The sequence below is a fragment of the Panicum virgatum genome, chromosome 2K (genome assembly GCF_016808335.1).
Source record: "Panicum virgatum strain AP13 chromosome 2K, P.virgatum_v5, whole genome shotgun sequence".
In the NCBI taxonomy this organism is placed as follows: Eukaryota; Viridiplantae; Streptophyta; class Magnoliopsida; order Poales; family Poaceae; genus Panicum; species Panicum virgatum.
Genome location: NC_053137.1, coordinates 28,742,096 through 28,814,184, shown reverse-complemented (window position 1 = coordinate 28,814,184; position 72,089 = coordinate 28,742,096). Strand labels below are relative to the sequence as shown.

At 47.4% G+C, this 72,089-nt stretch overlaps 2 protein-coding genes and 1 non-coding gene across 3 annotated transcripts; 2 read left to right on the top strand and 1 right to left on the bottom strand.

Moving 5' to 3' along the window:
* Positions 1 to 44,123: 44,123 nt before the first annotated feature.
* LOC120695219 (vegetative cell wall protein gp1-like) lies at positions 44,124 to 44,801 on the top strand. Its single transcript, XM_039978515.1, has one exon. The coding sequence runs from the start codon at positions 44,124 to 44,126 to the stop codon at positions 44,799 to 44,801; it is 678 nt and encodes a 225-aa protein (XP_039834449.1).
* Positions 44,802 to 52,419: 7,618 nt separating this feature from the next.
* On the bottom strand, positions 52,420 to 52,528 carry LOC120696416. The gene has a single exon (XR_005684187.1). It is a non-coding gene; the product is annotated as a small nucleolar RNA R71 (small nucleolar RNA).
* Positions 52,527 to 70,215, top strand: LOC120695218. Its single transcript, XM_039978514.1, has 2 exons — positions 52,527 to 52,661; positions 69,880 to 70,215. Exons 1-2 carry the CDS (start codon positions 52,527 to 52,529, stop codon positions 70,213 to 70,215), a joined length of 471 nt encoding a protein of 156 aa, XP_039834448.1.
* Positions 70,216 to 72,089: the final 1,874 nt, after the last annotated feature.

Below are 72,089 nucleotides of genomic sequence, written 5' to 3'. Positions count from 1 at the left end.
AGCACTAAGCACCGTGCTGGCCCCCTAAACCATGTTTCTACAAAAACCATGTGTTTAACGAGACGTGAGCCACTCAAGCACGAAGCACAGAGGGCCACTCTCAGAATTAAGTTCAAGTAAACCATTAATCCAATTAATTAAAAAGGACCATTATGTGTTATAGCGCGGCACCTAGCACAACTAACCAAAATGCAACCCAAAGGTATATATAAAGGATATAAAGTGGCTAGGCATGTCCTTATAGGCATACAGTATTAAAATGCAGTATGAAATTATAATTAAAGGTGATAGGTGGTGTTCATGTTATACTTGCCTTCCTCGTACTGCTCTGGCTGCTGCTCAAACTGCTCCGAAGACGGCTGCTCCGGGTACTGGTACTGGGGCTCCTCCGGTAACTCGACGTCTACTCACGAACACATGGCCAAAACAATGCACAGCAATAAGCATACAAGCAAACACTAATAAAAACTAAGAAACAATACATCAATACATAAAAACAGCACAATGATCTAGAACTATTCTACGCATCACAACGATCGCGTGGACATAAAGAACACCTAAAACGGAGCTAAAACGCATAAACTAGAGCTAAAACAAGATCTAGGGTCTTATCTGCGAGAAAAACTAAGTTCCAGGGGGTTTTCTGCAAAAACCGAGGGCTAAAACATAATTAACCATTAAATCTAAGGGCTAATGTGTAAAAACAGCAGCTATGGACGGCGGGTCCTATTTCTAGAAAAACCAGGGGGCTTCGTGTAAAGTTTTGGGCTGAAAAGGAATTACTTTTGCATACAGTTGGATGGCGGGTTTATCCCGAGAAAACCCAGGGACTCTTATGCAAAAGAGCCGGGCTGAAGCGGTAAGTTTGGATCTGATCCGTTGGATCGAGATCTGAAGGCTCAAGGTGGTCTGGATCGGGATCTAATCTCGAGCGTTTATTATAGATCCGACGGACTAGGGCCATCGGGCGCGGGGGCGGCGGCGCTGACCGCCGGAGACCATTCTCCGCGGCGGCGGGGCACTGGGAACTCGCCGGAGATGGCGATAGGGGTGTTGCGGGGCTCTATTTGGGTCGCGGTTTGGCCGGGGAGGTAGCTAGCGGCATGCGCAAACCGGTTTTGGTATGGTTCTCAGTAGTCTCTTTTTTTATTCTGATTATTTACTATGTAACTGGGTTAATGGTAATTCATCAACTCGTAGTAATTAGTCTTAATAAAACTTTGTCAACACTTAAAAGCTTATGCAGTTGAGTCAGCCAACCTTAGAGCCTCATAGTTTGTGTTATACTTGTTGAGTACAAGTTGTGTACTCACTCTTGCCTCTTCTCTACTTTTTCCTCTTGGATATGCTACTGCTGCTCAGTTCCTGCCGACACGAGGGAGTTCGCTCAGCGCTACTAGGACTACGAGGACTTCTAGGTGTTCGTCTCCCAGTCGACGTCCCTGTGGCGCCCTGCTTCAGCTTCAGAGAGCTTTTATCGTATTTGTACTTCGCTTCCGCTGTATCAGACATTTTTGTCCTTAATGTAATAAATAACATTCGTATTTCAATTTATTATGTCTTATTCATGATATGTGCTGTGATATACTGTTCATTCTGTTGTATATACGTGTGACTTGATCCTGGCACGTATATGATTGCTCGGTTTATGTTCTTTTATAAACCGGGTGTTACAGAGTGGTATCAGAGCCGTATCGACTGTAGGACGAAGCCTAGATAGAACTGGTCGAGTTTTAGGACTTCTTCTCTCCAATCCTTGTCTGCTGAAACTATTTTACTATTATACCCCTTGAATTCTATGACTTTTACCCGTCTTGCCTTGATTTCTCTCTCTGAAGAATAGTTTTCGTAGATTTTGGCCTGAATCAGTCATCTGACCACCATGAGTATTAGCTAGGTGACCTTTTATAATAATACGATAGCACGATCCGCGACGCGTTGTGTTAGTCGAGTCGTATGCTAAACTCGGCTAAGTCGTGAAAATTGTCTGCTTGTTATTATGCTATATGTATGATTCGGATTTTTGAATGATTGCATAGCTTAGTAGTTTAAATTTTTTTAAAGAAAACCACTTTTATGTTAAAGTTAACTAATTAATAAAATGAGTTAGATCGTTGGGAGTAAAACAGTCTACTCTATCCTGTCTACTTTATCATGTCTGAGTCTTTTTCCGCAAAGAGTTATCATATCCATCTGAATTTATTCCTGCAATATGCTTACTCGTGAAATCTTTTGTCCAAAATCAGATGGTGAACACCAGGCGTGGTTCTGACCAGCAGGGGCAGAACAACCAGGGTCAGAACACTCAGGGGACCGGGATTCCGATGCCGCCACCTTTGACTCCGGAGCAGTACTTCCAGCTCCAGATGCAGATAATGGCCACCCTGAACAACACTGTTCAGGCTCTTCAGCAGGCTCACACTCAGCCTCTGCCTCCTCCATCGCCGCAGCCTCGCGACAGGCGTGCTGAGTTCCTAAGGGGTCACCCGCTGACGTTTTCTCACATGTCCGACCCTCTTCAGGCTGACGACTGGCTCCGTGCAGTGGAGCATCAGCTGGACATCGCCCAGTGCGATGATCGTGAGCGCGTCTTGTATGCAGCAGGACAGCTGCGAGGGGCAGCTTTGGACTGGTGGGAGTCCCACCCAGTTCATGACCACGAGTCTCTCACTTGGCTCCAGTTCAGGGAGCGTTTCCGCAGCCACAACGTCCCCGCAGGCGTTATGAAGATGAAGCAGAAGGAGTTCCTTGCACTGAAGCAGGGGACTATGTCGGTCACGGAGTATCGTGATCGCTTTCTGCAGCTTGCTCGCTACGCCCCTGCCTGTAACACCCTAATTTAAATTTCAGCATTTATTAATAAATTAAATTGGCTTTATTTAATTTTCTAAGGTTTATTGTGTTTAGTTGGCATTTAATCTAATTTTTGTTCCTTAAGTAATTAAAATTTATCATAGGTTTAAATTTTGTTGTTGCATTCATGCTGGTGCATACTTTTAATTGATTGTGGTTTGAATTCAAATTCATATTTGAATTCAACCTTTGTTTGACTTAGATTTGAAATGAGAGAGTAAATAGAAATAGAAAGGAAAATAGAAAACAAACCCAAACCCACAACCAAACCCAACCGGACCCAAACTCAACTCAGGCCCAGCCCAAACTTCCCTGGAAACCCAACTCAAATCCCGCGCTAGGCCCGACCTGCCTGGCCCAGCTAAACCCGACGCGGGCCCAGCTCCCTCCTCTCTCTCGGGCCCGATCCACCCGCGCGGCCCAACAGCCCACCGCTTCCTCCTTCCCTCCCCGCGCGCGTTCCCCGCTCCAGCCCAGCTCGGCCGCGTCCTTCAGCCCGCCCGCTCGAGCATGCGCCCCGCCCCTGCCAGCCCGGGCCCAGCCGTCAGCATCGCCCTCTTCCTCCCGCGCCCTCCGTTCACGCAACAGACGCGCAACCGTCTCGCCGAAAATCCCGGCGAGCCTTCCTATCCGAGCGCGCGCCGAGATCCTCGGCCGTCTTCTTTAAACCACCCCCTGCGACCTTTTTTCCCCATCCTGACCCCCCCACAGCCGCCACCGTGCCCTAGCTACCCCTGCACCCCAGCTCCGCCGGAGCAGAGCATCTGCTCCGCCGTGGCCGCACCACCCGCCATGCCTCAGCCACCGAGAACCCCCGCAAAAGCTTTTTCCTGTGCCCAAGCATCTTCCTGAACCGCTGTCTTGACCCCGGCCGCAGGCAGTCACCGGGAATTCGTCGAGATCCATCTCAGGTGAGCTCGCTACGCCGCCGTATTTCCCCACCGCCGGTGGACCTCGAGCCACTCTGACCTTCTTTCCTGCTTCGCAGCATCACCAGGTTTCGAGCCGTGGGAACCAGGCGCCGGATTACCTCAGCAACGAACCACTCCCGTGCTCATCGCCGTACACCGCCGCCGGACTCCGACGCCGGCGACCCTTCGTGCCAAATCCTCCAACCCGAACCCTTGGTGAGCGCCGCTGGAACCCCCTGTCACGTTTGAGTTGGTTATCTTCTTCCATGACGCACCCTAGACGCTAGGACATCGGCCACCAGCGTCCTCGCCGTCGCGCCGCCATGCTCCGCCGTGGCGAGCCCCTGCGGAGCCTTCCCGAACCCAGATAAACCCTCAGGTGGATTACGCGTGTTGCTTTGTCCATCCCCAACCCAAACCCCAGCCGAGTTAACCCCTGGAACGCCGGATTTGCTTACTCCGGTGAGCCTCCGCGCATCACCGCCGTGGGATTTGGCTCCGGCGGCTGAGCGCCGCCGCCCAGCGCCCCCTTTGCCCTGGACCGACAGATCCGTATGCAACGGCCTGGATTAGATCTTGGATCAAGCCAACTAGAACCGTTAGATCTAGATCCAAGCGCCCTGAATCAAAGATACCAGTTCGGCCGGTGCCTTTTGCTAAAGAGCCCCCCGGGTTCTGAGTATTTAACCCGCAGTCCACCTCCATTGAAAACTAATTGCAGTTTGGCCCTGTTTTATTCACGGACCCCCCTGAGTTTTACCAGATTTGAACCCGCCGTCCACCCTTGGCGTTTTTGCACGCTAGACCCTGGAACTAATGTTTAATTACGTCTAGGCCCTCGGTTTTAGCAGAAAACCCCCTGGAACTTCAGTTTTCTTACAAATAAGCCCCTGAACCTTGTTTTAGGCCTAGTTTATGCGTTTTAGCTCCGATTTTAGCGTTCTTTATATCCACGCGATCGTTGTAACACGTAGAATAGCTTTAGACTAGTTTAGTGTGCTGTTTTTATGTATTGATGTACTGTTTCTTAATTTTTTTTGTTAGTGTTTGCTTGTATATTTATTATTGTGCTTTGTTTTGGCCATGTGTTCGTGAGTAGACGTTGATCCATCTGAGGAGCCCCAGTACCAGTACCAGGAGCAGCCGTCTTCCGAGCAGTTTGAGCAGCAGCCAGAGCAGTACGAGGAAGGCAAGTATAACATGAACAACCTATTACTTTTAAATACATTTACATACTGCATTTTAATACTGTATGCCTATAAGGATTTCCTAGCAACTTTGTATCCTTTATATGTACCTTTGGGTTGCATTTTGGTTAGTTGTGCTAGGTTGCTGCGCTATAACACACTTTGGTCCTTTTTAATTAAATTGATTAATGGTTTACTTGAACTTAATTCTGAGAGTGGCACTCTGTGTGGCTTGAGTGGCTCACGTCTCGTTAAAAGATGGTTTTTGTAGAAACATGGTTTAGGGGGCCAGCACGGTGCTTACTGCTGGGTTGGCCACTCTCCATAAGGACCGGTTCATAGAGCGACAACTTGGGACAACAGCGCTACCACAAGGCTAGAATGGGATAGACTTGGCTTATTAATTAGGTCTTTTTGGTTTGGAGTAACTTACCTGCGGGGCAAGAGTAGTAAGCTTCAATGGTCCCTGCTCCTCCGGCTTGGTCTGTGCTTGGATTGCGCTCCTGTGCTTGTACCCCTGGAGTTGGGCCCCATCATCGCTGACCTATCTCTCGCGGTTACGCCTTACCAACGAGATTCTTTGTAACGGCCTCGTAGTGAGTCGCTAGTCATCTCACCTAAGGAAGTGTGATGAACCTCTGGCGTAGCTCACGACTTGTGGGTAAAGATGTGCAACCTCTGCAGAGTGTAAAACCGGTATACTAGCCGTGCTCACGGTTATGAGCGGCCCAGATCCTCCTTTTGATTAGTGGAGTTATCTCCTTCCGACGAGGGAGGTGCTTCTCGGGGTTACCTTGGTGGCTTGGTTTTGGTTTGGTTTCTCAGTAGTTGCATGATTAAACTTGATTAATAACTATGTAACTGGGTTAATGGTAAATCATCAACTCGTAGTAAATAGCTTAAATAAAATCTTGCCAACACTTAAAAGCTAAGGCAGTTGAGTCAGCCAGCCTAGAGCCTCATAGTTTGTGTTATACTTGTTGAGTACAAGTTGTGTACTCACCCTTGCCTCTTCTCTACTTTTTCCTCTTGGCTACGCTACTGCTGCTCAGTTCCTGCCGACTCGAGGGAGTTCGTCCAGCGCTACCAGGACTACGAGGACTTCTAGGTGTTCGTCTCCCAGTCGACGTCCCTGTGGCGCCCTGCTTCAGCTTCGGAGAGCTTTATTCGTATTTTGTACTTCGCTTCTGCTGTATCAGACATTTTGTCATTATTGTAATAAATAACATTCGTATTCGTTTTATTATGTCTTTTTACGTGATATGTGCTATGATATACTGTTCATTCTATTGTATATACGTGTGACTTGATCCTGGCACGTATATGATTGCTCGGTTTATGTTCTTTTATAAACCGGGTGTTACACTGCCGATGTTGCGGATGACCGCAAGAAGCAGGAGCACTTCATGGAGGGCCTTGAGGACTACCTCCAGTACGCGCTGCTCAACCTCCGCTTCGACGACTTCAACCATCTGGTTGACAGTGCGCTCAACACTGAGCGCAAGCACTTGGAGATGGAGGACAAGAAGAGGAAGATTGTCCCCGTTGCTTCCGGCAGCAACACTCGTCCTCGCCTCCAGCCGCCTCAGCCGTACCAGCAGCAGCAGTACCGGCCTCCCCAACAGTACCAGCAGAGGCCGCAGCAGTACCCGCCTCGACAGCAGCAGGCAGGTCAGGGCCCGAGGTTACCGGCACCTCCGGCTCGTGCTGCTCCACCAGCTCCGCCAGCACCGCAGGCTCCACGTCCGGCAGCTCCTACCGGACAGCAGGCTTCGACACTTGCACGCGTCTGCTATCACTGCGGCCAGCCGGGGCACTACGCCAACACTTGCCCCCGGAAGGCGCAGGCGGGACAGCAGGGGCGCCCAGCTCAGCCCAGGGTGCCAGCACAGGGCAGGGTGAACCACGTGACGGCCGAGTCAGCGGCCGAGGCTCCTAACGTGGTTATTGGTACGTTCATGGTCAACTCTCACCCCGCTACAGTGCTTTTCGATACCGGTGCTACTCATTCTTTCATTTCCAAGTCATTTGCCGAGCAGCATGGTATACTGGTTTCTTGTAGGAGGACAGCTATGGTAGTTACCTCACCTGGGGGTCAGATTCGTACATGTTCTATATGCTCCAGAGTTAGTATTGTCATAAAGGGGGTAGAGTTCCGCACTGGCTTGATAGTTATTGACTCCTCGGGGATAGATGTGATTCTGGGCATGGAGACCCTTACCAGATGGGGAGTCCGTATTGATTGTGCTCAGCGGACAGTTCACTTATCGGCATCTGATGGCCAAGAGGTGACAGTCAGTGCTTCAGAGCCTTCTGGATTTCTTCATCAGATGGAGGCTAGACCCACGTATGGTATTCGCGTGGTGTCTGAATTCCCGGATGTCTTTTCGGATGATCTGCCAGGTATGCCGCCTGAACGCGCCATTGAGTTTTGCATTGATCTCTTGCCTGGCACAGCTCCTATTGCAAAGCGGCCCTACCATATGGCACCTATAGAGCATGAAGAAGTCAAGAAAACTATTGATGAGTTGCTAGCCAAGGGCTATATCCGTCGCAGCTTCTCTCCTTGGGCTTTTCCATTATTGCTGGTAGATAAGAAGGATGGCTCGAAGAGGATGTGTGTGGATTATCGGGGAGCTGAATGCAGTCACTATCAAGAACAAGCCTCCACTGCCCCGTATTGAGGATCTCTTTGATTTGCTTCGAGGTGCTCGTATATTCTCGAAGATTGATCTTCGTTCGGGATATTTTCAGCTGAGGATCCGTCCTGGGGATATTCCGAAGACGGCATTCACCAGCAAGTACGGGCTATATGAGTATACGGTCATGTCCTTCGGCTTGACTAATGCCCCGGCTTTCTTCATGCATCTGATGAACATGGTTTTCATGGACTATCTGGATGTCTTCGTGGTGATCTTCATCGATGATATTCTGATCTTCTCCAAGATAGAAGAAGAGCATGAGGAGCATCTGAGACTCGTATTGCAGAGATTGAGAGAGCATCAGTTGTATGCCAAGTTCAGCAAGTGCGAGTTCTGGATTGACGAGGTTCCATTCCTCGGTCATGTTATCTCTCAGGGAGGCATTGCTGTTGATCCGAGCAAGGTGAAGGATGTGCTAGAGTGGGAGACACCGCAAACAGTAAAGGAAGTCAGGTCATTCTTGGGCTTAGCTGGATATTATCAGAGGTTCATTGAGAATTTCTCCAAGATCGCGAAGCCTTTGACTTCTTTGCTGGAGAAAAATGTGGCTTTCGTGTGGACCGATGAGCGTCAGAGGGCCTTTGATGAGCTGAAGAAGAGGTTGACTACGGCGCCAGTCCTGACTCTGCCAGACCAGACGAAGAGGTTCATGGTGTATTGTGATGCTTCGAAGGATGGTCTTGGGTGTGTTCTGATGCAGGAGGGCAGAGTGATTGCTTATGCTTCACGGCAGTTACGTCGGCATGAGCTGAATTATCCCACTCATGATCTTGAGTTAGCCGCAGTTGTGCATGCTCTGAAGATTTGGAGGCATTACTTGTATGGGCAGCGGTGTGATATCTACACTGATCACAAGAGCCTCAAGTATATTTTCACGCAGAATGAGCTGAACATGCGGCAGAGGATATGGCTAGAGTTGGTCAAGGATTATAACCTGGAGATTCACTATCATCCGGGCAAGGCCAATGTTGTAGCAGATGCTCTGAGCAGAAGAAGTTATGTCAACATGGCCGTGGCTTTCCAGATGCCTCCAGAGTTATGCGAGGAGTTCGAGCAGTTGAGTCTGGGCTTCTTGCATCATACCTCCAGTGCAGCGTTTGAGGCAGTACCGACTCTAGAGGCAGAGATCAGGCAGCATCAGAAAGATGATGAGAAGCTGCAGGAGATCCGTGAGTTGCTTAAGAAGGGCAAGGCTCCTCATTTCAGAGAGGATGATCAGGGTACTTTGTGGTATAAGAACCGGATCTGTGTGCCAGATGTGAAGGATCTCCGGAAGTTGATTCTGAGTGAGGCCCATGATACAGCATACTATATTCATCCGGGCAGCACGAAGATGTATTATGATCTGAAGGAACGTTTCTGGTGGTATGGGATGAAGCATTCAGTGGTAGAGTACGTGGCCATTTGTGACACCTGTCAGCGTGTCAAGGCTGAGCATCAGAGGCCAGCAGGTTTGTTACAACCTTTGAAGATTCCAGAGTGGAAATGGGAAGAGATCACTATGGACTTCATTGTTGGATTGCCTCGTACTCAGAAAGGGTACAACTCCATTTGGGTAGTAGTGGATCGATTGACGAAGGTTGCTCACTTCATTCCAGTGAACACTACTTACTCCGGTGCTAGACTTGCAGAGTTGTACATTTCTCGGATTGTCTGCTTGCATGGTGTGCCCAAGAAGATCATATCTGACAGAGGGTCTCAGTTTACTTCTCGGTTCTGGGAGCAGCTTCATGATTCTTTGGATACGAAGCTGCGTTTCAGTACGGCTTATCACCCTCAGACAGATGGGCAGACAGAGAGAACCAACCAAGTGTTGGAGGATATGCTGAGAGCTTGTGCCATTCAGTACGGCACTAGTTGGGATAAATGTCTTTCATATGCTGAGTTCTCATATAACAATAGCTATCAGGCCAGTCTGAAAAAGTCCCCCTTTGAGGCATTGTATGGCAGAAAGTGCAGGACTCCTCTCTATTGGGATTAGATTGGTGAGAAGCAGCTCTTTGGCCCTGAGATCATAGATGATGCAGAGCAGATGGTTCAGGCTGTGCGAGAAAATCTGAGGATTGCACAGAGCAGACAAAAGAGCTATGCAGATGGCAAACGGAGAGACCTGACTTTCAGTGTTGGTGATTATGTGTATCTGAAGGTGTCTTCAATGAGAGGAATCCGCAGGTTTAATGTCAAGGGGAAATTAGCACCTCGGTACGTTGGTCCATTCAAGGTGCTAGAGCGGAAAGGCGAAGTTGCTTATCGCCTGGAGTTACCTCTTAGCCTCTCAGGAGTTCATGATGTCTTCCATATATCTCAGCTGAAGAGGTGTCTGCGAGTACCCGAGGAGCAGGCACCACTGGATGGAGTGGATGTGCAGGAAGATCTGACTTATACTGAGCATCCGGTGAAGATTCTGGAGACATCAGAGAGGGTTACTCGGAATAAGCGCATCAAGATGTGCAGAGTTCAGTGGAGTCACCACAGTGAAGCTGAGGCTACATGGGAGCGAGAAGATGAGCTGAAGAAGACATATCCAGATCTCTTTGCTAGCCAGCCCAGCTAAATCTCGGGGACGAGATTTCTTTAAGGGGGTAGGGTCTGTAACACCCTGATTTAAATTTCAGCATTTATTAATAAATTTAATTGGTTTATTTAATTTTTCTAAGGATTTTTTGTGCTAGTCTTGCATTTAATCCAATTTTTTTGTTCCTTAAATAATTAAAATTTTATCTTAGGTTAAATTTTGTGTTGCATTCATGCTGGTGCATACTTTTATTTGATTGTGGTTTGAATTCAAATTCATATTTGAATTCAAACTTTGTTTGAATTAGATTTAGAAGGAGAGAAATAGAAAGCAAACCCACACCCAAAGTCAACCCAGCCCAAACCCAACTTCCCAGCCCAGCCCGCTCTCTCTCTTCTGCGGCCCACTCCTCCCTCTCCACCCCCGCGGCCCAGTAACCCAGCGCGGCCCGCTTCGCCCCCGCTCCCCCTCATCGCGCGCCACCGGCCCAGCCCGATCTCCCGCGGCCCAGCACGCTCGCCCCTCCCCGCGCCGACCTGCTACAGTGCGTCGCCCAGCGCCCAAACCAGCACCCCCTCTCCCACCGACGCTCTGGGCCCGCGCGTCAGCACAACCGCGCGGCGCTCAGCCCGCGAGCACGCGTCCCCGCCCCCACTGACCAGCCTGGCCCGCCTGCCAGCTTCCCAGCTCACCGCGCGCGCGTCGCTCTCGCTGAGCCCCCGGACCCGCCTGTCGGCGCCTGCCTCCGCAGCCTCCGCGAGCGCCCGCTGCCGCTGAACCGTGGACCCCGCCTGCCAGATCCGTCTTCCTCGCGCGCAATGGCCGCGCCGCGTCCCCGTGATCTCCGGCGGCCTCCCTAATCGGGCGCGCCCTCCCAAGATCACCGTCCGGCCTCTATTTAGCATCCCGCGACTCCCCCCTGCACCCCATCCCGCTAGCGCCGCCACCCCGCAACCCTAGCCGCCGCAACAACGCAGCTCCGCCGTGACGCCGCTCTGCGCCGCCGCGGCTACGCCGCTCCGCCACACCGGAGCTCCGGCCGAGCAGCACCCCCGCCCCGCCTCGGCGCCAGGAGCCTCCTCGGACTTTTCTTCTCCGACCCCGACCCCCACAGCGACTCCTCCCCGGACTCCGCGTCGTCTTCACCGCCCGGACCTCGCCGCCGGTCCCCTGCGCCCCGCAATCCGGCCTCCACAAGCCCCCGGTGAGCACCCTGGATCCCCGAGCTTTCTTTTGCGCTAAACCTTTTAGGCCGTAGGCCACCCATTGTCCGGGCGCCACTCGCCGACGCCCCGTCGCCGTAGCCCCGCCGTGGCGGGCCTTCTGCAGATCACCCCAGCCCCGCGTGACCCTGGCTTGGGCTCGCCCTGACCCCGCACGCGCACGAGCACCCTCTTTGCACCACCACCCTCGCCCAGAGTGGCCTTCACGCCTCTCGCCGGCAAGCCCTGCGCCGCCGAGCCGCCATCACCGACGGGCTTCACGCTCGGAGCCTCAAATCCTCGTCCTGACGCCACCAGAGGTTTGCGCATGCGGGGACGTTGTGGCAAGGAACTCCTTCTGCTTCATCTTCATAACGCCTGCGGGGACGTTGTGGCTGCGGAAACGCTCCCTGAACTGGAGCCAAGTGAGAGACTCGCGGTCATGAACTGGGTGGGACTCCCACCAGTCCAAAGCTGCCCCTCGCAGCTGTCCTGCTGCATACAAGACGCGCTCACGATCATCGCACTGGGCGATGTCCAGCTGATGCTCCACTGCACGGAGCCAGTCGTCAGCCTGAAGAGGGTCGGACATGTGAGAAAACGTCGGCGGGTGACCCCTTAGGAACTCAGCACGCCTGTCGGGAGGCTGCGGCGGTGGAGGAGGCGGAGGCTGAGTGTGAGCCTGCTGAAGAGCCTGAACAGTGTTGTTCAGGGTGGCCATTATCTGCATCTGGAGCTGGAAGTACTGCTCCGGAGTCAAAGGTGGCGGCATCGGGATCCCGGTCCCCTGAGTGTTCTGACCCTGGTTGTTCTGCCCCTGCTGGTCAGAACCACGCCTGGTGTTCACCATCTGATTTTGGACAAAAGATTTCACGAGTAAGCATATTGCAGGAATAAATTCAGATGGATATGATAACTCTTTGCGGAAAAAGACTCAGACATGATAAAGTAGACAGGATAGAGTAGACTGTTTTACTCCCAACGATCTAACTCATTTTATTAATTAGTTAACTTTAACATAAAAGTGGTTTTCTTTAAAAAAATTTAAACTACTAAGCTATGCAATCATTCAAAAATCCGAATCATACATATAGCATAATAACAAGCAGACAATTTTCACGACTTAGCCGAGTTTAGCATACGACTCGACTAACACAACGCGTCGCGGATCGTGCTATCGTATTATTATAAAAGGTCACCTAGCTAATACTCATGGTGGTCAAATGACTGATTCAGGCCAAAATCTACGAAAACTATTCTTCAGAGAGAGAAATCAAGGCAAGACGGGTAAAAGTCATAGAATTCAAGGGGTATAATAGTAAAATAGTTTCAGCAGACAAGGATTGGAGAGAAGAAGTCCTAAAACTCGACCAGTTCTATCTAGGCTTCGTCCTACAGTCGATACGGCTCTGATACCACTCTGTAACACCCGGTTTATAAAAGAACATAAACCGAGCAATCATATACGTGCCAGGATCAAGTCACACGTATATACAACAGAATGAACAGTATATCACAGCACATATCACGAATAAGACATAATAAATCGAAATACGAATGTTATTTATTACATTAAGGACAAAAATGTCTGATACAGCGGAAGCGAAGTACAAATACGATAAAAGCTCTCTGAAGCTGAAGCAGGGCGCCACAGGGACGTCGACTGGGAGACGAACACCTAGAAGTCCTCGTAGTCCTAGTAGCGCTGAGCGAACTCCCTCGTGTCGGCAGGAACTGAGCAGCAGTAGCATATCCAAGAGGAAAAAGTAGAGAAGAGGCAAGAGTGAGTACACAACTTGTACTCAACAAGTATAACACAAACTATGAGGCTCTAAGGTTGGCTGACTCAACTGCATAAGCTTTTAAGTGTTGACAAAGTTTTATTAAGACTAATTACTACGAGTTGATGAATTACCATTAACCCAGTTACATAGTAAATAATTAGAATAAAAAAAGAGACTACTGAGAACCATACCAAAACCGGTTTGCGCATGCCGCTAGCTACCTCCCCGGCCAAACCGCGACCCAAATAGAGCCCCGCAACACCCCTATCGCCATCTCCGGCGAGTTCCCAGTGCCCCGCCGCCGCGGAGAATGGTCTCCGGCGGTCAGCGCCGCCGCCCCCGCGCCCGATGGCCCTAGTCCGTCGGATCTATAATAAACGCTCGAGATTAGATCCCGATCCAGACCACCTTGAGCCTTCAGATCTCGATCCAACGGATCAGATCCAAACTTACCGCTTCAGCCCGGCTCTTTTGCATAAGAGTCCCTGGGTTTTCTCGGAATAAACCCGCCATCCAACTGTATGCAAAAGTAATTCCTTTTCAGCCCAAAACTTTACACGAAGCCCCCTGGTTTTTCTAGAAATAGGACCCGCCGTCCATAGCTGCTGTTTTTACACATTAGCCCTTAGATTTAATGGTTAATTACGTTTTAGCCCTCGGTTTTTGCAGAAAACCCCCTTGAACTTAGTTTTTCTCGCAGATAAGCCCCTAGATCTTGTTTTAGCTCTAGTTTATGCGTTTTAGCTCCGTTTTAGGTGTTCTTTATGTCCACGCGATCGTTGTGACGCGTAGAATAGTTCTAGATCATTGTGCTGTTTTTATGTATTGATGTATTGTTTCTTAGTTTTTATTAGTGTTTGCTTGTATGCTTATTGCTGTGCATTGTTTTGGCCATGTGTTCGTGAGTAGACGTCGAGTTACCGGAGGAGCCCCAGTACCAGTACCCGGAGCAGCCGTCTTCGGAGCAGTTTGAGCAGCAGCCAGAGCAGTACGAGGAAGGCAAGTATAACATGAACACCACCTATCACCTTTAATTATAATTTCATACTGCATTTTAATACTGTATGCCTATAAGGACATGCCTAGCCACTTTATATCCTTTATATATACCTTTGGGTTGCATTTTGGTTAGTTGTGCTAGGTGCCGCGCTATAACACATAATGGTCCTTTTTAATTAATTGGATTAATGGTTTACTTGAACTTAATTCTGAGAGTGGCCCTCTGTGCTTCGTGCTTGAGTGGCTCACGTCTCGTTAAAACATGGTTTTTGTAGAAACATGGTTTAGGGGGCCAGCATGGTGCTTAGTGCTTGGTTGGCCACTCTCCATAAGGACCGGTTCATAGAGCGGCAACTTGGGACAACAGCGCTACCACAAGGCTAGAATGGGATAGACTTGGCGTAATAATTAGATCTTTTTGGTTTGGAGTAACTTACTTGCGGGGCAGGGGCGGTAAGCTTCTATGGCCCTCGTGCTGAGTGGCCTCGTCTGTGCTTCGTGTCTTGACGCCCACTAGACCTGCTCCATAGTCGCCGATCCACCCTCGCGGTTACTCCCTACCAACGAGATTCTTTGTAAAGGCCTCGTAGTGAGTCGCTAGTCATCTCACCTAAGGAAGTGTGATGAACAACTGGCGTAGCTCACGACTTGTGGGTAAAGATGTGCAACCTCTGCAGAGTGTAAAACTGGTATACTAGCCGTGCTCATGGTCATGAGCGGCCCAGATCCTTCTTTTGATTAGTGGGGTTGTCTCCTTCCGACGAGGGGGGTGCCTCTCGGGGTTACCTTGGTATGGTTTTGGTATGGTTCTCAGTAGTCTCTTTTTTTATTCTGATTATTTACTATGTAACTGGGTTAATGGTAATTCATCAACTCGTAGTAATTAGTCTTAATAAAACTTTGTCAACACTTAAAAGCTTATGCAGTTGAGTCAGCCAACCTTAGAGCCTCATAATTTGTGTTATACTTGTTGAGTACAAGTTGTGTACTCACTCTTGCCTCTTCTCTACTTTTTCCTCTTGGATATGCTACTGCTGCTTAGTTCCTGTCGACACGAGGGAGTTCGCTCAGCGCTACCAGGACTACGAGGACTTCTAGGTGTTCGTCTCCCAGTCGACGTCCCTGTGGCGCCCTGCTTCAGCTTCAGAGTGCTTTTATCGTATTTGTACTTCGCTTCCGCTGTATCAGACATTTTTGTCCTTAATGTAATAAATAACATTCGTATTTCGATTTATTATGTCTTATTCGTGATATGTGCTGTGATATACTGTTCATTCTGTTGTATATACGTGTGACTTGATCCTGGCACGTATATGATTGCTCGGTTTATGTTCTTTTATAAACCGGGTGTTACATTTCGTAAGGGAACGAAACAGTCCCGAATGCACCCAAATAGTACGAAACGCAGCAACATGTCAGTTTAGGGTCCAATGGGATGGATCGGGTGCGTTCGTTGCGGAAAATTCGGACGCGACTTTGTGGCGCGAAATTTTGCGCTAGTTCGGCTTGTTTTGCACCGAGTTTTGTAAGGAAACCAAATGGTCCCGAATGCACACAATTAGTACGAAACGCACCAAAACATCAGTTTAGGGTCCAATGGGGTGGATCGGGTGCGTTCGTTGCGAAAAATTCCGACGCGACTTCGTGGCACGAACTGTTGCACTAGTCGGCCCTTTTTGCACCGAGTTTCGTACGACAACCAAACGTCCCAAATGCACCCAAATAGTACGAAACTCATCAAAATGTCAGTTTAGGGTCCAATGGGGTGGATCGGGTGTGTTCATTGCGAAAAATTCCAACGCGACTTCGTGGCACGAACTTTTGCAATAGTTCGTCCCATTTTGCATCGGGTTTCGTAAGGCAACTAAATGGTCCTGAATGCACCCAAATTGTACGAAACGCAGAAAAATGTCAGTTTAGGGTCCAATGGGGTGGACAGGGTGCGTTCGTTGCGAAAAATTCCGATGCGACTTCGTGGCACGAACTTTTGCACAGGTTGGCCTCTTTTGCACCGAGTTTCATAAGGGAACGAAACAGTCTCGAATGCACCCAAATAGTACGAAACACACCAACATGTCAGTTCAGGGTCCAATGGGCTGGATCGGGTGCGTTCGTTGCGGAAAATTCCGACGCGACTTCGTGGCATGAACTTTTGCACTAGTTCGGCTTATTTTGCACCGAGTTTCGTAAGGAAACCAAATGGTCTCGAATGCACACAAATAGTACGAAACGCACCAAAACATCAGTTTAGGGTCCAATGAGGTGGATCAGGTGCGTTCGTTGCGAAAAATTCTGACGCGACTTCGTGGCACAAACTTTTGCACTAGTCGGCCCATTTTGCACCGAGTTTCGTACGACAACCAAACGTCCGAATGCACCCAAATAGTACGGAACCCATCAAAACGTCAGTTTAGGGTCCAATGGGGTGGATCGGGTGCGTTCGTTGTGAAAAATTCCGACGCGACTTCATGGCACGAACTTTTGCACTAGTTCGGCATGTTTTGCACCGAGTTTCATAAGGCAACCAAATGGTCCCGAATGCACACAAATAGTACGAAATGCACCAAAACGTCAGTTTAGGGTCCAATGGGGTGGATAGGTTGCGTTCGTTGCGAAAAATTCCGACGCGACTTCGTGGCACGAACTTTTGCACTGGTTCGGCATGTTTTGCACTGAGTTTCGTACGACAACAAAACGTCCCGAATGCACAGAAATAGTACGAAACAGACCAAAATGACAATTTAGGGTCCCATGTGGTGGATCGGGTGCGTTCGTTGCCAACAATTCCGACGCGACTTCGTGGCACGAACTTTTGCAACAGTTCATCCAATTTTGCATCGGGTTTCATAAGGCAACCATATGGTCCTGAATGCACCCATATTTTACGAAACGCACCAAAACGTCAGTTTAGGGTCCTATGGGGTGGACAGTGTGCGTTCGTTGCGAAAAATTCTGATGCGACTTCGTGGCACGAACTTTTGCACTAGTTCGGCCTCTTTTGCACCGAGTTTCATAAGGGAACGAAACAGTCTCGAATGCACCCAAATAGTACGAAACACACCAACATGTCAGTTCAGGGTCCAATGGGCTGGATCGGGTGTGTTCATTGCGGAAAATTCCGACGCGACTTCGTGGCATGAACTTTTGCACTAGTTCGGCTTATTTTGCACCGAGTTTCGTAAGGAAACCAAATGGTCCCGAATGCACACAAATAGTACGAAACATACCAAAACGTCAGTTTAGGGTCCAATGGGGTGGATCGGGTGCGTTCGTTGCGAAAAATTCCGACGCGACTTCGTGGCACGAACTTTTGCACTAGTCGGCCCTTTTTGCACCGAGTTTCGTACGACAACGAAACGTCCGAATGCACCCAAATAGTACGGAACCCATCAAAATGTCTGTTTAGCTTCCAATGGGGTGGATCGGGTGCGTTCGTTGTGAAAAATTCCGACGCGACTTCGTGGCACGAACTTTTGCACTAGTTCGGCTGTTTTGCACCGAGTTTCGTAAGGCAACCGAATGGTCCCGAATGCACACAAATAGTACGAAAGGAACCAAAACATTAGTTTAGGGTTCAATGGGGTGGATCGGGTGCGTTCGTTGCAAAAAATTCTGACGCGACTTCGTGGCACGAACTTTTGCACTAGTTCGGCCCTTTTTGCTCCGAGTTTCGTACGACAACCAAACGTCCCGAATGCACCCAAATCGTACGAAATCCATCAAAATGTCAGTTTAGGGTCCAATGGGGTGGATTGGGTGCGTTCATTGCGAAAAATTCCGACGCAACTTCGTGGCACGAACTTTTGCACTAGTTCGGCCCGTTTTGCACCGAGTTTCGTAAGCCAACCAAATAGTTCCGAATGCACACAAATAGTACGAAACGCACCAAAACGTCAGTTTAGGGCCCAATGGGGTGGATTGGTTGCGTTCGTTGCGAAAAATTCCGACGCGACTTCATGGCACGAACTTTTGCACTAGTTCGGCCCTTTTTGCACCAAGTATCGTAAGCAACCAAACGTCCCGAATGCACCGAAATAGTACGAAACAGACCAAAATGTCAGTTTAGGGTCCAATGGGGTGGATCGGGTGCGTTCGTTGCTAAAAATTCCAACGCGACTTCGTGGCACGAACTTTTGCAATAGTTCGTCCCATTTTGCATCGGGTTTCGTAAGGAAACCAAATGGTCCTGAATGCACCCAAATTGTAAGAAACGCACCAAAATGTCAATTTAGGGTCCAATGGGGTGGACAGGGTGCGTTCGTTGCGAAAAATTCCGATGCGACTTCGTGGTACGAACTTTTGCACTAGTTCGGCCTCTTTTGCACCGAGTTTCATAAGGGAACGAAACAGTCTCGAATGCACCCAAATAGTACGAAACACACCAACATGTCAGTTCAGGGTCCAATGGGTTGGATCAGGTGCGTTCATTAAGGAAAATTCCGACGCGACTTCGTGGCATGAACTTTTGCACTAGTTCGGCTTATTTTGCACCGAGTTTCGTAAGGAAACCAAATGATCCCGAATGCACACAAATAGTACGAAACGCACCAAAACGTCAGTTTAGGGTCCAATGAGGTGGATCAGGTGCGTTCGTTGCGAAAAATTCCGATGCGACTTCGTGGCACGAACTTTTGCACTAGTCGGCCCTTTTTGCCCCGAGTTTCGTACGACAACCAAACGTCCGAATGCACCCAAATAGTACGGAACCCATCAAAACGTCAGTTTAGGGTCCAATGGGGTGGATCGGGTGCGTTCGTTGTGAAAAATTCCGACGCGACTTCGTGGCACGAACTTTTGCACTAGTTCGGCCTGTTTTGCACCGAGTTTCGTAAGGCAACCAAATGGTCCCGAATGCACACAAATAGTACGAAATGCACCAAAACGTCAGTTTAGGGTCCAATGGGGTGGATATGGTGCGTTCGTTGCGAAAAATTCCGACGCGACTTCGTGGCACGAACTTTTGCACTAGTTCGGCATGTTTTGCACTGAGTTTCGTACGACAACAAAACGTCCCGAATGCACCCAAATAGTACAGAACCCATCAAAACGTCAGTTTAGGGTCCAGTGGGGTGGATCGGGTGCGTTCGTTGTGAAAAATTCTGACGCGACTTCGTGGCACGAACTTTTGCAATAGTTCGTCCCATTTTGCATCGGGTTTCGTAAGGCAACCAAATGGTCCTGAATGCACCCAAATAGTACGAAACGCACCAAAACATCAGTTTAGGGTCCAATGGGGTGGACAGGGTGCGTTCGTTGCGAAAAAATCCGATGCGACATCGTGGCACGAACTTTTGCACTAGTTCGGCCTCTTTTGCACCGAGTTTCATAAGGGAACAAAACAGTCTCGAATGCACCCAAATAGTACGAAACACACCAACATGTCAGTTTAGTGTCCAATAGGCTAGATCGGGTGCGTTCGTTGCGGAAAATTCCGACGCAACTTCGTGGCATGAACTTTTGCCCTAGTTTGGCTTATTTTGCACCGAGTTTCGTAAGGAAACCAAATGGTCCCGAATGCACACAAATAGTATGAAACACACCAAAATGTCAGTTTAGGGTCCAATGGGGTGGATCGGGTGCGTTCGTTGCGAAAAATTCCGACGCGACTTCGTGGCACGAACTTTTGCACTAGTCGGCCCTTTTTGCACCGAGTTTCGTACGACAACCAAACGTCCGAATGCACCTAAATAGTACAGAACCCATCAAAACGTCAGTTTAGGGTCAAATGGGGTGGATCGGGTGCGTTCATTGTGAAAAATTCCGATGCGACTTCGCTCCTTAAGTACCCTTTTTATCCCTTGTTTATCCTTGATAATGGCATGAATTTAATATCAAAATCACTAACCGTCCTAATTATTGGTCATTTTCACGTTTGCACATATATTTTGGAGGAACTTCATTTTTGCAGGTTTTTGGCCTATTTTGGAGCATAAAATGACGAGGCCCGTGATCGAGCGCTAACACGGAGAAAGACAAAGGCCAAAGCCCAAAGGGAGGACCAAAGCCCATGTTGATTCGAAGCCCATTCACGCACATCCATCCTCCAAGAGAGCCCAAAGGACCGAGCCCACAAAGATGAGATCAAGATACTTCGGGATTAAGCAAAGTAAATGAAGTTTTAAGGAAGGATTCCCTATCCTATCCTTTCCTCGAAGATATCTCCAAGATAACAATGTCCAAAGGGGTGCAATCGTGAAGGACAGAAACTCTAGAAGATGCGAGGAGCCTACACGCAAAAGATGAGACCGAGGAGAGCCCGAAAAGGGGTAGGCCGGCCGGCCTAAGCCTATGGGGCCGGCCGGCCCAGCCCTTTTCTGAGGCGGTTCGGCCTCTCCTTCGACCGGTGGCTTCCTCGGCATATAAATAGCTCACACCTTATTCAACTCGAGGCATCCATCCACCCAGAACTCGACGAAAACCTAGGGTCAAGACTGGAGGGAGACGACGGCCGCCGCAAGTCTTTGAAGTTGTCTAGGAGATGGCTTAGGCCGACCCTAGCTGCCGTGGCCTCCCTGCGTGGTTGTGCCATGGTGGAGTTCAAGAGCTAGTTGGATTCATCGATGGTGTGCACATGGCGGTGATGATCCAAACGAATCTATTATGTGAGTAATGATAATCATGTCTTCCGAATCTATTAGCGATCATGTTCTCCTCTTTCGATTTTGTTCTTCTCTTTGGAATTGCTTCATCTTAGATCTATTATCGAGATAGATCGCTTAGCATGATCTTGTAGTCATGGTGGCTAGAGGTTCATGGCAGAACTACCAAAGGGGATTCGACTTGCTTCAGGGTATCCCGTTGAAAGGGGTGGCATCGTGACAGGCCGTTGCCACTTAGTAGGTTGGGTATCGAGGGATCGGATTGGAGATTTTGAGTTTAAAGATGCTTTTGATTGAGATGCATGATTTATCCGCTCGTTAGCTTGAACTACAACTAGATGACGATAGGCCTAGTCATATCTTTGGTTTTGCTATGATTAAGCCTATATTCATGGATGAGATCAACCTTTACATATCACTCATATTTATTAAAGGTTTACCCTTTATATGCAATCAATGCTTCATGTTAGGATAGATCCATTAGATTAGATGGAAAACCTTAGGTAGTTCTTTGTCGATCCACGGATTGATAAACCTTGGGGGGAATACTCTATGGGAAAAGCTACATGAACCGTGCGCTTGAGGTATACAAATCAGGGCGCTAAGGAGCGTCAACAAGCTTTTCTGGCGCCGTTGCCGGGGATCGGAAACACGAACCCTAGGGCGATCTATCTAGTTTTTGGACTAACCCTAATTTTATTATTGCATATATCATGTGTTTCTTGTTTGTGTCCATGAATGCAGGTAAAACCCTAGACACAAAGTGATTGAGAAGTTCTCAACGTCTGTACTTTGACAAGTCCAATCTCACTCAAGCAAGTTGATGGCTACGTGAAGACCCGCTCTTTAGTGGTAGGTGCTAACTTTTGTTAGTAGCCCAGCATCCGCTATCGAGTCCCCACTCCCCAAAGCAAAAAGATGATAAATAAGGTACGCTGCCATGTCAATTGATTTTAAAGACTAATGTTTTGGGAAAAATTGTTTGTTCAAGCAATAGGTATAAAGCATGCCCGCGAAGAAAATCGTGCGATCGGATCATTATCATCTCCAAAGTGTTACTGTTGTAATGAGTTTTTCGTCCAAGATTAGAGAAGTACCATGAGAAAATAATAGATTATTTTGAAGCTCCATCAATTCTACTTTCCAACGCATCAAGAATCATGAATTTTGGAGATCGGTGTGAAGAGTTATGGTAAAATCTATCAACGCTGCGCGTTCTGAAATGTCTCGGGACAGAGCGTAGTGCCGGAGTAAAACGACCATAACTTCTTCATCCGGAGTCCGTTTGGGATCAATGACCACTCGTTGAAAAGGTAATTTCATAAGTATTTCCATGGAGTAGAATTTTGGTACATGTTCTGTGCAGTATGATCAAGTAATTCAATGAAGAAGAGGAAGCAACAAACAATGGAGTAAGTGATGACGATGTCGCAAGATGTTTGGAGAACCTTGTGCACAAAAGTTGATGATTTGAAGTTGACCAACGCTAGAGGCAACAAGATTAGAGGAACCATGATGCCACCCATCTTCTCCATGGGATGCTCAAGAAGCTTCTAGTCGAGTGCAATCAAAGAAAGAGACCGCTCTGATCATCGACACAAAGTACGAGAGCCTCCTTCGATCCCGACACCTTAGGCAAAGCAAGAACCATGGAGACAGACCATTGGAGCCATGCTACTCGCTGGTGAATCAATGGTGATGACATTGAAGCCAAGGATGCATAACAAGACGCTCCGAAGACCACAAGATCAAGATCATCGACATCTTCGGATCGATTTGTAAGAAGTCATTGTTATCATCAATATTCTGCTCAACCTCAGAAGCAAATAGCAGCATATTTTTGGATATTCAAAAGCTCCACGAAGTTCCCGTCCCAACGAATCAAGAACCAAGTCAATCGGAGATTCCTACAAGCGGGTATGGCCAAAACATTGAAGGTTGTGCACTCTGAAAATTTCTGGACAGCACGCAGCGCCAAAAGTGAAACGGGCATAACTCTCTCGTTTGGACTCCGTTTAAAGCGAATGACCACTCGTTGGAAAGGTAATTTCATAAATATTTCAATAGATCTATATTTTGGTATATGTTCTGTTGAGTATACAGGAGAGATTCCATGAAGAAGAGGCAGGAGCAACGTGATGAGAACAAGATAGAAAAGATGACGATGACAACAATGAAGAGGAGCTTGGGCGATGTTTTCATCAAGCGTACATGATAAAATTCAGAAGCTTGGAGCAGAGGAAGAACCCCAATGACATTGGCAAATGAAGGCACAAGCGGTCGACCTTCGACAAATGAGGATGTTGCAAACAAACCACGATGGATTACAAGAGCGCAACATTCAACACATGGAGACGTGAGAAGCAAACCACGACGGACCACGAAGAGTGCATCAAGATGGCATCTCGCACAAAGCACCACGACTCCAATGAGTATGAAAAAAGCTCCGAGGCTAAGATATACAGTGAATTCTCAAGCTTCTATTGGTTTTGTTGATAATCTTTAAAAATCTCATGCTCGAACCGATAGTCGGAATGAAAGTTTAAATTCTATGCCTTGTTCTTTTCATGATGATAGGCTAGAGTTTCTTGAGAAGGTTGATTTCATGCTTAAAGAACCTATGCCTAATAATGAGCTCTGCGCTATGCAAGAAACACATGCTGCATTTAATTACACCATGCCTTGTTGATGAAATTTAATTGAGGATGTGATTATGTTGCATATGTTTACAAATAATTGCAAATCTCGATCTTGCTTTGCGCTTGGTCAAGCTCATGACCTTAAAAGAGCACATGTCGGGAGAAGCCCCGAATTTCACTAACCATGCAGGACATGAAACTCAAATGATGAGGAGGGAAACTGTGCCCAAAATTTTGAACACCATCATCAACATCTTCAAGTTTCAAGAACGGACGTCACTAAGCCTCATCAATTTTGTGCACAAGTCCAGAGATTTACAATGCAAGAAAGTTGAATATTCAGGATCTACATCAAGTCCTCGGTTCAACACATCCATGATCGATACAATTGAAGACCCACGGGAGGATCTATGTCTCAAACATCGGAGATGCACGTGCTGAAATCAGCACGGGGCAGATTGCAGTGACAGGGAAAAAGGGGCATAACTCCCTCAATTGGAATGCATTTTGGGCAAATGAAGACTTGTTGGAAACAAGATTTTGTGCACCTTGCATTGGAGGAGAAGTTTGGCACAATTCCCAAACTGGACAGAGAAGAAAATCCGTGAAAAGAAAGGTAGCGACGAAGGACAACAAAGAAGGAGGTGACCATGAGGTGAGAGATGATTGGGTAAGTTTTCCATTAAGCGTGATTGATCATGTTCAACATGGGAAGTGGAATAAGAGCTGCATGGAACACCTTCACCTCTTGCATGAAGGACCATGGCTTCGCATCAATGAGAAGGTATGTAAGAAAGTGGAGCTCTATGACTCTAAATGAAGCGCTTTGCGGGAGGCAACCCGATCTTTTATTTTATATATATTAATATGACCATCTACATTGCACTCTTTAATCGGAATATCAAGTAACATTGTACCATTTCTCTAACAAAAACCACAACTTCATGTTGTTCATTCTAAATGTTATTGAGGGAGCACTTTGTTATTTGATCTTGGGAAACTTGTAGACCTTTTTGTGTGCCTATTAGTGTTTAGAGTCTTTTTCTTTGTGTCCTTTTTAGAGGGAAATATGAAGTGTTGCACCACCCCTTTGATTCTTAGCTTGTGGCTAGTTAACTTAGGCTAACTTTTGGTTTTTGTTTTAGACCACCTCATCATGTCATATCATTTTGTTCACCCACCCCGTGTTGCATTGCATACCATGTTGTTCGTCTCACCCTTGCATTGCATTGCATGTTGCATTTAAAAAAAACCTTTTCTAAAAACATTGACTAGCCTCGCTTTTGAGATCCTAAAACCCTTAGGAAAACCACTCATAGAGCAATCCTAAAACCATAGGGTATGTTTTTCATTCTAAAAAAAATCTAACTTTTGTTTCTCTCTAGTTTTTTTTTTTTGAAACCACCTTAGATAGAATTTCTATACCCAACACTCTCTCTCTTCAAAATTTTTGTTTTAAGCCAAAAATATAGGAAACCCATAAACCTACTTCTAAAACCTTGTTAGCCCGGTTGCTTGATCCTTTTTCGATAAATAACCTTTTCATTGACAAAAGCCTCACTTCTTATGAAGTGCCGCGAAGGCTTTTTGTCACTCTTAGCAATTGTTTTTGAATAAGCTAGTTGCGGAACAACATCGAAAGGTCCTTTCAACCTTGCTAACACTTGTTTTTGCTAACTTTGCATTTGCACTTTGCATCCATTCCATTGTTCATGCACTCATTTTGCTAGCTTGGTCTCAACTTTATTGATGAAAGCTTTCATATCCATGTTAATGCTTCACGTGAGCATTTTCCTTTTTGCAATCTTGTGTAAACATAGTGTTTAGACATGATTGAAGACCATCATCATTTAGTTACCAAGCTATGAGGTTGCATTTGGTTGGTTTATAAGCTTTGCAATGCGCTTTATTTTTTCTTGTGCTATGAAGGCCTATTGATCTTGGGATAGACATGGTGTTTTGACCTTGGTTAAATAAGTCTTTGTGGCTATGGAGAAGTTCGGCAACCTAGTTGTAAACATGGTGTTTAGAACTAGGTGTAAACATTGCCTTTGTTTATATACATTCCTCTCATTTGCATTTACACTAGCGCACACGTACACTCACTAGTTTCGCTAAGCTAACTTTGCCACAAATTGAGATCTTAGGAATGGTAGGTTTGTTGGCATTTGTTTCTACTCCCGACCATCACCCCGGGGGTAGTGTGTGTTTAAAATGTTTTGCAAGCATGAAGAAGCGCTCCCATGAGTTCAAGACCAAAAGAATTTCAATCAAGATCGTCAACATCGTCGAAACCCGAGAAGGACGCAGTGGTTTTCATCAATTTGAGAACATGTTCAGATCTGTAAAAGAATAAAAAAGTTTATATTCAGAAGCTCTATCAAATTCCCATTCCAACGCATTCAAGATCAATGAATTTGAAGACCCGTACAAGGAGATATGGCAAGAACATTGGACGTTGCGCGTTCTAAAATTCGTCGGGACAGATTGCAGCGCTGGGATAAAATGGACACAACTCTCTTGTTCGGAATCAATTTTGGGCGAATAAGGACTCGTTGGAAAGGAAAATTCGTGCACTTCGCAATGGAGCAATGTTTCAGTAAAGGTTCTGTTCTGGAAATTGAAAGAAAAATTCGCGAAGATGAGGCAACAATGGGACAACGAGGAATTGAAGGAGGCGACGACGATGAGAAGCAAGGATTGGGACCATGACTTAGTACATGAAGAAGTTGAAGGAAATTGAGGCAACAAAGGTGAAGACACATTGAATATAATATTCATACACATGAGGGAAGGACTTCAAGAATTTCAAGATGGTCCATCTTCTCCTTCCACGCCTAGCATCATGCTAAGCATGGGGGAGGATTTCGTGGACAAGGAAGAAAGACCTCATGGGGTAACATAATCATGGTTGCCACACGATGCTCATGATTCTTCTTCCATGCTTAGCACAATGCTTAAGTATGGGGGAGGCCGCGCTACACTTCATTACGAGCATCGAGAAGGACGGTAATTCTTCCTCAACTCTCTCTTTTTCTAAATGCTTGTACATATATGCCTTCAACCATAGATGCAACCTTTGTATATATCTCTCAACCTATCACATGGCTTCTAGGAGTACAACCTAGTTTTGTTTTTGTTTTCAATAAGTGTAGGATCACCATCACTTTGTGCTCACCACATTGATACATTTTGGCAATGCCTTATGCTTATGGAAAAATGATGGAAGTTGCCGCTTTGTTTTACCTACGCTATGTTGTATATGACTTGACCATTTGCTCTCAATTAAATGGAATTAAAATAATTAAATACCGGCTCTTTTATTTGTGGAGGTTAAATGACTAAATTCTAAACCCACACATTCTATGTTGCTCTTTGATTTAAGTCTACCGATGACCTTACACGTTGTGATTGTTTAATTTGAAAACTTAATTCCTATCCTATCTACATTTATGAATCTCTTGCAAAGTTCTACCTACCAAAGCCTATACACACATATTCTTTCATGATGAAACCTTTAGATTGCAAACATATATTTTGATGAGTTGGATTAAGATTGATTTCTTTGGTATGAGACTAAGAAGCTGGTCATTCCGTTCTTTTTGTGTAACCTTCTTTTTGCTAGCCTATTTATCCATGCATTGTGAGTTTCTACTTCGGGAATTTTGCAAACCTCGCTGGATATCCACCCTAAACCAAAAATATCTTTTTGTGATTACCTCCTTGACCACAACCCAATTTGAGTATGGATTATCATTTCGATGGAATCAAAAGAATCAAGGGCATCATATAAAGAAAAGTTTTGGGAGACAAGGCTCCCCGAGATTCAACTGGTTCTACGAAGAAGAAGGTGAATTTGAGATACTTACCCTAGCTAGTTGGTTCTCCTACTATTCATACTCGAGGACGAGCATTCGTTCAAGCATGGGGGGATGGTTGGATAAGTATTCTATGTTATCAAAAGTTCTAAGGAGCAAAAAGAAAGAAAAAAAGAGAAAGAAAGAGGAAAATAGAAAAAGAAAAAAAAAGAGAAGAATAAAATGCTCCTTAGCTCTTTTGGCTTCATTAATTTTCCAAGTTACTTTGAAGAACTATTCCATACTCAAATCTTCCAACCATGTGCAATCCGATAACGAGAACTTCATTTGTGTCTCGGGATCATCCATTTGCTACTTGCACATGTCCACCTATCTAAATGTGTGTGTTTCATCTTTCTCCTTCTCCAACATTATTTTCCAATGGCCTTTTTGGCTAGTCTCAGTAAATCCAATAGATCTCTCTCTTAGTTTGACAATACTTCAGATATAATGTTTTGCTAGGATTGTTTTTATCTACCAAGCTCCACATAAGCCTTCCACTTTTACATATGAGTAGAATAGGTTGAAGACAATCTAATGTAGGCTTGAGCGACTTGATGAGATGAGTATTTCCATGATCTTTTGCAAGAGAACCTCACTTATGTTTGATATGCATTCTTTTGAAAACTCTTCACGATGAAACAAGGTAAAGGTTTGAAGTTCGCTTAAGTTTGAGAGCATTGCATTTATTTATTATTGTGGCTTGTTCTTTAATTGCTAGTCTATCTTCCATAATGAAAAACTAGCCGGTCACAACATGAACTTAAATGCTAAATACTTGAGAGAGCAATATGTCTTGTTATGTATGACTAAGTGCAGAGAGGACATTGAGGGGCAATGCTGATTTCTTTATAAGCAAAGCTCCTGGACTTACTCGAGGACGAGCAAGGTTTAAGCATGGGGGGAATGTTGGCGCTCCTTAAGTACCCTTTTTATCTCTTGTTTATCCTTGATAATGGCATGAATTTAATATCAAAATCACTAACCGTCCTAACCCCGGCCTAATTATTGGTCATTTTCACGTTTGCACATATATTTTGGAGGAACTTTGTTTTTGCAGGTTTTTGGCCTATTTTGGAGCATAAAATGACGAGGCCCGTGATCGAGCGCTAACACGGAGAAAGACAAAGGCCAAAGCCCAAAGGGAGGACCAAAGCCTATGTTGATTCGAAGCCCATTCACGCACATCCATCCTCCAAGAGAGCCCAAAGGACCGAGCCCACGAAGATGAGATCAAGATACTTCGGGATTAAGCAAAGCAAATGAAGATTTAAGGAAGGATTCCATATCCTATCCTTTCCTCGAAGATATCTCCAAGATAACAACGTCCAAAGGGGTGCAATCGTGAACGACAGAAACTCTAGAAGATGTGAGGAGCCTACACGCAAATGATGAGACCGAGGGGAGCCCGAAAAGGGGTAGGCCGGCCGGCCCAGCCCTTTTCTGAGGCGGTTCGGCCTCCCCTTCGACCGGTGGCTTCCTCGGCTTATAAATAGCTCGCATCTTATTCAACTCGAGGCATCCATCCACCCAGAACTCGGAGAAAACCTAGGGTCAAGACCGGAGGGAGACGACGGCCGCCGCAAGTCTTCGAAGTTGTCTAGGAGATGGCTTAGGCCGACCCTAGCCGCCGTGGCCTCCCTGCGTGGTTGTGCCATGGCGGAGTTCAAGAGCTAGTTGGATTCATCGATGGTGTGCACATGGCGGTGATGATCCAAACGAATCTATTATGTGAGTAATGATAATCATGTCTTCCGAATCTATTAGCGATCATGATCTCCTCTTTCGATTTCGTTCTTCTCTTTGGGTTTGCTTCATCTTAGATCTATTATCGAGATAGATCGCTTAGCATGATCTTGTAGTCATGGTGGCTAGAGGTTCATGGCGGAACTACCAAACGGGGTTCGACTTGCTTCAGGGTATCCCGTTGAAAGGGGTGGCGTCGTGACAGGCCGTTGCCACTTAGTAGGTTGGGTATCGAGGGATCGGATTGGAGATTTTGAGTTTAAAGATGCTTCTGATTGAGATGCATGATTTATCCGCTCGTTAGCTTGAACTACAACTAGATGACGATAGGCCTAGTCATATCTTTGGTTTTGCTATGATTAAGCCTATATTCATGGATGAGATCAACCTTTACATATCACTCATATCTATTAAAGGTTTACCCTTTATATGCAATCAATGGTTCATGTTAGGATAGATCCAGTAGATTAGATGGAAAACCTTAGGTAGTTCTTTGTCGATCCACGAATTGATAAACCTTGGGGGGAATACTCTAAGGAAAAAGCTACACGAACCGTGCGCTTGCGGTATACAAATTGGGGTGCTAAGGAGCGTCAACAGCTGGATCGGGTGCGTTCGTTGCGGATAATTCCGACGCGACTTCGTGGCTCGAACTTTTGCACTAGTTCGGCTTATTTTGCACCGAGTTTTGTAAGGAAACCAAATGGTCCCGAATGCACACAAAATAGTACAAAACGCACCAAAACGTCAGTTTAGGGTCCAATGGGGTGGATCGGGTGCGTTCATTGCGAAAAATTCCGACGCGACTTCATGGCACGAACTTTTGCACTAGTCGGCCCTTTTTGCACCGAGTTTTGTACGACAACCAAATGTCCCGAATGCACCCAAATAGTACGGAACCCATCAAAACGCCAGTTTAGGGTCCAATGGGGTGGATCGGGTGCGTTCGTTGTGAAAAATTCCGACGCGACTTCGTGGCACGAACTTTTGCACTAGTTCGGCTGTTTTGCACCGAGTTTCGTAAGGCAACCGAATGGTCCCGAATGCACACAAATAGTACAAAACGATCCAAAACGTTAGTTTAGGGTCCAATGGGGGTGGATCGGGTGTGTTAGTTGCAAAAAAATCCGACGCGACTTCGTGGCACGAACTTTTGCACTAGTTCGGCCCTTTTTGCTCCGAGTTTTGTACGACAACCAAACGTCCCGAATGCACCCAAATCGTACGAAACCCATCAAAATGTCAGTTTAGGGTCCAATGGGGTGGATCGGGTGCATTCATTGCGAAAAATTCCGACGCGACTTCGTGGCACGAACTTTTGCACTAGTTCGGCCCGTTTTGCATCCAGTTTCGTAAGGCAACCAAATAGTCCCGAATGCACACAAATAGTACGAAACGCACCAAAACGTAAGTTTAGGGCCCAATGGGGTGGATTGGTTGCGTTCGTTGCGAAAAATTCCGACGCGACTTCATGGCACGAACTTTTGCACTAGTTCGGCCCTTTTTGCATCGAGTTTCGTACGACAACCAAACGTCCTGAATGCACCAAGATAGTACGAAACAGACCAAAATGTCAGTTTAGGATCCAATGGGGTGGATCGGGTGCGTTCGTTGCTAAAAATTCCGACGCGACTTCGTGGCACGAACTTTTGCACTAGTTCGTCCCATTTTGCATCGGGTTTCGTAAGGAAACGAAATGGTCCTGAATGCACCCAAATAGTACGAAACGCACCAAAATGTCAGTTTGGGGTCCAATGGGGTGGGCAGGGTGCGTTCGTTGCGAAAAATTCCGACGCGACTTCGTGGCACGAACTTTTGCACTAGTTCGGCCCGTTTTGCATCGAGTTTCGTAAGGCAACCAAATGGTCCCGAATGCACACAAATAGTACGAAACGCACCAAAACGTCAGTTTAGGGCCCAATGGGGTGGATTGGTTGCGTTCGTTGCGAAAAATTCTGACGCGACTTCGTGGCACGAACTTTTGCACTAGTTCGGCCCTTTTTGCATCGAGTTTCGTACGACAACCAAACGTCCCGAATGCACCAAAATAGTACGAAACAGACCAAAATGTCAGTTTAGGATCCAATGGGGTGGATCGGGTGCGTTCGTTGCTAAAAATTCCGACACGACTTCGTGGCACGAACTTTTGCAATAGTTCGTCCCATTTTGCATCGGGTTTCGTAAGGAAACCAAATGGTCCTGAATGCACCCAAATAGTACGAAACACACCAAAACGTCAGTTTAGGGTCCAATGGGGTGGACAGGGTGCGTTCGTTGCGAAAAATTCTGACGCGACTTTGTGGCACGAACTTTTGCACTTGTTCGGTTGTTTTGCACCGAGTTTCGTAAGGCAACCAAATGGTCCCGAATGCACACAAATAGTACGAAACGCACGAAAATGTCAGTTTAGGGTCCAATGGGGTGGATCGGGTGTGTTCATTGCGAAAAATTCCGACGCGACTTCATGGCACGAACTTTTGCACTAATCGGCCCTTTTTGCACCGAGTTTCGTACGACAACCAAACATCCCGAATGCACCCAAATAGTATGGAACCCATCAAAACATCAGTTTAGGGTCCAATGGGGTGGATCGGTTGCGTTCGTTGTGAAAAATTCCGACGCGACTTCGTGGCACGAACTTTTGCACTAGTTCGTCTGTTTTGCACCGAGTTTCGTAAGGCAACCGAATGGTCCCGAATGCACACAACTAGTACGAAACGATCCAAAACGTTAGTTTAGGGTCCAATGGGGTGGATCGGGTGCGTTAGTTGCAAAAAATTCTGACGCGACTTCGTGGCACGAACTTTTGCACTAGTTCGGCCCTTTTTGCTCCGAGTTTCGCACGACAACCAAACGTCCCGAATGCACACAAATCGTACGAAACCCATCAAAATGTCAGTTTAGGGTCCAATGGGGTGGATTGGGTGCGTTCATTGCGAAAAATTCCGACGCGACTTCGTGGCACAAACTTTTGCACTAGTTCAGCCCGTTTTGCATCGAGTTTCGTAAGGCAACCAAATAGTCCCAAATGCACACAAATAGTACGAAACACACCAAAACGTCAGTTTAGGGCCCAATGGGGTGGATTGGTTGCGCTCGTTGCGAAAAATTCCGACTCGACTTCGTGGCACGAACTTTTGCACTAGTTCGGCCCTTTTTGCATCGAGTTTCGTACGACAACCAAACGTCCCGAATGCACCAAAATAGTACGAAACAGACCAAAATGTCAGTTTAGGATCCAATGGGGTGGATCGGGTGCGTTCGTTGCTAAAAATTCCGACGCGACTTCTTGGCACGAACTTTTGCAATAGTTCGTCCCATTTTGCATCGGGTTTCGTAAGGAAACCAAATGGTCCTGAATGCACCCAAATAGTACAAAACGCACCAAAACGTCAGTTTAGGGTCCAATGGGGTGGACAGGGTGCGTTCGTTGCGAAAAATTCCGACGCGACATCGTGGCACAAACTTTTGCACTAGTTCGGCCCGTTTTGCACCGAGTTTCGTAAGGGAACGAAATAGTCCCGAATGCACCCAAATAGTACGAAACACACAAACATGTCAGTTTAGTGTCAATGGGCTGGATCGGGTGTGTTTGTTGCGGAAAATTCCGACGCGACTTCGTGGCACGAACTTTTGCACTAGTTCGTCTTGTTTTGCATCGAGTTTCATAAGGAAACCAAATGGTCCCGAATGCACACAAATAGTACGAAACTCACCAAAACATCAGTTTATGGTCCAATGGGATGGATCGGGTGCGTTCGTTGCGAAAAAATCCGACGCGACTTCATGGCACGAACTTTTACACTAGTCGGCCCTTTTTGCACCGAGTTTCGTACGACAACCAAACATCTCGAATGCACCCAAATAGTACGAAACCCATCAAAACGTCAGTTTAGGGTCTAATGGGGTGGATCGGGTGCGTTCGTTGCGAAAAATTCCGACGCGACTTCGTGGCACGAACTTTTGCACTAGTTTGGCCTGTTTTGCACCAAGTTTCGTAAGGCAACCAAATGGTCCCAAATGCACACAAATAGTACGAAAGGAACCAAAACGTTAGTTTAGGGTCCAATGGGGTGGATCGGGTGCGTTCGTTGCGAAAAATTCCGACGCGGCTTCGTGGCACGAACTTTTGCACTAGTTCGGCCCGTTTTGCACCGAGTTTCGTAAGGCAACCAAATGGTCCCGAATGCACACAAATAGTACGAAACGCACCAAAACGTCAGTTTAGGGCCCCATGGGGTGGATTGGGTGCCTTCGTTGCGAAAAATTCCGACGCGACTTCGTGGCACGAACTTTTGCACTAGTTCGGCCCTTTTTGCACCGAGTTTCGTACGACAACCAAACGTCCCGAATGCGCCGAAATAGTACGAAACAGACCAAAATGTCAGTTTAGGGTCCAATTTGGTGGATCGGGTGTGTTCGTTGCGAAAAATTCCAACACGACTTCGTGGCACGTACTTTTGCACTAGTTCAGACCGTTTTGCACAGAGTTTCGTAAGGGAACGAAACAGTCCTGAATGTACCCATATAGTACGAAACACACAAACATGTCAGTTTAGGGTCCAATGGGCTGGATCGGGTGTGTTCGTTGCGGAAAATTCCGACGCGACTTCGTGGCACGAACTTTTGCACTAGTTCGGCTTGTTTTGCATCGAGTTTCATAAGGAAACCAAATGGTCCCGAATGCACACAAATAGTAAGAAACGAAACAAAACGTCAATTTAGGGTCCAATGGGGTGGATCGGGTGCGTTCGTTGCGAAAAATTCCGACGCGACTTCGTGGCACGAACTTTTGCACTAGTTCGGCCCTTTTTGCACCGAGTTTCGTACGACAACCAAACATCCCGAAAGCACCCAAATAGTACAAAACAGACCAAAATGTCAGTTTAGGGTCCAATGGGGTGGATCGGGTGTGTTCGTTGCCAAAAATTCCGACGCGACTTCGTGGCACGAACTTTTGCAATAGTTCGTCCCATTTTGCATCGGGTTTCGTAAGGCAACAAAATGGTCCTGAATGCACCCAAATAGTACGAAACGCACCAAAACATCAGTTTAGGGTCCAATGGGGTGGACAGGGTGAGTTCGTTGCGAAAAATTCTGACGCGACTTCGTGGCACGAACTTCTGCACTAGTTCGGCCCGTTTTGCACCGAGTTTCGTAAGGGAACGAAACAGTCCCGAATGCACCCAAATAGTACGAAACGCACCAACATGTCAGTTTAGGGTCCAATGGGCTGGATCGGGTGCGTTCGTTGCGGAAAATTCCGACGCGACTTTGTGGCACGAACTTTTGCACTAGTTCGGCTTGTTTTGCACCGAGTTTCGTAAGGCAACCAAATGGTCCCGAATGCACACAAATTGTACAAAACACACCAAAACGTCAGTTTAGGGTCCAATGGGGTGGATCGGGTGCGTTCGTTGCGTAAAATTCTGACACGACTTCGTGGCACGAACTTTTGCACTAGTCGGCCCTTTTTGCACCGAGTTTCGTACGATAACCAAACATCCCGAATGCACCCAAATAGTACGAAACCCATCAAAACGTCAGTTTAGGGTCCAATGGGGTGGATCGGGTGCGTTCGTTGCGAAAAATTCCAACGCGACTTCGTGGCACGAACTTTTGCACTAGTTCGGCCTGTTTTGCACCGAGTTTCGTAAGGCAACCGAATGGTCCCGAATGCACACAACTAGTACGAAACGATCCAAAACGTTAGTTTAGGGTCCAATGGGGTGGATCGGGTGCGTTAGTTGCAAAAAATTCTGACGCGACTTCGTGGCACGAACTTTTGCACTAGTTCGGCCCTTTTTGCTCCGAGTTTCGCACGACAACCAAACGTCCCGAATGCACACAAATCGTACGAAACCCATCAAAATGTCAGTTTAGGGTCCAATGGGGTGGATTGGGTGCGTTCATTGCGAAAAATTCCGACGCGACTTCGTGGCACAAACTTTTGCACTAGTTCAGCCCGTTTTGCATCGAGTTTCGTAAGGCAACCAAATAGTCCCAAATGCACACAAATAGTACGAAACACACCAAAACGTCAGTTTAGGGCCCAATGGGGTGGATTGGTTGCGCTCGTTGCGAAAAATTCCGACTCGACTTCGTGGCACGAACTTTTGCACTAGTTCGGCCCTTTTTGCATCGAGTTTCGTACGACAACCAAACGTCCCGAATGCACCAAAATAGTACGAAACAGACCAAAATGTCAGTTTAGGATCCAATGGGGTGGATCGGGTGCGTTCGTTGCTAAAAATTCCGACGCGACTTCTTGGTACGAACTTTTGCAATAGTTCGTCCCATTTTGCATCGGGTTTCGTAAGGAAACCAAATGGTCCTGAATGCACCCAAATAGTACAAAACGCACCAAAACGTCAGTTTAGGGTCCAATGGGGTGGACAGGGTGCGTTCGTTGCGAAAAATTCCGACGCGACATCGTGGCACAAACTTTTGCACTAGTTCGGCCCGTTTTGCACCGAGTTTCGTAAGGGAACGAAATAGTCCCGAATGCACCCAAATAGTACGAAACACACAAACATGTCAGTTTAGTGTCAATGGGCTGGATCGGGTGTGTTTGTTGCGGAAAATTCCGACGCGACTTCGTGGCACGAACTTTTGCACTAGTTCGTCTTGTTTTGCATCGAGTTTCATAAGGAAACCAAATGGTCCCGAATGCACACAAATAGTACGAAACTCACCAAAACGTCAGTTTATGGTCCAATGGGATGGATCGGGTGCGTTCGTTGCGAAAAAATCCGACGCGACTTCATGGCACGAACTTTTACACTAGTCGGCCCTTTTTGCACCGAGTTTCGTACGACAACCAAACATCTCGAATGCACCCAAATAGTACGAAACCCATCAAAACGTCAGTTTAGGGTCTAATGGGGTGGATCGGGTGCGTTCGTTGCGAAAAATTCCGACGCGACTTCGTGGCACGAACTTTTGCACTAGTTTGGCCTGTTTTGCACCAAGTTTCGTAAGGCAACCAAATGGTCCCAAATGCACACAAATAGTACGAAAGGAACCAAAACGTTAGTTTAGGGTCCAATGGGGTGGATCGGGTGCGTTCGTTGCGAAAAATTCCGACGCGGCTTCGTGGCACGAACTTTTGCACTAGTTCGGCCCGTTTTGCACCGAGTTTCGTAAGGCAACCAAATGGTCCCGAATGCACACAAATAGTACGAAACGCACCAAAACGTCAGTTTAGGGCCCCATGGGGTGGATTGGGTGCCTTCGTTGCGAAAAATTCCGACGCGACTTCGTGGCACGAACTTTTGCACTAGTTCGGCCCTTTTTGCACCGAGTTTCGTACGACAACCAAACGTCCCGAATGCGCCGAAATAGTACGAAACAGACCAAAATGTCAGTTTAGGGTCCAATTTGGTGGATCGGGTGTGTTCGTTGCGAAAAATTCCAACACGACTTCGTGGCACGTACTTTTGCACTAGTTCAGACCGTTTTGCACAGAGTTTCGTAAGGGAACGAAACAGTCCTGAATGTACCCATATAGTACGAAACACACAAACATGTCAGTTTAGGGTCCAATGGGCTGGATCGGGTGTGTTCGTTGCGGAAAATTCCGACGCGACTTCGTGGCACGAACTTTTGCACTAGTTCGGCTTGTTTTGCATCGAGTTTCATAAGGAAACCAAATGGTCCCGAATGCACACAAATAGTAAGAAACGAAACAAAACGTCAATTTAGGGTCCAATGGGGTGGATCGGGTGCGTTCGTTGCGAAAAATTCCGACGCGACTTCGTGGCACGAACTTTTGCACTAGTTCGGCCCTTTTTGCACCGAGTTTCGTACGACAACCAAACATCCCGAAAGCACCCAAATAGTACAAAACAGACCAAAATGTCAGTTTAGGGTCCAATGGGGTGGATCGGGTGTGTTCGTTGCCAAAAATTCCGACGCGACTTCGTGGCACGAACTTTTGCAATAGTTCGTCCCATTTTGCATCGGGTTTCGTAAGGCAACAAAATGGTCCTGAATGCACCCAAATAGTACGAAACGCACCAAAATGTCAGTTTGGGGTCCAATGGGGTGGGCAGGGTGCGTTCGTTGCGAAAAATTCCGACGCGACTTCGTGGCACGAACTTTTGCACTAGTCGGCCCTTTTTGCACCGAGTTTCGTAAGGCAACCAAATGGTCCCGAAAGCACACAAATAGTACGAAACGCACCAATACGTCAATTTAGGGTCCAATGGGGTCGATCGTCTGCGCTGGTTGCGAAAAATTCCGACGCGACTTCGTGGCACGGACTTTTGCACTAGTTCGGTCCTTTTTGCACCGAGTTTCGTACGACAACCAAACATCCCGAATGCACCAAAATAGTATGAAACAGACCAAAATGTTAGTTTAGGCTCCAATGGGGTGGATCGGGTGCGTTTGTTGCTAAAAATTCCGATGCGACTTCGTGGCACGAACTTTTGCAATAGTTCGTCCCATTTTGCTTCGGGTTTCGTAAGGCAACCAAATGGTCCTGAATGCACCAAAATAGTACGAAACGCACGAAAACGTCAATTTAGGGTCCAATGGGGTGGACAGGGTGCGTTCGTTGCGAAAAATTCCGACGCGACTTCGTGGCACGAACTTTTGCACTAGTTCAGCTTCTTTTGCACCGAGTTTCATAAGGGAACGAAACAGTCCCGAATGCACCCAAATAGTACGAAACGCACCAACATGTCAGTTTAGGGTCCAATGGGCTGGATCGGGTGCGTTCGTTGCGGAAAATTCCGATGCGACTTTGTGGCACGAACTTTTGCACTAGTTCGGCTTGTTTTGCACCGAGTTTCGTAAGGCAACCAAATGGTCCCGAATGCACACAAATAGTACGAAACGCGCCAAAACGTCAGTTTACGGTCCAATGGGGTGGATCGGGTGCGTTCGTTGCGAAAAATTCCGACGCGACTTCGTGGCATGAACTTTTGCACTAGTTTGGCCCTTTTTGTACCGAGTTTCGTACGACAACCAAACGTCCCGAAAGCACCGAAATAGTACAAAACAGACCAAAATGTCAGTTTCGGGTCCAATGGGGTGGATCGGGTGCGTTCGTTGCCAAAAATTCTGACACGACTTCGTGGCACGAACTTTTGCAATAGTTCGTCCCATTTTGCATCGGGTTTCGTTAGGCAACCAAATGGTCCTGAATGCACCCAAATAGTACGAAACGCACCAAAACATCAGTTTAGGGTCCAATGGGGTGGACAGGGTGAGTTCGTTGCGAAAAATTCCGACGCGACTTCGTGGCACGAACTTTTGCACTAGTTTGGCCCTTTTTGCACCGAGTTTCGTAAGACAACCAAACGTCCCGATGTAACACCCTTTTTGTGTTTAGACTCGCATTTAATCTAGTTTTTGGGTCATAAGTAATTAAAATTTACCATAGGTTTAAATTTTTGTTGTTGCATTCATGCTGGTGCATACTTTTATTTGAGTGTGGGTTGAATTCAAATGTGAATTTGAATTCAAACTTTGTTTGAATTAGGAATAGAAAAGAGAGGAAATAGAATAGAAAGGGAAAGGGAGTAGAAAAAAAGAGCCCAAACCCAGAAAAACCCAAAAAACCCTCTCAGCCCGACCCAGCAAACCCCCATGCGCGGCCCAATCCTCCAGCCAGCCCGCTTCCAGGCCTGCCCCGCGTCACGTGGTCCGGTCCGCCCCGAGCTCCCGCTCGCGCAGTAGCCCGCGGAGCACGCGCCACGCCCCTGCCACCGGGCCCCACTCGCAGCAGCCCAGCGCCCAGCTTCTCCCACGCGCTCGTGGCCGCTCCCGCCGACGCCCCTGGCCCACCTGTCGGCGTTACTCGCCCGCTCCGCCAGCGCCCGCGTCCTCCCGCTGCAGCCCGGCCCCACACGCCAGCTCCACCCACTCGCTGCCAGCCCGGGCCCGCTCGCCAGGTCTGTCCTCCTCCTTCCCCGCTCGCACAACCGCCCGCCCGCGATCACGGCCGCGATTCCCGCCGGCCTCTCCCTGGGCGTGCCTCCCCAAGATGCCCGGGGCCTCCCTTTATTTGGCCCGCAGCCCTGCGCCTCCACCATCCCTCCCACCCGCCGTCACCAGAGCCGCCCCCAAACCCTAGCTCGCTGCGCCACGCCCTGCTCCGCCGGGCCGACGATTTGCGCCGCCGTGAGCACGCCGCCCCGTCGCACCTCAGGCCGCCAGGACTCCCGCACCTGCTACGCCTCGGCGCCCAGGATCTCACCGAGCTTCCGGTCCCACGAGTTCAGCCACGCCAGCGCCGGGATTTCGCCTAGCCTCCGCCGCAGGTGAACTCCGCCGCTGCCGAAATTTCTCGCCGCCACTGGTGCTCTGGCCGCCCTGAACCCCTCTACCCCTTTGCAGTGCCCCGCCCGGACTTCCTCGACTGCTCAGCAGGCCCGGAGACGCCCTGCCTTGACCCGTCCGCGAGCACGCCGCCGTCCTCGCCGAGATCCCTCCTGCGGTGCAACTCCGGCCGACCCAAGGATTCAGTGAGCACCCCAGAGCCCCCCTGGTACTTTTCGCTTAGTAGCTTGGCCTGTAGTCCACTCCGGGACTTAGAACACCGCTCGCCGGCGAGAGCCGCCGTGCAGGGCCGCCGCATCCCTCGCTCTCACCGCTCAGACCCTCCCCGAGACTTGCAAAGGCCTCAGGTGGACTACAAGCTCCGCGTAGATCACCCCAGACCCAAGAACGGGTCGATTTGACCCCCGGACGGCCAGATTTGGCCAAGTCCGGTGAGTTTCCCGCCGCGCCGCCGCGGAACAGAGCCGCCGGCGACCTACCGCCGCCGCTCGCGCGCCCAACCCCCCTGCGCCGTCCGATCCGGATTCAACGCGCGCGATTAGATCTTGGATCCATTAGATCTAGACCGCCAGATCTAAATCCAACGGCCTGGATCCAAGGATACCGGTTTGCCTGGCATTTTTGTTAAAGAACCCTCCAGTTTTCCTACAATCAACCCGCAGTCCACCTATTTTGAAAAATAATCGCAGATAGGCCCAAAACTTTGCTAGAACACCCCTGAGCTTCCTAGAATTTGAACCCGCAGTCCTGGCTTGAAGATTTTGCGCGTCAGCCCTTAGAATTAATGTTTATTTACGTTTAAGCCCTCAGTTTTTGCAGAAAACCCCCTGGAACTTAGTTTTTCTCGCAGAAAAGCCCCTGAACCTTGTTTTAGGCCAAGTTTGTGCGTTTTAGCTCCGATTTTAGCGTTCTTTATATCCACGCGATCGTTGTAACGCGTAGAATAGTTTTAAACTAGTTTAGTGTGCTGTTTTCATGTATTGATGTACTGTTCTTTAGTTTTTGTTAGAGTTGCTTGTATGCTTATTATTGTGCATTGTTTTGGCCATGTGTTCGTGAGTAGACGTTGATCCATCTGAGGAGCCCCAGTACCAGTACCAGGAGCAGTCGTCTTCCGAGCACTTTGAGCAGCAGCCAGAGCAGTACGAGGAAGGCAAGTATAACATGAACACCACCTATCACTTTAAATACAATTTCATACTGCATTTTAATACTGTATGCCTATAAGGATTTTTCTAGCCACTTTATATCCTTTATATATATCCTTTGGTTGCATTTTGGTTAGTTGTGCTAGGTGCCGCGCTATAACATATAATGGTCCTTTTTAATTAATTTGATTAATGGTATATGCAACTTAATTCTGAGAGTGGCCCTCTGTGTGGCTTGAGTGGCTCACTTCTCATTAAAATTGGTTTTGTTAGAAACATGGTTTAGGGGGCCAGCACGGTGCTTACTGCTGGGTTGGCCACTCTCCATAAGGACCGGTTCATAGAGCGACAACCTGGGACAACAGCGCTACCACAAGACTGGAATGGGACGGTCTTGGCTTACTAATTAGGCCATTTTGGTTTGGGAGTAACTTACCGACGGGGCATGGGGGGTGGTGAGCTTCAATGGTGGCCAGGCTACGAGGCTGGTCTGTGTGTCTTGTACCCCCTCGAGGTGGTTACCATCGTTGCGGAGCCTGATTCCTTAGCGGTTACACCTTACCAACGTGTCCTTTGTAACGGCCTCGTAGTGGGTCGCTAGTCATCTCACCTAAGGAAGTGTGATGAACAACTGGCGTAGCTCACGACTTGTGGGTAAAGATGTGCAACCTCTGCAGAGTGTAAAACTGGTATACTAGCCGTGCTCACGGTTATGAGCGGCCCAGATCCTTCTTTTGATTAGTGAAGTTATCTCCTTCCGACGAGGGAGGTGCTTCTCGGGGTTTACCTTGGTGGCTTGGTTTCGGTTTGGTTCTCAGTAGTTTCTTAGTTAATTCTGATTAATTACTATGTAACTGGGTCAATGGTAATTCATCAACTCGTAGTAAATAGCTTTAATAAAATTTTGCCAACACTTAAAAGCTAATGCAGTTGAGTCAGCCAGCCTAGAGCCTCATAGTTTGTGTTATACTTGTTGAGTACAAGTTGTGTACTCACTCTTGCCTCTTCTCTACTTTTTCCTCTTGGATACGCTACTGCTGCTCAGTTCCTGCCGACACGAGGGAGTTCGTCCAGCGCTACCAGGACTACGAGGACTTCTAGGTGTTCGTCTCCCAGTCGACGTCCCTGTGGCGCCCTGCTTCAGCTTCGGAGAGCTTTATTCGTATTTTTGTACTTCGCTTCCGCTGTATCAGACTTTTATGTCATTATTGTAATAAATAACATTCGTATTCGCTTTATTATATCTTTTACGTGATATGTGCTATGATATACTGTTCATTCTGTTGTATATATGTGTGACTTGATCCTGGCACGTATATGATTGCTCGGTTTATGCTCTTTTATAAACCGGGTGTTACAGAGTGGTATCAAAGCCGTATCGACTGTAGGACGAAGCCTAGATAGAACTGGTCGAGTTTTAGGACTTCTTCTCACCAATCCTTGCCTGCTGAAATTATTTTACTATTATACCCCTTGACTTCTTTGACTTTTTGCCCGTCTTGCCTTGATTTCTCTCTCTGAAGAATAGTTTTCGTAGATTTGGCCTGAATCAGTCATCTGACCACCATGAGTACTAGCTAGGTGACCCTTTCATAATAATACGATAGCACGTTCTGCGACGCGTTGTGTTAGTCGAGTCTATTTGCTAAACTCGGCTAAGTCGTGAAAATTGTCTGCTTGTTATTATGCTACATGTTTGATTTGGATTTTTGACTGATTGCATAGTTTAGTAGTTTAAATTTGTTTAAAGAAAATCACTTTTATATTAAAGTTAACTAATTAATAAAATGAGTTAGATCGTTGGGGGTAAAACCATCCACTCTATCCTCTCTACCTTATCCTGCCTTGGGTTTCTTCTGTCTTACCTGTTGAAGAAGGATAGTGCGAAGAGGATGTGATATCCAGGGATCACCGACAAGGACGTCACCGACGAGGACGTCGGTTTCTGTAAGGGGGTAGGGGATGTGACACCCCGGCCTACAACTAGTACAAGAGAAGTTGAGAATCTCTCAGACGAAACCGAAGAATTATGCTCTAGTTCCTAGTTCCCGGATTTATGTGACATTTATCTGGAGTTATCAGCAGTAATGCCTGAGCAGTGTTATCTAAATAGGATAGAACCTTAAATAATGGAGTTTTTCTCTCTTCCTTGACCTTACCCATCTGTGTTTCCTTTTGCCCCAGCTCAGATGTCGGCAGAACAAAAAGACCTTGGAGATAGTGCAATGGGTGATGGTGAGAAAGCTTGCCCGTGTTGTCAATTCTATGGCGTTCCTTGTCGTCAAGCTCGTGCGACTGAAGATGAAGCTACAATTAGGAGGAACCAGAGGTTGTTCTCCGGTATGAAGAGAAAGAGGTCTCATCAAGAGCAGCTGACAGAGGATTCCCTTTTCCTCGACGGTCCATCGGTCGATGAGCTACAGACTATCCAGAAGAGAAATGATCCTGAGTGCTCTAGAGATACACAGGTCAGGAACCAAGCACTCTATGATTATGTTGATGGGTTGACCATCACTATGAATGTGATCCAGCCACGCGGTCGCAAGGAGTCCAAAGAGCAAGCAGCAGAAATAATGCAAGATGTGAAGATAAGTTCACAGGGAGGTCAACCAAGTAGCGCCATTCACCGCCACCGCATGTGCTACAAATGCGGGCAAAAAGGTCATTATGCTAAAAGTTGTCCAGCACCTCAGGCTCCACGGCAGGCAGGACAGCAGGGGCGCCCAGCCCAACCCAGGGTGCCACGACAGGGGAAGGTGAACCACGTGACGGCCGAGTCAGCAGCCGAGGCTTCTAACGTGGTTATTGGTACATTCATGGTCAACTCTTATCCAGCTATGGTGCTTTTCGATATCGGTGCTACCCATTCTTTCATTTCCAAGTCATTTGCCGAGCAGCATCGTATACCAGTTTCATGTATGAAGACAGCTATGGTAGTTACCTCACCTGGGGGCCCAATACACACATGCTCTATATGCTCCAGAGTTAGTATTGTCATAAGAGGGGCAGATTTCCGCACTGGTTTGATCGTCATTGATTCCTTGGGGATAGATGTGATTTTGGGCATGGAGACCCTTACAAGATGGGGAGTACGTATTGATTGTGCTCAGCAGACAGTTCACTTGTCAGCATCTGATGACCAAGAGGTGACAGTCAGTGCTACGGAGTCTTCTGGTTTTCTTCATCAGATGGAGGCTAGACCCACGGATGGTATTCGCGTGGTGTCTGAATGCCCGGATGTCTTTTCGGAGGACTTGCCAGAAGAAGGAAGAGTAGTTGATGAAGACCTATCCTGATCTCTTTGCTAGCCAGCCCAGAATCTCGGGACGAGATTCCTGTAAGGGGGTAGGATTTGTAACACCCTAATTCAAATTTTCAGCTTTAATAATAAATTTAATTGGTTTATTCGATTTTCTAAGGATTTTTGTGTTTAGACTCGCATTTAATCTAGTTTTTGGGTCATAAGTAATTAAAATTTACCATAGGTTTAAATTTTTGTTGTTGCATTCATGCTGGTGCATACTTTTATTTGAGTGTGGGTTGAATTCAAATGTGAATTTGAATTCAAACTTTGTTTGAATTAGGAATAGAAAAGAGAGGAAATAGAATAGAAAGGGAAAGGGAGTAGAAAAAAAGAGCCCAAACCCAGAAAAACCCAAAAAACCCTCTCAGCCCGACCCAGCAAACCCCCATGCGCGGCCCAATCCTCCAGCCAGCCCGCTTCCCGGCCTGCCCCGCGTCACGCGGTCCGGTCCGCCCCGAGCTCCCGCTCGCGCAGCAGCCCGCGGAGCACGCGCCACGCCCCTGCCACCGGGCCCCACTCGCAGCAGCCCAGCGCCCAGCTTCTCCCACGCGCTCGTGGCCGCTCCCGCCGACGCCCCTGGCCCACCTGTCGGCGTTACTCGCCCGCTCCGCCAGCGCCCGCGTCCTCCCGCTGCAGCCCGGCCCCACACGCCAGCTCCACCCACTCGCTGCCAGCCCGGGCCCGCTCGCCAGGTCTGTCCTCCTCCTTCCCCGCTCGCACAACCGCCCGCCCGCGATCACGGCCGCGATTCCCGCCGGCCTCTCCCTGGGCGCGCCTCCCCAAGATGCCCGGGGCCTCCCTTTATTTGGCCCGCAGCCCTGCGCCTCCACCATCCCTCCCACCCGCCGTCACCAGAGCCGCCCCCAAACCCTAGCTCGCTGCGCCACGCCCTGCTCCGTCGGGCCGACGATTTGCGCCGCCGTGAGCACGCCGCCCCGTCGCACCTCAGGCCGCCAGGACTCCCGCACCTGCTACGCCTCGGCGCCCAGGATCTCACCGAGCTTCCGGTCCCACGAGTTCAGCCACGCCAGCGCCGGGATTTCGCCTAGCCTCCGCCGCAGGTGAACTCCGCCGCTGCCGAAATTTCTCGCCGCCACTGGTGCTCTGGCCGCCCTGAACCCCTCTACCCCTTTGCAGTGCCCCGCCCGGACTTCCTCGACTGCTCAGCAGGCCCGGAGACGCCCTGCCTCGACCCGTCCGCGAGCACGCCGCCGTCCTCGCCGAGATCCCTCCTGCGGTGCAACTCCGGCCGACCCAAGGATTCAGTGAGCACCCCAGAGCCCCCCTGGTACTTTTCGCTTAGTAGCTTGGCCTGTAGTCCACTCCGGGACTTAGAACACCGCTCGCCGGCGAGAGCCGCCGTGCAGGGCCGCCGCATCCCTCGCTCTCACCGCTCAGACCCTCCCCGAGACTTGCAAAGGCCTCAGGTGGACTACAAGCTCCGCGTAGATCACCCCAGACCCAAGAACGGGTCGATTTGACCCCCGGACGGCCAGATTTGGCCAAGTCCGGTGAGTTTCCCGCCGCGCCGCCGCGGAACAGAGCCGCCGGCGACCTACCGCCGCCGCTCGCGCGCCCAACCCCCCTGCGTCGTCCGATCCGGATTCAACGCGCGCGATTAGATCTTGGATCCATTAGATCTAGACCGCCAGATCTAAATCCAACGGCCTGGATCCAAGGATACCGGTTCGCCTGGCATTTTTGTTAAAGAACCCTCCAGTTTTCCTACAATCAACCCGCAGTCCACCTATTTTGAAAAATAATCGCAGATAGGCCCAAAACTTTGCTAGAACACCCCTGAGCTTCCTAGAATTTGAACCCGCAGTACTGGCTTGAAGATTTTGCGCGTCAGCCCTTAGAATTAATGTTTATTTACGTTTAAGCCCTCAGTTTTTGCAGAAACCCCCTGGAACTTAGTTTTTCTCGCAGAAAAGCCCCTGAACCTTGTTTTAGGCCTAGTTTGTGCGTTTTAGCTCCGATTTTAGCGTTCTTTATGTCCACGCGATCGTTGTAACGCGTAGAATAGTTTTAAACTAGTTTAGTGTGCTGTTTTCATGTATTGATGTACTGTTCTTTAGTTTTTGTTAGAGTTGCTTGTATGCTTATTATTGTGCATTGTTTTGGCCATGTGTTCGTGAGTAGACGTTGATCCATCTGAGGAGCCCCAGTACCAGTACCAGGAGCAGTCGTCTTCCGAGCACTTTGAGCAGCAGCCAGAGCAGTACGAGGAAGGCAAGTATAACATGAACACCACCTATCACTTTAAATACAATTTCATACTGCATTTTAATACTGTATGCCTATAAGGATTTTTCTAGCCACTTTATATCCTTTATATATATCCTTTGGTTGCATTTTGGTTAGTTGTGCTAGGTGCCGCGCTATAACATATAATGGTCCTTTTTAATTAATTTGATTAATGGTATATGCAACTTAATTCTGAGAGTGGCCCTCTGTGTGGCTTGAGTGGCTCACTTCTCATTAAAATTGGTTTTGTTAGAAACATGGTTTAGGGGGCCAGCACGGTGCTTACTGCTGGGTTGGCCACTCTCCATAAGGACCGGTTCATAGAGCGACAACCTGGGACAACAGCGCTACCACAAGACTGGAATGGGACGGTCTTGGCTTACTAATTAGGCCATTTTGGTTTGGGAGTAACTTACCGACGGGGCATGGGGGGTGGTGAGCTTCAATGGTGGCCAGGCTACGAGGCTGGTCTGTGTGTCTTGTACCCCCTCGAGGTGGTTACCATCGTTGCGGAGCCTGATTCCTTAGCGGTTACACCTTACCAACGTGTCCTTTGTAACGGCCTCGTAGTGGGTCGCTAGTCATCTCACCTAAGGAAGTGTGATGAACAACTGGCGTAGCTCACGACTTGTGGGTAAAGATGTGCAACCTCTGCAGAGTGTAAAACTGGTATACTAGCCGTGCTCACGGTTATGAGCGGCCCAGATCCTCCTTTTGATTAGTGAAGTTATCTCCTTCCGACGAGGGAGGTGCTTCTCGGGGTTTACCTTGGTGGCTTGGTTTCGGTTTGGTTCTCAGTAGTTTCTTAGTTAATTCTGATTAATTACTATGTAACTGGGTCAATGGTAATTCATCAACTCGTAGTAAATAGCTTTAATAAAATTTTGCCAACACTTAAAAGCTAATGCAGTTGAGTCAGCCAGCCTAGAGCCTCATAGTTTGTGTTATACTTGTTGAGTACAAGTTGTGTACTCACTCTTGCCTCTTCTCTACTTTTTCCTCTTGGATACGCTACTGCTGCTCAGTTCCTACCGACACGAGGGAGTTCGTCCAGCGCTACCAGGACTACGAGGACTTCTAGGTGTTCGTCTCCCAGTCGACGTCCCTATGGCGCCCTGCTTCAGCTTCGGAGAGCTTTATTCGTATTTTTGTACTTCGCTTCCGCTGTATCAGACTTTTATGTCATTATTGTAATAAATAACATTCGTATTCGCTTTATTATATCTTTTACGTGATATGTGCTATGATATACTGTTCATTCTGTTGTATATACGTGTGACTTGATCCTGGCACGTATATGATTGCTCGGTTTATGCTCTTTTATAAACCGGGTGTTACACCCGAATGCACCGAAATAGTACAAAACAGACCAAAATGTCAGTTTAGGGTCCAATGGGATGGATCGGGTGCGTTCGTTGCCAAAAATTCCGACGCGACTTCGTGGCACGAACTTGTGCAATAGTTCGTCCCATTTTGCATCGGGTTTCGTTAGGCAACCAAATGGTCCTGAATGCACCCAAATAGTACAAAACGCACCAAGACATCAGTTTAGGGTCCAATGGGGTGGACAGGGTGAGTTCGTTGCGAAAAAATCCGATGCGACTTCGTGGCACGAACTTTTGCACTAGTTCGGCCCGTTTTGCACCGAGTTTTGTAAGGGAACGAAATAGTCCCGAATGTACCCAAATAGTACGAAACGCACCAACATGTCAGTTTAGGGTCCAATGGGCTAGATCGGGTGCGTTCGTTGCGGAAAATTCCGACGCGACTTTGTGGCACGAACTTTTGCACTAGTTCGGCTTGTTTTGCACCGAGTTTCGTAAGGCAACCAAATGGTCCGAATGCACACAAATAGTACAAAACCCACCAAAATGTCAGTTTAGGGTCCAATGGGGTGGATCAGGTGCATTCGTTGCGAAAAATTCCGACGTGACTTCGTGGCACGAACTTTTGCACTAGTCGGCCCTTTTTGCACCGAGTTTCGTACTATAGCCAAATGTCCCGAATGCACCCAAATAGTACCAAACCCATCAAAACGTCAGTTTAGGGTCCAATGGGGTAGATCGGGTGCGTTCGTTGCGAAAAATTCCGACACGACTTCGTGGCACGAACTTTTGCACTAGTTCGGCCCGTTTTGCACCGAGTTTCGTAAGGTAACCAAATGGCCCCGAATGCACACAAATAGTAAGAAACGAAACAAAACGTCAGTTTAGGGTCCAATGGGGTGGACAGGGTGCGTTCGTTGCGAAAAATTCCGACGCGACTTCGTGGCACGAACTTTTGCACTAGTTCAGCCTCTTTTGCACCGAGTTTCATAAGGGAACGAAACAGTCCCGAATGCACCCAAATAGTACGAAACGCACCAACATGTCAGTTTAGGGTCCAATGGGCTGGGTCGGGTGCGTTCGTTGCGGAAAATTCCGATGCGACTTTGTGGCACGAACTTTTGCACTAGTTCGGCTTGTTTTGCACCGAGTTTCGTAAGGCAACCAAATGGTCCCGAATGCACACAAATAGTACGAAACGCACCAAAACGTCAGTTTACGGTCCAATGGGGTGGATCGGGTGCGTTCGTTGCGAAAAATTCCGACGCGACTTCGTGGCACGAACTTTTGCACTAGTTTGGCCCTTTTTGCACCGAGTTTCGTACGACAACCAAACGTCCCGAAAGCACCGAAATAGTACAAAACAGACCAAAATGTCAGTTTCGGGTCCAATGGGGTGGATCGGGTGCGTTCGTTGCCAAAAATTCCGATGCGACTTCGTGGCACGAACTTTTGCAATAGTTCGTCCCATTTTGCATCAGGTTTCGTTAGGCAACCAAATGGTCCTGAATGCACCCAAATAGTACGAAACGCACCAAAACATCAGTTTAGGGTCCAATGGGGTGGACAGGGTGCGTTCGTTGCGAAAAATTCCGACGCGACTTCGTGGCACGAACTTTTGCACTAGTTTGGCCCTTTTTGCACCGAGTTTCGTAAGACAACCAAACGTCCCGAATGCACCGAAATAGTACAAAACAGACCAAAATGTCAGTTTAGGGTCCAATGGGATGGATCGGGTGCGTTCGTTGCCAAAAATTCCGACGCGACTTCGTGGCACGAACTTGTGCAATAGTTCGTCCCATTTTGCATCGGGTTTCGTTAGGCAACCAAATGGTCCTGAATGCACCCAAATAGTACGAAACGCACCAAAACATCAGTTTAGGGTCCAATGGGGTGGACAGGGTGAGTTCGTTGCGAAAAATTCCGACGCGACTTCGTGGCACGAACTTTTGCACTAGTTCGGCCCGTTTTGCACCGAGTTTCGTAAGGGAACGAAATAGTCCCGAATGTACCCAAATAGTACGAAACGCACCAACATGTCAGTTTAGGGTCCAATGGGCTAGATCGGGTGCGTTCGTTGCGGAAAATTCCGACGCGACTTTGTGGCACGAACTTTTGCACTAGTTCGGCTTGTTTTGCACCGAGTTTCGTAAGGCAACCAAATGGTCCGAATGCACACAAATAGTACAAAACTCACCAAAATGTCAGTTTAGGGTCCAATGGGGTGGATCAGGTGCATTCGTTGCGAAAAATTCCGACGTGACTTCGTGGCACGAACTTTTGCACTAGTCGGCCCTTTTTGCACCGAGTTTCGTACTACAGCCAAATGTCCCGAATGCACCCAAATAGTACCAAACCCATCAAAACGTCAGTTTAGGGTCCAATGGGGTAGATCGGGTGCGTTCGTTGCGAAAAATTCCGACACGACTTCGTGGCACGAACTTTTGCACTAGTTCGGCCTGTTTTGCACCGAGTTTCGTAAGGTAACCAAATGGCCCCGAATGCACACAAATTGTACGAAACGCACCAATACGTCAGTTTAGGGTCCAATGGGGTGGATCGTGTGCGTTCGTTGCGAAAAATTCTGACACAACTTCGTGGCACGAGCTTTTGCACTAGTTTGGCCCTTTTTGCACCGAGTTTCGTACGACAACCAAACGTCCCGAATGCACCGAAATAGTATGAAACAGACCAAAATGTCAGTTTAGGGTCCAATGGGGTGGATCAGGTGCATTCGTTGCTAAAAATTCCGACGCGACTTCGTGGCACGAACTTTTGCAATAGTTCGTCCCATTTTGCATCGGGTTTCGTAAGGCAACCAAATGGTCCTGAATGCACCCAAATAGTATGAAACGCACCAAAACTACAGTTTAGGGTCCAATGGAGTGGACAGTGTGCATTCGTTGCGAAAAATTCTGACGCGAGTTCGTCGCACGAACTTTTGCTCTAGTTCGGCCTCTTTTGCACCGAGTTTCGTAAGGGAACGAAATAGTCCTGAATGCACCCAAATAGTACGAAACACACCAACATGTCAGTTTGGGATCCAATGGGCTAGATCGGGTGCATTCGTTGCGGAAAATTCCGACGCGACTTCGTGGCACGAACTTTTGCACTAGTTCGGCTTATTTTGCACCGAGTTTCGTAAGGAAACCAAATGGTTCCGAATGCACACAAATAGTAAGAAATGCAACAAAACGTCAGTTTAGGGTCCAATGGGGTGGATCGGGTGCGTTCGTTGTGAAAAATTCTGACGCGACTTCGTGGCACGAACTTTTGCACTAGTTCGGCCCTTTTTGCACCGAGTTTCGTACGACAACCAAACGTCACGAATGCACCAAAATAGTACAAAATAGACCAAAATGTCAGTTTAGGGTCCAATGGTGTGGATCGGGTGCGTTCATTGCGAAAAATTCCGACGCGACTTCGTGGCACGAACTTTTGCAATAGTTCGGCCCTTTTTGCATCGAGATTCTTAAGGCAACCAAATGGTCCTGAATGCCATGGTTGCTTTACTATCTTGATAGTTTATCAATCCATGATTAGTTCATTCATAAGTTATGCTACGGTCTTGGTTAGGCCAGATGATCCGGGTACGGATAGAGGTTCGTTGTGCTTTCGGGCTTACTCTAGTGTTTTACTCGTCCATCCGAAGGGTGGGAGACCTGGGGCACTAGAGTAGTGACTTCATATACGAGCGTGGTGCTCGGGTATGCGGGATCCTTTGGATATGACCGTGCTCCACGGTGTGACTAGGTTATTACGGCAGATGGTGACAGCCCTGTCCATTTGGCGTAACAGCGGTGTTGCGTTTAGCGTACTCCCCGACGTTCGGGTTTGGTGTAGGAGTTCATGCAAAGAGGTAATGGGACTGGATGTACTCCGGTGCGGGACCTTCGCCCCGCTATCCCATTTTCCTAGTACCTGCAGTCCTAACCATGATCTAACATGACCCCAGCTTTGGATAGAAGCACTAGGACACCTAACCTAGCCTAAGCTCCAGCTAACTTGACGTAGGATAGAGTAGTTCTTTGTTTTATAGTTTCTCTCCTTTATTCCTTCCTCTTGGAGTGTGGATGTGTGCTGTGTCGCATTACCCTTGCTTATTCTTTATCTGTACTTACCCCTGTTAGAGTATTGCCTATTGCTTGAGGCACAATTTCATGGTTAATGTTGAGTACAATACCTTTGCCGCTGCCATCCTTTGGGACACAAATAAATGACGGTACCCTTACTCTCCGGGTGAAATGCTACAATGGTATATCCGTGCGCTTGCAGATTCATCTGTAATCGTATTGATTATACCACGAGAGTGGCACCCCTTGGGTGCAGTTGCTAGGATGGGTTCGGCTTCCTCATTTTTAGTGATTGCACTAAGGACTACCAACAGGCATTTCTGGCGCTGTTGCTAAGGATTAACCATTCCTAGTGATCGCGCTAAGAAATGTCAACAAGCATTTTTTGCGCCGTTGCCGGGGATGGCATGTGAACAAAGATATTGTGCTGATATTAACTTAGACCTTGTACTCGGGATATAGTCTTTACTCTTTCAGACTAATGTCACTTTATGTCTTCTTTTATTTTTTATTTGAAAATAAGACAGGGGTAGTGTATGACCGGTTTCTCCCTGTTGGAAAACTACACGAACAATCCAGAGAGGCTCTTGAGAAGGGCACGACCTCGCATCGTTCCTCCTCTCGCTATCCTCCCGGCACAGAAACCCATTTCGGAAGCACCACTCGTTCTTGAGGCTATGGCTAAAAAGACTCTCCGCGAGTTCTCCGTCCCCTCCACCGACAATGTGGCCACTGGCCCCAACATCAATGTCGGGGACGTGAACTTCGAGCTCAAATCAAGCCTCATCAATATGGTGCAGGCTAGCCCATTCTGTGGCAAGCCAAACGAGGATGCAAATGCACATTTGCAGAATTTTCTGGAGCTCTGCGACACCGTTGTCATACGGGGTGTCGCCGCCGACATTGTCAAGCTTCGTCTGTTTCCCTTTTCCCCCCTGGGGAAGGCGAAATAGTGGTTCTATAAAGAAAAGGACATCGACACCTGGGCCAAATGCTCCAAGGCGTTCCTCGCAAAATTCTTCCCGTTGGGCAAAACAAATGCCCTGCGCAGGAAAATATCAAGTTTCCAGCAGACGGGGATGGAATCCATCCCAGAAGCTTGGGAGAGACTGCAAGAATACATTCTAGCCTGTCCTCATCACGGCATGGATGAGTGGCTCATCCTGCAAAGCTTCTACAACGGGCTCACAACAACATCTCGAGCCAATGTTGATCCTGCTGCTGGAGGAGCCTTCCTCGACCTGACTATCGCCAAAGTAAAAGAATTGGTCGAGAAGATGGTATCCAATCAGAGGTGGAGCGATGAACGAGTCCAACCCCGTACAAAAGGTATGCATACCGTCAAAGAGACAGATATGATTGCCGCAAAGCTAGACCTCCTAATCAAGAAGATGGAGGAAGGAAGCAAACAGCCGATCCATGCTCCCGTTTACGCCATGGGATCGCACTTCACGTGCGAAGTCTGCGGTAATTATGGACATTCGGGGAATGATTGCCCCGAAACCCATGAAGACTGCGCATACCTCAACAACGACAACAACAACAGGTAACGTCCACCACAAGGAGGCCTGGGGTGGAACCAGCCACGTCCACCTTTTCAGGGAGGCGCATACCTTGTTGTTGTTGTTGTTGTTGAGGTAGGCGCAGTCTTCACGGGTTTTAGGGCAGTCGTTCCCCGAATGTCCATCGTTACCACAGATTCCGCACAAAACAACGGGTACCGTCCACAACAAGGAGGCCAGGGGTGGAACCAGCCACGTCCACCTTTTCAAGGAGGTAATAATTACAACTCTTCTTTTAATTCGAATTTCAATTCAAACCAACCTCCCTTGAGAGAACTTGTTCTTGGCCAAGTTAAAATCAATGAAAATATAAATAAAAAGCTTTTGGCCAATGACAAATCCCTGGAAAGTTTAAATGTCAAGCTTGAAACTTTGTCTTCAACTCTTAAAAACCAGTTAAGTTTCAACAAAATAATCGAAACCCAGCTTGCACAAATTGATGCTTCGTTACCTGCTTTTGAGAGCGGGAAGATCCCAGGGCAACCCGAGTCTCCCGTTGAAAATGTCAGCATGGTGTCTATCGGATGGGATAAATCATCCCGGAGGCCACCACGCAATAACCATGCAGGTAGGTACTATCCCCCAAGGAATGACGTTTGGGATGTCATGGTGGCAGCAGTGCAAGAGGATCCAGGGGTCCCCATGATTAGCTGCTCGATCTACATCAAACACTTTGAGCGATGCCTATGCGATCTGGGGGCAAGCGTGAATGTAATGCCCAAGGTAATATATCAAGCACTAGAATATCCTGCTCTTTCCCCCAACAACTATGCTCGTACAACTTGCAGATTCAACCATTCGGTATCCCGAAGGGATAGCCGAACATGTTTTTGTATGAGTATGAGACTCCTTCATCCTTGCCGACTTTGTGGTAATGGATATGGAGGGCGACCTCGGAGGCAACCTCATACTTGGGCAAACTTTTCTAAGGTCTGCCAAGGCAAGGATCGATGTCGAAAAGGGAGAAATCTGTTTCCGTGTCCGAAGAGAGGATATGTTTTTCAGGTTCAAAAAGCAGGAAGAGTAGCGCTTCATGATCCAACAAGACAGTAAAGGGCAAGCACTCTGGGGTGCACCAGAACACCAGCCAGAACAACGACCCTCCACACCTAAAAGAAAGAAGAAGGAAAAGAAGGTGTGGTGGAAGCTCGAGAGTTCAGCCACGTCCAGTTCTCCAGGACGAGCCGACGGATGGTAAGAACGATGGAGAAAAGTCGTACACGTCGGACTTTAAACGACGCGCCCTTGCCAAAGGTAAATTGGTATTTATCTCATGTTTGTTTCATCTGCTTTTCAACATTTTCTTTGCACCTTATTTGTTTTTCTACACTGCATGCTGGAATTTTTTCTAGCACTTTTCCCTTTTTAAAAAAAATACCAAAAATATTTTTTGAGTTTTTAATCCTTTCGGAAAAATAATGTAGACATCTTTTCGAGCAAACTTTTGGCCATGCACCATATTTTCAAAGAACTTAACCGTTGAGGAAGCACCAGGCCGAAGGGGGGCACTAGGGGGCCCACCCTGGGGCCGGCCGACCCCATAGGTCGGCCGACCCAGGGCCAACGGCTCCTGGGCCCCACCTTCTCCAATGGCTCCATAGCCATTGTGGCTTGCCTCTCCTCTGGTGCATGCGCCATCTTCTCTTTAAATAGGGGCCGAGAGGGGTGTTGAGCTCTCTCATACTCACACACTCACTCACACTCCCTCTCACACATTCTTGCTCGGGTTTGCATTGGATTTTGGCTCAAGTTTGGTTTCAAGAAATCTCTCTCTCTCATTTCTTTACTGCAAGATTGATCACATATTTGGAGGAACAACTCTCGGGTAAGAATTTCATTTTGATTTCGCTAACATAACCCGAACCGAGTTGTTCTCGTTCGTTCTTGTTCGCTCTTGTTGCAAGCATGAAGGGTGTAGGTCGGAAACTTTCCGGAGCTATCAAGAAAATGACAGGGTCAAGCTCATCACGTTCACAGGGTGGGACGAGCTCCCGTCATTCCCCCGAACCTACACCAACACCGATCACGATGGACTATGAGCAAGACGAACAAGAGGAACAAATAGAGAAGCAAGCTGAAGAACCGCAAGCCGAGGACATGGAAATAGATGAAGATGATGCACCGTACCTCGACTTGCAAGACGACCGCGAGCGTCAAGCCTACGTCATGATCAAGAATCGAAGCTTTCGTCATACCAAAGCCTTCGATCCGGACCTTCTCGAAAAAACAGGTATGGATGTTGACTTCGCTCGTGTTTGGCATGCGGTTGGATGGGATGGTTTTGTGCCCGTTGAGGAGAATGGTTCTTGTCTCCTCACCATCCAGTTTCTTTGCACTCTTCGGGAGGTGGATGATGGTGTTTCTTTCCGACTTTTTGGAGTTGAACGCTATTTTAATTGGAGAAATTTCAGTCACCTCCTTGGTTTGAGCGTGCGCTTGCAGATTTCCCTTGCAAAAGCTTGCCACGGTTTTGATCGACATGAGTTTTGGGGGTTTGATTTCGGGTCAAGTTGTTCATGGCAAGTTTGCACCTCGGTGCAATGACATTCAAAATCCGACTCTTCGTTTGATGCACAAGTGGGTGGCTATCACTCTCTTCCCAAGATATGATCCACGACCAGTGCAGAACGATGAGTTGATGATATTATACGCCATGGTCAACAAAATCCGAATCTCCCCCGCACAAGCAATGGTTAAGCAATGGCTCACAAATTTTTGGATGACGGGTCCTATTGAATGCAATTCTTTGGTTACCCGCATCGCATCAAACATGGGAATCTTAGATGGGAACCCCATTCCCTTCATTGAGGAGCCCCGCGTTATGATCGATGAGGCATACTTGGTTCAAGGCCACATGCTCAAGAAAGGCCCGGATGACTCCTTGATTTTCTTTTCGCTTGGTTATGCAAATGAAATCCCGTTGCCAAATGCGGGGTATCATTTGTATAACTACCATTCGCTAACCATCCCTCTTGTTCCACAAGAGGAGAGCCGCCAGCATAGTGTTTCTGGTCTTCCTGGCAGGGTTACAAGAAGCAGGGCCAGAAGAGAGGAATTCATGCAGCAGCAACCTCAGCCTCAACCATAGCAATATGAGGCTGGAGGTTCATCATGGCAGAGTGTCAGCTCCACTGAGCGGGCACTGCAGGTCTCAGGGCACCGGTCAACCAGTTCCAGCTCCAGCGGACCCCGCGATGTACAGCTTCGTCCAGAAGTTTTTGCCACTCTGACTCGGCAGATAGGCGAGCTGAACATGCGCACCATCAACATCGATGAGTCGCTGGGCCAGACATCGAGTCAACACAAAACTGGCAGCGATAAACAGGCAAAAGGATCCGCAACCTGGAGCAGCAACAGTAACAATCCCAGGAGGAGTGGAGGGCCTACTAACATTGGGTTGGGTTTAATCCCAACCAGCAGTAGTGAGCGTGAAGCTAGCTTGGGGGAGGACCCCCATGAGAGGTACCTTGTATCAAACTCTACCTTTACCGCTTTCCAAAACCTTGCATGAAACCAAACAAAAATTTGCAAAATTCTAAAAGTCCATAAAAATTTGCATAACTAAAATCAAATAAAAATTAGCAAAACCCATAAAAAACCAAAAATATTTACTTGCTTTCCAGTATGTGTAGTAAGCATGTGTAGTTTTTCCTTGTTGAGATGATGAATAGTTCCTCTATTAGTTCCTTTCATATGCCAGTTACAACCTTGTGCTCTCCCTAAGTTCTGAGTTTGGTGGATAGATGTTCAAACCTTAAGCTTGAAACTTGTGGGTAGCGAAAAGCAGAATTCGAATCTAGGTTGTTGTGGGTTATGATATGTCTGAAAAGAGTTGCTATGATCTTCTCCTATGTGATGCTTGATACTCGGAGTATTTCTTTTCAAAAATACAAAAATAAAATAAAGTTCATCGGTGATATGCAATTCCCATCCAAAGCCAAATGAGTTACAAGTTTGAAAAGCCTTTTCTACTTATACAACTTGTCTTCTCATTGAGCTTTGTCAAATTGTTGTGACCCTTTGTGAGAATCACTTCACACGCCCATGATCAAGATCACGTACACATCCACTCACATAATATACTTCTACACCTAGAAGATAGCAAGTACATCCGCCATCCATCCACAAATAAAACTCCAAGATGTGCCATGTTTATCTCTCTCCAAAGTTATCATCATAATGTATGGGCTATACAAAAAGAAATAAAAGATGCATACCCAAAGAAGGTATGCCACATGCCCACAAGGCATGTCAAAAAAAAAGAGAAAAGATGCATACCCAAAGAAGGTATGCCACACACCCACAAGGTGTGTCAAAAAAAAGAGAGTGAGAAAAAAGAAAATATAGCCCATACCAAAAAACATTACAAGGGAAAGAGAATTCATATAAAGGAGTTCTCATCCATCATCCACCAAAAATATACACACACTTGAACATCTTGAGCAAGGTTGGCATCATATCCTCCATACCTACAGATCCACAAAAAAAGAAACCATTAGAAGTAGGGTGGAAAAAGAAAGGAGCATAAAAAAAAGGGCCTTGGTAAGGAATGAATCACATTTGAGCGATCCGAGAGATCACCCGAGGAACTTACAAATTTCTTTTTTAAAAAAAACTTTATAAAACCTCTGGATTTGTAACACCCTAATTTAAATTTCAGCAATTTATAATAAATTTAATTGGTTTTATTTAATTTTCTAAGGTTTATTGTGTTAGACTTGCATTTAATCTAAAATTTTGTTCCTTAAGTAATTAAAATTTTATCATAGGTTTAAATTTTGGTGTTGCATTCATGCTGGTGCATAGTTTTAATTATTTGAGTGTGGTTTGAATTCAAATTTGTATTTGAATTCAAACTTTGTTTGAATTACAAATAGAAAAGAGAGAGTAAATAGAAATAGAAAAGAAGAAAACCCAACAAACCCCAAACCCAACAGCAGCCCAAACCCCGCTCGCGGCCCAGCTTGCCTCCTCCCGCGCTCAGCCCGCGAGGCACCAGGCCCAGCACAGCGGCCCGTTCCCTCCGCACGTGCGACACCCGCTCACGCGCGAGCGCAAGCCCATCCGCCAGCAGCTCACCGCGCGCCACTGACCGCCCGGGCCCGTGCGTCAGCGCCTTCCTCTTCCTCCCACATCCGCCGCTGACGCACCGGCTGCCCCGCAATCCCCGCCGGGATCACGACGGGCGCACCCCCCCAAGATCCCCGGCGCCTTCTTTAAACCCCCGCGGACCCCCTGCTCCTCCTCCTACGCACTAGCGCCCCCATCAAACCCTAGCTGCAAGCCTAGCACACCGCCACCACCCCTCTCCGCCGCGCAGACCTCCCTGCGCCGCCGCAGACCGGCCACGCCACCACCTCCCAGGTCTTGCAAACCACCGCAACCGCCCCGCCTCGACGTCCAGAAGCTCTCCGAGCCACCTGATCGAAGAATCGCCCCGAGCTTCCTCGGAATCGCGCCCGAGCCCCAACTCCGGTAAATTCTAGATTCACCAGAATTACTCGTCGCCGGTGACTTTTGGCCCGCCCTGACCAACCTTCCAACCTCGCAGGCACACCCCTCATCGATCCGCGCCGCCAAGACGTCCGGAGGCCCCTTGCTTCGACCTGTCTCCGACCCCGTCCGAGCGCCGCCGCCCGGGCCTCATCGCCGGCCCCCTCTGCGCCGCATCTCCGCCCGTTTCCAAGCTCGGTGAGCTCCCCTAGCCCCTGCCGTTCTCTTACTCTAGTTGTAGTAGCCGTGGCATTCTCTAGGCCCCAGCGAGCCGCACGCCGGCGGGCTCTGTTGCGCCGAGCCGCCCCCACCGCCGCGCGCCCCTCCCCGTACCCTGCAGCGCCCCGCCAAGTGCCCCAGTGGCTTACTCATGCCACGGGCATGCTCCAGAGCCCAGCCGCGACCCAAATCAGCCACGGGAAGGCCGAATTCGGCTTTCTTCGGCGCTGCGCCACCGCGGGAGTTCGCCGCCGGCGCGTTCCGCCGCCGCCCGCACGCCCAAACCTTCTGAACCGCCCGATCTAAACCCGACGCCTCTGATTAGATCTAGAACACATCAAACCTGACCCCTCCGATCGAGATCCAATGACCTAGATCCAAGGATACCGGTTCAGCCTGTCCTTTTTTCTAAAGAGACCCCCGGTTTTGTTAATATCAACCCGCACTCCTTTGTAGTTCAAAAGTAATTACAGATCGGCCCATATATTTACACGGACCCCCCTGAGTTTCTTTAAAATAAAACCCGCCATCCAGCCTGGTAGATTTTGCATGTTAACCCCTGGATCTAAGGTTTAATTATGTTTAGGTCCTCAGTTTTTGCCCAGAAACCCCCTGGAACTCCAGTTTTCTTACAAATAGGTCCCTGGATCTTGTTTTTAGCCTAGAATATGTGTTTTAGCTCCGTTTTAGGCGTTCTTTATGTCCACGCGATCGTTGTAACACGTAGAATAGTTTTAGACTAGTTTAGTGTGCTGTTTTTATGTATTGATGTATTGTTTCTTAGTTTTTGTTAGTGTTTTCTTGTATGCTTATTATTGTGCATTGTTTTGGCCATGTGTTCGTGAGTAGACGTTGATCCATCTGAGAAGCCCCAGTACCAGTACCCGGAGCAGCCGTCTTTTGACCAGTTTGAGCAGCAGCAGGAGCAATACGAGGAAGGTAAGTATAACATGAACAACCTATCACTTTTAATACATTTTCATACTGCATTTTAATACTGTATGCCTATAAGGATTTCCTAGCCACTTTATATCCTTTATATATATCTTTTGGGTTGCATTTTGGTTAGTTGTGCTAGGTGCCGCGCTATAACACATAATGGTCCTTTTTAATTAATTTGATTAATGGTATATGCAACTTAATTCTGAGAGTGGCCCTCTGTGTGGCTTGAGTGGCTCACTCCTCATTAAAATTGGTTTTGTTAGAAACATGGTTTAGGGGGCCAGCACAGTGCTTACTGCTGGGTTGGCCACTCTCCATAAGGACCGGTTCATAGAGCGACAACCTGGGACAACAGCGCTACCACAAGACTGGAATGGGACGGTCTTGGCTTACTAATTAGGTCATTTTGGTTCGGGAGTAACTTACCTGCGGGGCAAGAGGGGAGTCGAGCTTCAATGGTCCCTACGCTACGAGGCTGGTCTGTGTTGTTTTGTACCCCCTCGAGGTGGGCCCCATCGTTGCATTGACTGAATCCTTAGCGGTTACACCTTACCAACGTGTCCTTTGTAACGGCCTCGTAGTGAGTTTGCTAGTCATCTCCCCTAAGGAAGTGTGATGAACAACTAGCGTAGCTCACGACTTGTGGGTAAAGATGTGTAACCTCTGCAGAGTGTAAAACTGGTATACTAGCCGTGCTCACGGTTTTGAACGGCCCAAATCCTCCTTTTGATTAGTGGGGTTATCTTCCTTTAATGAGGCAGGTTTCCCCGGGTGGCTTGGTTCGGTTTGGTTCTCAGTAGTAACATGATAAATTCTGATTAATTACTATGTAACTGGGTTAATGGTAATTCATCAAAACTCGTAGTAAATAGCTTTAATAAAATTTTGCTAACACTTAAAAGCTAATGCAGTCAGTCAGCCAACCTAGAGCCTCATAGTTTGTGTTATACTTGTTGAGTACAAGTTGTGTACTCACTCTTGCCTCTTCTCTACTTTTTCCTCTTGGCTACGCTACTGCTGCTCAGATCCTGCCGACACGAGGGAGTTCGCTCAGCGCTACCGGGACTACGAGGACTTCTAGGCGTTCGTCTCCCAGTCGACATCCCTGTGGCGCCCTGCTCAGCTTCGGAGAGCTTTTACCGTATTTGTACTTCGCTTCCACTGTATCAGACATTTTTGTCATTCATGTAATAAATAACTTTCGTATTCACTTTATTATATATTTTTACGTGATATGTGCTGTGATATACTGTTCATTCTGTTGTATATACGTGTGACTTGATCCTGGCACGTATATGATTGCTCGGTTTATGTCCTTTTATAAACCGGGTGTTACAGGATTGACGGTTGAACAAAGGAGTGGTAAGTGGTACTCTACAAGCCGTTCTGACCCTCAACCGCCAAAGATGAGGATGATGCTATAAGCCCCACAGGAGTAAGGTAAAAGGTGCGAACAAGGCCATCTTATTTAGAATAAAGGTAAGAACACTCGGTTGTGCCTTGGGCATAAGTCAGGAATGCGATATTGTAGCAACTCCTGATCAACAACCTAAGTCTAAAACATTGCTCGGGACGAGCAAAGGGCTAGCTTGGGGGAGTTGTTGATGGTGCTTAAGTGCCTTTTTCACCAGTCAACTATACTCAATAATAAAGGAAAACTGCATGCCTTACTCGCATCTTTGTATCACTAACCTTGCTCCACAGTTGTTTTCGAGTTTTGTACATTTCAGATGAGCAGGAGCGGAATAAAACGAAAACACGCAACAGACGCCATACAACCACACAGAATATCGCGTTCGGCGTCACCCACTTACAAGGAGGGCCCATCAGGCAGAGCAAACGGGCGCGCCACGCATAATGCATACAAGGAATGATATCAGGGCCCACATGTCAGCCTGCCAGAGAAGGATAAGGACGAGAGGCGGCCAGGTGGGGCCGGCCGATCCCTGGGTCGGCCGAACCTGGCCGGCCTCTCGTCCAGGTGCATTTCAAGGAGGAGTCGGCCCCAAGTCTCCTGATTACCTTCTATAAGTGCATTTGGCGGGAACCGACCTCCACTAGTATAAATAGGGCCCCCTCTCATCCCTCACACACACACACACACACTTCATTCCATTCTCTCCAAGAAGGCTGTCCTCTCTCTTGCTCTCTTAGCTAGGTAGTGGAGCTAGGCTAGTTCTCTTTAGCGAGCAAGTTGTCCTCGGTCGTTGAGCAATCCTCGGCTCCTAGTATGGCTTTGTATCCGACTTGTCAGACTTCTATTCATAATATAGAGTTTTGCCATGGTTGCTTTACTATCTTGATAGTTTATCAATCCATGATTAGTTCGTTCATAAGTTATGCTATGGTCTTGGTTAGGCCAGATGATCCGGGTACGGATAGAGGTTCGTTGTGCTTTCGGGCTTGCTCTAGTGTTTTACTCATCCATCCGAAGGGTGGGAGACCTGGGGGCACTAGAGTAGTGACTTCATACACGAGCGTGGTGCTCGGGTATGCGGGATTCTTCGGATATGACCGTGCTCTAAGGTGTGACTGGGGTAGACGGCAGGTGGTGACAGCCCTGTCCGTCGGGCGTAACAGCGGTGTCACGTTTAGCGTACTCCCCGATGTTCGGGTTCGGTGTAGGAGTTCGTGCAAAGAGGTAACAGGACTGGATGTACTCCGGTGTGGGACCTTCTCCCCGCTATCCCATTTTTCTGGCACCTGTAGTCCTAACCATGATCTAACATGACCCCAGCTTTGGATAGAAGCACTAGGACACCTAGCCTAGTCTAAGCTCCAGCTGACTTGACGTAGGATAGAGTAGTTCTTTGTTTTATAGTTTCTCTCCTTTATTCCTTCCTCTTGGAGTGTGGATGTGTGCTGTGTCGCATTACCCTTGCTTATTCTTTATATGTACTTACCCCTGTTAGAGTATTGCCTATTGCTTGAGGCACAATGTCATAATTAATGTTGAGTACAATACCTTTGCCGCTGCCGTCCTTTGGGACACAAATAAATGACGATACCCTTACTCTCCGGGTGAAATGCTACAACAGTATATCCCTTGTGGATCCATCTATAATCGTATTGATTATACCACGAGAGTGGCACCCCTTGGGTGCAGTTGCTAGGATGGGTTCGGCGCCCTCATTTCTAGTGATTACACTAAGGACTGCCAACAGGCATTTCTAGCGCTGTTGCTAAGGATTAACCATCTTCTGTCAGGTTCTGGATAACTCTCGTTGTAGGCGGAGCGAGACACACCGATCCGGCTTCAGATCCTAAGACCCGAATCCAGCAATCTTAGCACTACAACTCCTCTGGTTATCAACCGTGTCACAACCCGGTTGACCTTGCCATGAAGGCTAATCCCTGCAAGCGCAACGAAGAACACAAGCAAGAACTTGAAAGAACTCAGCTCAATTGAAGTGACTCTGCAGATGAAAGATTAATCTCAAAGATGGGGTTTCACAAACCGACACGGCGGCGAAACTGTTCTCGACAGAATAATCTAAGCAAAACCTGAGTAACCTAATGATGGCTGCTGTGTATATAGAAGAGAGAGGCTAGGGGGCAGCCAAGGGGGTGGCCGGGCAACCCTAGGGAGTACAAGGCCTTCGGGCCCAAAAACTGGCGTCGCTGCATCCAGGCAGATTCTGGTCATCATGTTGTTTCGACCATTCCCATCGACTCCGAGCGTATTTTGATATGGGATCAGTTGGGTTGGAAATCTTATCTCCTTAGCTTTCCAACGATATATAGAACGCCCAAAACGGAGCCCATATGTGGCCTGGGCGTCCGTTTTCGTGAGGCCTGCTCCTGCAGTCCGAACCGGACTCGCGAATAAATCGGACTTCAATGTGGATTGGGCTTTGAACTCTATCTTCTCTTGGGCCTTGGTCATATGCGTATTGGTCATCTCCTCATCATTCTCCCCTTCTTGGTTTTGAGTCATCCTCGACTCAAAATCGCTGATGCTTGCGGAAGTAGTTGTTCCCATTCTTGACATGATCCTGCGTTGCTCCCCTTCTTGAAATTGAACCTGTTGTGACAAAACAAACAAAGAAGAACAAGAGGAACTCTGCGTGATAGGATTAATCTTAAAATAGCCCACTTTTTCATCAAATTGTTGCACAGCAAAAGGAGATTTCAGATTTGAACATATATAAACACGATGCACCATGTACTCTCCTTTACAATTATAATTGCCAATAAAGTGATATGTACATCGAGATAACCATGGCAATCCAACACATTTAAATTTATCCTCCAAACTACTAAGTTCACACAAAGTATCAAACTCTATATAACCCAAAGTATTTAAAGAAGACAACAATGTCCTTTCATCCTTTTCTATAGCAATTGGAATCAAATATTTATTTTTAGCATAAGTCTTTGGTTCCAAAATAAAAGGATCAGTTTCCTTCACAAGTTGTGGCACAGGGATAAACATAGAACTATCACACAACTCTTCTTTATCACAAAATTTAGTAGAATATTTATCATGTGACAAAGTCAATTCAGATTTGGTGTCCACTAAATGTTGCTCTATTATAGCATGAGTGGTGGACAATTTCAGCACATCAAGAGAGCTCTTACCTGAGACAATTACCTGTTCCTTCTCTATCACCTTGTCTTCTGTTTTAGATACATGCTGCAAAATATTAGGTCCAACAGAAGACAAAGCGATATCTTTAATTTGTACAAAATCAGATTTAGAGGAAGGCACTGTAACATCTGAAATAATCCATTCTTTTCTAAAAGGCTCATTCTTTCTTCTCTCTGCTCTTTCAAGATCGGCTTCTAAAATTTCAGTTGCGGTCATAGATTTAAGTGTAATTTTTCTTCTATTGTAGTTGAAAGAATATCTATTAGCAACCTTTTTATGTACCACATCATTTATATTAATCCATGGTGTTCCTAGCAATAATTGACATGCTTGCATGGGTACTATATCAAAATCAGCACTACTCTTGTAAAAACCAATGCTAAATTCAATATGTGCAATTTCAGTTACCTTAATCTTATCGTAAGAATTTACCCATTGCATGTAGTATGGATGTGGATGTGGCTTTGTGGTCAGACCAAGCTTCTCGACCAGCTCTAAGCTTGCAAGGTTGTTGCAAGTCTCACCATCAATGATGACTCGGCAACGTCGTTCCATCACGGCAAAGAAAGTCTGGAACAAATTGTTGAATTGATTTTGCTCCACTTTCTCCATTTGAGAACTCAACACTCGTTGAGCAATCTCAGTGTTTCCTGACATTGTTAGTAAGTAGACAAGAGAAAACACAAAAGGTTATCCCTATCAACTACTATATGTGGATGTGGATGGTGGAAACACAATCTCGCACGTCTTACCAAGCTCTTACAAGTGTTCTTACCAATGCAAAGCAGAGGATGGTACAACCGGTGGCTGGTTCGTGATACCTGTGAGGAAGTGGTACCAAGATTGCAAGATCCTCTGGGTGTACTGATCTGAAGTAATATGTGGAGCTTCGGGGGGATTTATTTAGTAGCAAGGATTAGCACAATTGAAAATCAGATAGCAAAAATTGAATAAATATCCAAAGTACTTATCAATGTTGCTGGCCTAAACGTGTTCCTAGAACTAGTTCAAGCAAGCAAGCGACATATACCAAGCACAAAGGACACAAAAGGATCCAAGCACTTCTGATTTTTTTCTTTTTTTTGTGCGGCTCTTTTTTATGCACTTGCCTTTTTCTTTCTTTCTTTTTCTATTCAAAAGTGCCACAAGAGCAAGAGACAACTCCACACTATCACAAAATTGTTGTCTGTAAATTACAGATTTGCTACACAAACTTATATAGGCTGTTTGACAAATTTAGAGACCCCAAACACGAAAACTTACAACACGAAAGTTGTAGATCCCCCTTTTATCTTTCTTTGCAATATATGGAAAGTCTCTTTTGGATAAAGGAAGTAGAAGATATTGACCCCGAAATACAGACTACTCAGAAATTTCTGGGTAACCAACAGATTGGCTTCCAATACAGATTAGGCGCAGATAACTACGTTTTCTGGAATTCTCACAATTGATTAAGTTGTAGATAATTTCACAAGCTTTCCAGAAAGTACTAGAACACAAAAATCCGAGTTCATATGCGAGAGATATCAACAAAATACCGAACTGGACAGAAACAAGTCCGAACCGGACGTGATGACGGGATGGAAAAGGACACGGTGACACGATGCAAAACTCAAACCAATCTAAGAACTCGATCTAAACCAGCAACAAGACCATGACTATGGACACAAACTCAATGATGCGGACTCCGATATCAAAATATGCAATGGCTTAAAAGGGCTAATGGGATGGGAAAACAGCACGAACACAAAATTTTCTAGGGCTTTTTGGTGGACTGTGGGACAATGGTGAAATTGATGAAACTAAAGATAGATGTGAAACCTGACAGTAAACCTAATGCTCTGATACCAAATAATGGGGACGTGGGTTCCCGATCTTCTGTCAGGTTCTGGATAACTCTCGTTGTAGGCGGAGCGAGACACACCGATCCGGCTTCAGATCCTAAGACCCGAATCCAGCAATCTTAGCACCACAACTCCTCTGGTTATCAACTGTGTCACAACCCGGTTGACCTCGCCAAGAAGGCTAATCCCTGCAAGCGCAACGAAGAACACAAGCAAGAACTTGAAAGAACGCAGCTCAATTGAAGTGACTCTGCAGATGAAAGATTAATCTCAAAGATGGGGTTTCACAAACCGACACGGCGGCGAAACTATTCTCGACAGAATAATCTAAGAAAAACCCGAGTAACCTAATGACGGCTGCTGTGTATATAGAAGAGAGAGGCTAGGGGGCGGCCAAGGGGGTGGCCGGGCAACCCTAGGGAGTACAAGGCCTTCGGGCCCAAAAACTGGCGTCGCTGCATCCAGGCAGATTCTGGTCATCATGTTGTTTCGACCATTCCCATCGACTCCGAGCGTATTTTGATATGGGATCAGTTGGGTTGGAAATCTTATCTCCTTAGCTTTCCAACGATATATAGAACGCCCAAAACGGAGCCCGTATGTGGCCTGGGCGTCCGTTTTCGTGAGGCCTACTCCTGTAGTCCGAACCGGACTCGCGAATAAATCGGACTTCAATGTGGATTGGGCTTTGAACTCTATCTTCGCTTGGGCCTTGGTCATATGCGTATTTGTCATCTCCTCATCACAATACCTTTGCCGCTGCTGTCCTTTGGGACACAAATAAATGATGATACCCTTACTCTCCGGGTGAAATGCTACAACAGTATATCCCTTGTGGATCCATCTATAATCGTATTGATTATACCACGAGAGTGGCACCCCTTGGGTGCAGTTGCTAGGATGGGTTCGGCGCCCTCATTTCTAGTGATTGCACTAAGGACTGCCAACAGGCATTTCTGGCGCTGTTGCTAAGGATTAACCATTCCTAGTGATCGCGCTATGAAATGTCAACAGTCACAGCCTTTTATAATCACATAGTTGGAGTAAACATCATTTCTGCCTCCTTCGCTTCTGATTATTTGGGTGAAAGACATGTTACTCCAACCATGAAATCCCTTAGAATTGGACCGCACTCCATTGTAAAAGGGATTGGGATTATGCAAGATGTGCCGGTGTGGCACATGAAAACGGAGATCGCTCTAGACTTTCATATCTTCGAAGTCCAAGACTTCGACATCTTGATAGGGAATCCCGTAGAAAAACTTTTCCTAGACATTTCTACTCTAGGAAGGATTGACATGTCACTTGGGGGAAAAGCTTACTCCTTGCCTATCGACCCAGCCAAGATTTCCATGGCCGAATCTATCCCCCAAGAAGACCCATTTGAGGAAGTAATGGAAGTCATGCCAGAAGATGACTCTAAGCCCACCTTAGAACGAAATGCTGAACTCTTCATACAAGAAGAGGACGAATTAGAGGAACAACTCGAACTGCCTATCCACGAGAAGCCAACATGACCTCCAATAGAACTAAAAGTCCTTCTCGACGGCCTTCGCTATGCTTTCATCAATGGTGACACACAAACTCCTATCATCATTAGCAGTCACCTTTCCGACGAGGAAATGGCTAAACTTTTAGCCGTATTAGCAAAGCATAGATCCGTCTTTGGCTATTCACTCGAGGACCTAAAAGGGATCAGTCCTACCCTTTGCACTCATCGTATCCCTATCGACTCTACCTACACACCTTCTAGGGAGCCTTAGCGTAGGCTAAACAATACGATGAGAGATGTCGTTAAGAAAGAGGTCCTTAAGCTCTTGCACACCGGGATCATTTATCCCGTGCCACATAGCGAGTGGGTAAGCCTGGTACAAGTTGTACCAAAGAAGGGAGGTATGACGATCGTTCAGAACAGCAAGAATGAACTCATACCTCAAAGACCTATCACGTGGTGGAGGATGTGCATAGACTATCGGAAACTTAACTCGGCCACAAAGAAAGACCACTTTCCGCTGCCCTTCATTGACGAAATGTTAGAGCGGTTGGCCAAGCATTCTTTCTTCTGTTTCCTTGATGGGTATTCTGGTTATCACCAAATTCCCATCCACCCTGATGATCAAAGCAAGACCATGTTTACTTGCCCATACGGAACCTATGCTTATCGGAGGATGTCTTTCGGGCTATGTAATGCTCCCGCGTCATTTCAGCGGTGCATGATGTCTATCTTTTCAGACATGATCGAGGAAATCATGGAAGTTTTCATGGACGATTTCTCCGTCTATGGAAAAACTTTTGATCATTGTCTCAAAAATTTAGACAGGGTCTTGCAGCGATGCCAAGAAAAGGACCTAGTGCTAAATTGGGAAAAATGTCATCTCATGGTCCGCGAAGGCATCGTCCTTGGACACCTTGTGTCCGAGAGGGGCATTGAGGTGGACAAAGCCAAAATTGACGTTATAGAACGTCTCCCACCTCCAGTTAACGTCAAGGGAATCCGTAGCTTCTTGGGTCATGCGGGGTTCTATCGCCATTTCATTAAATACTTTTCTCAGATCGCTAGACCCCTTACAAACCTTTTAGCTAAGGATGCGCCCTTCGAGTTCACGGATGAGTGCCTTCATGCCTTTGAAATCCTAAAAAAGGCACTCATCTCGGCTCCAATCATTCAACCCCCAGATTGGAGCCTCCCGTTCGAAATAATGTGTGATGCCAGTGACTATGCCGTTGGTGCGGTCTTAGGCCAAACCAAAGATAAAAAGCATCATGCTATTGCTTATGCTAGCAAAACAAGGACAGGAGCACAGTTAAATTATGCCACTACCGAAAAAGAGCCCCTCGTAGTTGTTTTTGCTATTGATAAGTTTAGATCATACTTGGTTGGAGCAAAGGTTATTGTTTATACTGACCATGCAGCTTTGAAATATTTGCTCACCAAGAAAGATGCTAAGCCCCGTTTGATTCGGTGGATCTCTTACTCCAGGAATTTGACCTTGAAATAAAAGATAAAAAGGGAGTAGAGAATACTGTAGCCGATCATTTGACGCGTATGCAAGTTACTAACCTACAGGAACCACCAATCAATGACTTCCTACGCAACGACATGCTGCTCACGGTGATGGACTCCAACCCATGGTACGCAAACATTGTGAATTTCATGGTTGCAAGTTATGTACCATCTGGGGAAAACAAGAAAAAGATGATCTTCGAGAGCAGACGTCACCTTTGGGATCCACCATACCTGTACAGGGTGTGTATGGATGGATTATTGAGGAGATGTGTCCCTACAGCAGAAGGGGTGAAGATCATAGAAAAGTGCCATACTGCAGTGTATGGAGGCCACTTTGGAGCTTTCAGAACACAAGCAAAAATCTGGCAAAGTGGTTTCTTCTGGCCAACAATGTATGAAGACACCAGAGAATTTATTCGAAGGTGCCGAAGATGCCAGCTGCAGGGAAGCATCACTGCTCGCAATGCAATGCCCCTCACATACAATCTCCAAGTTGAAATGTTCGACATCTCGGGGTATTGACTTCATGGGGCCATTCCTAAAGTCCCATGATTGTGAGTACATCCTGGTTGCTGTGGACTACGTTTCCAAGTGGGTGGAAGCGTTACCCTACCAAGCTGCAGACACCAAGCATGCGAGGAAGATGTTCATGAAATCATCTTCCCTCGTTTCGGAACACCAAGGATGGTTATAAGTGACGGGGGGTCCCATTTCATCGACAAGACCTTCCGTCGTTTCCTAAAAGAACTTGGCGCAAGAAACAATATTGCTACACCCTACCACCCTCAGACTAGTGGACAGGCAGAAACTTCTAACAAACAAATCAAGAATATTTTGCAGAAGACAGTGAATGAGATGGGTAAAGGATGGAAGAATATGCTGCCTGATGCACTCTGGGCGTACAGAATAGCATATAAGACCCCCATCGGCATGTCACCATATCAACTAGTCTACGGGAAGACGTGTCATCTCCCAATTGAGCTTGAGCATAGGGCCCACTGGGCCATTAAGAAATGGAACATGGACTACAAGCTCGCTGGGAGGAATAGACAAATGCAACTGGCAGAGTTTGAGGAATGGAGAGAAAAGGTGTACCATAGTGCCAAGATATACAAGGATCGTACCAAAAAATGGCACGACGAGAGGATCAAGCCCAAGGAGTTCAAGCCAGGGTGACAAGGTACTAATGTTTAATTCCAGGGTGAAACTCTTCGGAGAAGGAAAAGATCGCAGCAAGTGGAAGGGCCCGTACACCATCGTCAACACATCTTCACACGGGGCAATCACACTTCAGGATGATGATGGTGAGTACTTCAAGGCAAATGGCCATCGGCTTAAACTTTTCTATGAACCTTTCAGACCCGGCGAAGTTTTCGATGAAATTAAGTTAGTAGATTTCGATTCTACACATCTTCTACCTAGAGATGAAGCCCATGCACTACCTGATCACCTAGCCCACGACCTTAGAAGCCCATACAAAGAATCTGAGGCCCAGTCGAGCCCAGAGGGGAGCGGCCGAACCTAGGGGTCAGCAGGCCCCACCTCGTAGCCGTTGGAGCTGAACCTTTGAAATTTAAACCCTCCAACGTCCCTTTTCATATTTCCTTGTGTGGAGACGCTGAACTTCGGAAGGTTTGGCACCATTTTGATCCTCTCTTCCCTTTAAATTCATCTCCTCTCCTTCTTCTCATTCATCCAAAGTCCAAGCACTCCACTCTTCCTTAGCCTCTTCTCACCTACAAAGCACAATTACCATGGCCAGAAAATCCATCATCCCGTTCGTTGGGGTCCGAGTCCACGTACGGACTCAATGGCGAGCCATCTCTAGCCAATCAAGTTCTAGCGAGCCCAGCCATAGAAGAAGAGGCAATGCATATTACCACGACACCGCTGGCAATCATGCCGGCGTCAGGGAGGAAGATGGCGCCAAGGGGCGCCGAGGAGGGGGCGGCCGACCCCCTAGTTCGGCCGAACCAGGGAGGAGGCCCCTCGGCCTCCCCTTCGGCACGACGCACCATCAAGAAGTCCACTGCCCAGAGGGGCAGGGGAGGGCGCCCTGGGACTACACAGAGGCCGACGAAGGGCGAACTTCCCCCAAAGGATGTCGCTGTTCGCCTCTTCGCCGATCCGATGCCTCCGATGCCTATGGAGGAAGGGATGCAACACGCCTACACAGTGAAGAACAAAAGCGGCGACGTAGTTTGTCACCATTACACCACCTGGCAACCAACTGGCGGAGCTGTCCTTAGAACTGAAAGCGGTCAAAGATGACCTTGACACTCTCCGCCGTGGCCTTAGCTCCTGATCTCCCACTTGGAGAAGGGTAAAGACATCGCTTAGGTGTGCACCTCCACCAAGCGACAGCGCGCATTTACTTTTCATGCTTAGTTCTTGAGTTTATCTTTGCATCATGTAATAAGCGCCCTTTTTATTTCAATATAATAAAGTTGAACTCCCCGGATTCCAACCCGGCAGAGTTCCTTTTTTTGTGCCTTATTTTGTCTTGAGAAATTTTACAGGCACAGAAACAAGTGTGGGGGGTGCACCTCACAAAATCGCGACACAAAACCGACAAGACCAGCACGCGAAACAGGTGGGCGAGAGGGCCCACTCGACTCCTCCCAGCTCTAGATCATTGGTTTGCGTCTCCAAATCCTTAAACCTCCTTGCATTCATTTAAATTCAATAAATTTCTTCGCAGAAAAAAATCAAAAACTCCTTATGCTTCCAAAGAATAAAACCTTGCATGCATTTTATTCTTAGCTTTCTTTTTAAACCTTGTGAATAAATTCCTATAGGGACCCCATGCTTTCTAAGCAATTGATCAATGAGATATGACTTGGCTTGATGGCATCTCGCTCTTCCTTGCAAAGCACTTGTTTTCTTTTTTCAAAATTAAATAAATATAGCTTGACTCCTCAAATTATCATGAATTCCTACCAAAGCCAAAGACAAGTTTTCATGCCCAACATTCAAATGATGTTTACCTTTGCTTTGAGCTTGTCAAACTCTTCGACCCCTGTTAGAAACTTGTCATGCTCTCTTGATCA

Coding starts and splice junctions, on each gene's coding strand:
- LOC120695219 (XM_039978515.1), top strand. CDS start 44,124: ATGCGCGGCCCAATCCTCCAGCCAGCCCGCTTCCCGGCCTGCCCCGCG.
- LOC120695218 (XM_039978514.1), top strand. CDS start 52,527: ATGGATGAGTGGCTCATCCTGCAAAGCTTCTACAACGGGCTCACAACA. Junction 52,662..69,879: donor AAGAATTGGTCGAGAAGATG/GTATCCAATCAG, acceptor AATATTTTGCAG/AAGACAGTGAATGAGATGGG.